Raw genomic sequence first — 72,089 nt, 5'->3', positions numbered from 1 at the left:
GATTCTCTACTGTCACTACATGAGCAAGCGTATATCAGGTAAATCTCTCATCCCCGCTCTCTCGTTTCCACTTATGGGTACAGTGTCCTCCAAATGTTTGGGAATACCTTGGGTATAAGTGGGGTTTTACATAATGTCAGCATATATTTTGATTGATGGATTTGAATTGACGTTTAGGTAATCAATTATTAATGAACTCAGAACATTCTCTGTTTTTGAATTTCTCTTCTGTTGGGCTGCATCCAAAACCGGCTACTTCTCGAGTAGGTACTACATTTGAATTTGAGATTGCTATACCAGTGGTCCCCAACTGTTTTATCACTGCTGGTCGGTCGATGCTTTACAATTTTACCACGGCCCAGGGAGTGAGGGGGGATTAGCGTGTACTTAGATTGCTAGGCAACCTTCAACAATTTTCTTAAGAGGATGACAAGCTGACATTGCTGCAATTCCGATACAAGTTTCATTTATGGAGAAAATTACAAAGCACTGCAGTGTTTGGTTGTTCTGTGTTTGTCTGATATAATTAGTCTACCGAAATGTGTGTTTTCCATACAAAGTATAAAGCTGACCTGCCAGTTCTTGTCAGGTGACTTGCGGTGCTCTCGCAAAATTCTAAGAAGTTGAGATATTTTCAATTGGGTGCCCCTAAGGCCGCTGTCATTTGTGATCTCCAGCAGTTGATCTGCTTGCACAGACATGCTAGATTCACCTGATTTGTTGACAATTGGGTTGCAGATCCATTTCTTGGCAGTTCAGAGGTTTCACTGGGCCTTCTCCTTTTCCTAAAGAATCGTTCAGACTCATAAAATAAATAAAACTGAAATATTAGTGATTTCTTTTGCAGCCCGGTACCAATTAATCCACGGACCGGTACCGGCCCAGGGTTTGGCGACCAGTGTATTACATGACCATTAGAAAAGTACATTCTATATAGCATGAATGTGAGTGGTTTGAATGCAACTTGCATGTATTACATCTGTTATTTGTCATTATCATGTGACCTTCCTGCGCCAGTTGCGTTGTTTCACTACCATTCATGAATTTTCTCGCAGTACATCATGGGATAGCGTTGCGTCCATCGGATACACACTTCAGTATCTCGCCAGAAATAGTATAGTAGGTCACCCATGTACTTCTCGCTTACTGTTTTTCCAATACTATGAGTTCAGACATACTACTTAGCTCACATACTGTTTTAGCTTACTATACAGTATGGAAGTATGTGATTTTTCCATACAAAACATGAAGCTGACTATGTGACTCGTGGTGCGCTCGCAGAACTCTAAGAAAAAAAGTTGAGTTGTTTTCAACTGAGTGCACCTGGAAGGCATGAGCGCGTCACTTCCAAGCCATGCGCCTCCATTGGAAAAACGAACTTGTGCAAAAATGTGCAAATGTGAACATCACCCGTGATGTGTGAATGGCCCCTAAGGCCGTTGTCATTTGAAATCTCCAGCAGTTAATCTGCTTGCACAGACATGCTGGATGCACCTGATTTGTTGACAAATAAGTTGTGGATCCATTCCTTGGCAGTTTGGTGGTCCTTTACTGGGCCTTCTCCCCATCCCAAAGAAACTTTCCAAAGACATTTGTTTCTTAGTCATTTTGCTAGCTTGTGGGTTAAATTCTGGTGCTCAAGTGACTGAGATGTAACTGAGAGAATATTGTCATTTTTCAAAATTAAAGACTTTTGAAGAGTAAAAGATCACTCAGACTCAGATAATAAATAAAACTGAAATAATTAGTGATTTCTTTTTCAGCCCGGTACCAATTAATCCACAGACCGGTACTGGCCCGGGAGTTGGGGACCTCCCATTGATGATCACTTTCACGTGGCATCATGGGATAGCATAGCGTCCATCGGGTGCACAATTCAGAATCTCGCTGGAAGTAGTATAGTAGGTCATCCGGTTACTATTTTCTTGCATACTGTTTTTCCAATAGTATGAATTCAGACATACTATTCAGCTTGCATACTGTTTTTAGGGTACTATGTAGTATGGAAGTATGTGATTTCAGATGCAGCCTTGATCTTCAAATCAGTCAGTAAAGCTATGAAAGTGTGACAACCCTTTAATCTAGAGAAAATAAACCTATCGCAGTTTAATACAAAAATCAGGCTCACTGTGGGACTGTTACCATTAAATATTTACATTATTATGTAATCTTAATTTTCAGTGTTCAGCAATAAATGCAAGTTACTTCATTATTTAAAGGAATAGCCCATTTGAGAGGACTAACCTATTTGAGTTTCTTTTGTCGGACACAAAAGGAGATATTTTGGAAAATGCTGGTTGCTGGTACACACTGACCTTCCATAGTAATTTTTGTTTCCTACTATGAAAGTCGATGCATTCCAGCATTCTTTAAAATATATAAAAAAAAGAACTCATGAGGATTTAAAATCATATATATATATATATATATATATATATATATATATATATATATATATATATATATATATATATATATATATATATATATATATATATATATTAATAAATTGAGGTAATTTTAATTTTTGGGCAAACTATCCCATTTTAATTGTATATTACTTACTCAAAAAGAAGTGATTTACTCAGAATTTGCCTAAAACTCCACTTTGAACCTTTGGGACTGTTCACCCAGAATGTGTTTTTGAATTATGCTGTGCTGTTTTTCCACTGCTGTTTTATGTAAGGATGCAAGGTATTAAAAGTTTTCAATAACATTACACTGAATTCAGGTCGCATTTAAAAAATGCATTTACTTTGGTATGCCTTTGAACATTTGAAGGGCACTGTATCTAGGTTTCAATAAAGCGAAAAGAATATTAACATTAGTTATAGTGGAGATTAAAAAAATCTATTTATGTATGTATGTATGTTTTTTAGAAATAATGTAATTTCAATGTTCTAATTCTAATGCCATTTTAGTTTTGCCTGTACTTTACAAGTGGAACAGTGTTTTACAAAATAACCAAGGGATTTTGACAACAAAACTCTCTATTTTGTGGAAAGCATCAAAGTTAGAGAGTACCAATGACTGTAGCACGAAGACAGATTACAACAACATTTCTAAAGGTTACAAATGTCAAAAATAAATAGGAAGTGATCAGGCTGTTTTCTCACGTTAAATGATTTCAGCACATCTGCAGCCAAAATCTAGTCTCTTTTCCTCTGTTTTGTGCTGAACTGTGAGCAATTCCAGCTGTAGTGTTAAGCTGATTGCCCATTGAGAGTCTCAGCATTATTCTGTCCTCTCATGCTTTTGTCTTTCATGGCTGAAAGGGTCGTCCCTTTGGTCTTCTTCTGGACAATCTGCTTACAATGTGGGTTCATATGTGAAAATTAGGCAGCCAGTTAAATAGGGTTTGTCAGATTATTAAGGGAATTACGGTGCAGATTAACACCAATTTATGGGAGGAATCTGGCAGTCTTTATTAATTTTAATCAGTGTTGTTTTCAAAATATAAATTGTTTTTATACAGTACAACATCATTTATGTAACTCATGAAACATTCAAAACAACTTCAAATTAGTTGAGGAAATTGTAGGTTGTTCTTTAATTTTGATCTCCACTGTAAACTAAGCTTCAATCATGTTAGTACTTCGATATTTATTTACAGGAGGGTGGGAGAACTTCTTGGCACCAAATGGAAAAGGGATTATTTCCAAAAACATTTCTGTCATTTGTTTGTGCTAACAGTCAGTCCCATCCCTAATTCAGACACTACAATTAAAGCTGAAGTCATGGTAGACTTTTGAGAATGGAATATTCTTACTAAAACAGTGACTCAGCTTTTTACCTGAGACCGTTGGTGCATCTGAAACCACATATTGCAGTAGGTACAACGTTTGAGTTGGAGTATATTTGAAGACCGTTCTATAAAGTGTAAGTTTGAGAATACTCCAAAAAATATTTTTGCTGCTTTTTCAAACTACTTAAAATCAGCTGAAACAGCAACAGTTTTGAGATGTCTATGGGGACAACTTAATTCTTTTATGTTTAATCCACTTAAAGTTGTAAGTTATGACAACATGAAGGAATTGTGTGGAACCCAGAATTTATTTACAGTGTACACTGCTGGGTTCCACACAATTTCTTTGTTGTCTTAACACAAATTGATTAAGTTAACATAATTTTTAATTTTTATTTGAAGAATTTTGTTGATTCAGTTCATTTTTAATATGTAATTTTAACAAGTACCAAAAATAATTTTTTGGAGTGTACACTGATAAAAATGATGGCTGCAAAACTGTTGCAAACTTTTTAATTGGGTTGAATTTAAACAAACAAATTAATTTGAGTAATGTTGAACTTGATTCGTTTGTTTAAACTCAGCCCAAATAAATTGTTTACAACCCCTTAACTTAAATTTTTTTCAGTAAATCCAAGGAATCATCTTTGAATCATTTTTTTCAGTGTAGTATGGATGAAAAGAAAGAATGAATACTGTTGTCTATTTATAAATCATCTCCCATAGCCTTGGGTGTCCATTAAATACACAAAGAATCATGACAGAAATAGTATGTAATTTGTCTATTTCTCGCCTACTTTTTAGTAGGTAAATACAGTGTTTTGGACTCAGTGTGTGATTGGAACAATGCAGGAACTCTTTTGATTGGCTATTGTCCTCTACGTTCATGGCCCATTTCTGCAGAGCCAACCAAATTAGAGCCAAAAAAATGATTATTTCCAAACAGGTTTCCTTAACAGTCATCATATACAGTATATATCATTAGCCGCATTTCCACTATCGGGCCAGTGCGAGCCAGGGCTTTAATCGGGCCAGGCCGGGCCAATAGCCCGGGAGGTTGAGAAATGAGGCCGAAATCATGTCGCGTTTCCACTGTCGGGCTAGTTGCTCGCAGCGCGTCACGCAAACACCGCCCCCAGAACGTCCCCCGAATCAAACATCACACAACCCGTCACACAACCCGCCCACTTCAGCGGGAACAAAAAACTCAAATTATAACCACAAACACAACCTGGCATCACTACGAGAGCTGGAAGATGGAGAACACCGAAGCGATTGCTTTTTTACTGTTTGTTTCCTCAGCCCAAATGTTCAGAAGAGCCCTGGTGTCCTCAACTGACCAGTACTGTCTGCTATCCATTTTTTCTTTTTCTTAGTGAGTTGATCAAGCGCGATAGCAAAACAAATGTAAGGGAAGAAAGCATCTTGTCTCCTCTTTACCTGACAGGAAAACTCCGCCTTTGTACGTAACCCCGCCCCGAAGCCCCAGTTGGCCCTCCTTGGCCCAAGGTATTCGGCGGGCCGAAAAAGGCCGGACGCTGGCCCCAAGGAAGCCCCGATTACGCCCCGGAAGTGATAGTGGAAACACGACTGGCCTTGGCTCGACCTGGCTCGCTCGCTTTAGGCGCGATAGTGGAAACGTGGCTATTGTTTGAAGAAACGGGTAACAATACCACATAGCGATACCATTAAAGCCACAGTCAAACTAGACTTTTGAACACGGCAAACTCTGTTTAATCTTAAAAAAAAAAAAAACACTACACAACATATATTTTTAGAAAATGTCAAGATATGCAATCTATTCCAAGAGTATGATCCTGGTTATTTCACGTTTACATTTTGTAAAGCGTTTTTGACACAGTAATGCTATGGCGCATGAATCTTCCATTGGTTGCAAGTCTTCAGTTGATACGAATTTGAGTTTGCTTCAACTTTAACATTGCATTTCCTGTCTAGCAAATTTGCATACATGCAGTAAGAATGGGAGTCAGTTGAGCAAAAGGTGTAGTGTGATGACCCCCTTAAACCAGTTTGGTTGTTTGATATGTAGCAAATCCAGTTCAACCCCCATGTTAGTAACACACAGCAGCCATTTCCAGTCATGTAAGTCCAGCTACTAAATAAGGAAGGACCAAAATTTCTTTAATTGTAGGTCAGTGTTCTGTTCAGACAACAAAGTAAATCTGAAATTGTGCTGCTTTAGCTTGTTTTTCAGATCCACTGCTCTGTATTCAATACCAATCAAACAGGAGATGCCTTTAAAAATGTGATTAACTGAGAGGCAGGAAGTCTAGCTGCTGTATCGACTGTTATGACTCCTCCGGTTCATTGGAAAGCACTGGAAGACGAGGTACGTGCTTGGGAGACCAGTTTTTAGTTATGCTAGTGGCATAGCATGTCTCACCGAGTTGTAAATAAAGTGTATTTTTTCCTTTGAAGTTTGTGCGGCTATAGTTGAGCTTGATAGAAAACAAGCCTATTGTGTTGTTGAATTAGAGTCTTGTTATGTGACTTGCTCAGCCTGTCAATTTACAGAAAAATAGGCCTGGAGCTGAAGGTGAAGCGTTCACAGCGAAGGTCTTTTTGCAGAGTAATTGCTCGTGGTTTTGTGCTGGATGGACTGTGTAGCGTTCACAATCTGCCTTTGGGGCTGGTGCATCTTTCAGGGGAATTTTTATGAGAATGGGATTTTTTTTCTGTTAAATATTTCTAGTGACAGCACATATGTGGTCCTTAAAAGCAGTTCTAGTTTTGGCAAGTACTACTTTATTGCTGAAGTCGTTAAAGCAATTAGTGGTTGTTATGTATTAATTAAAGTTCATCCGAAAAAAAATTCATCCGGTAGTATTCGCTGCCAAAAGATTGCTGCTCTTATGAAATGCCAGCCATCTCGTCTTAATGGGGGACCAAGCAAATTACTTTCAGATCTCTCCCTGTCTCTTTCTCTCTCTCTCTCTCTCTCTCTCTCTCTCTCTCTCTCTCTCTCTCTCTCTCTCTCTCTCTCTCTCTCTCTCTCTCTCTCAGATGCAGACACAAACCATTTCCCATCTTTGAATAAAAGTATTCTTTAATAATATGCCGTCTGTGCATCCTCATTTCATGGCTGGTTGTTTCCTTGAAAGCGACGGAAGATAAGAGTGGCAAATGTGACAGAGCTGATGGAGGGAGAGTATGGCAGTGCCTGAGTTTTACAGATATATCAATATATGTATAGTGAAACGGCTGATAGGATGTCTAAATCAGGGGTTTTGGAAGTGGGGTGCAGGGGACATGAGGAACACTAGAACTGCAATCAATTCCTTAAAATATCACTAATATTAATTAATATAAATGAACATTTGTGTACAAAAAAAGCAAACAAATAAATAACATTTATACAATTACACATGATTAAGCTAAATTCTAAAAAAAAAATTATTAAGATGTGATTACGATGTGGTGTGATTGGTCCCTGAAGTGTAAGATCACACTGGCGTGATTAGAACATTCAGAGCGCAAAAAATTTAATCTGATGATGCAGTGCTTGTCATAAATCACAATTTATCCATTTAAATAACATTTATTTTAGGTTTCAGACATTCAAATACACATAACCAATCAAAACATAACATTTAAGGATTGTAAAATATGGATGTCTGTGTCTATGCGATACTAATTATTTTTCAGTATGACTAGAAGATGCTCTTTGTTCACGTAAGATACACACTGTTTGTTACTAGAATATTTTCTTAATTCCTCTCCCAGATAAACAGATGCTTACCTACATGTATTTCGGAAGAAAATGATGAATAATCATGACGTAAATCCAGCAGATCAGGTCAGTGGTTGTTGCTATAAGGGATACAACTGCAATCGGAAGTTGACGAGAAGTATTTATATAAATTTTTAAATTGCGCAATAATTGTATTTTATCAGCGTCAACTTCAACTTAACCCAACTCTCATGGTAATGTAAAATATTATTTGTTGTACAGTGTCACAACAATTATGCTATATTGAAGTGAGTATCCTCACCCTTATCCCATCTAGACTTCACCGCACTGCAAGAGAGGGTTAAAATCATTCCCTCATAGCAAACAAACAGTGAGATAGTCATGGTTAAAAATATTGTGGCTGAAGCCGTCAAACTGACTTTAACAGAGAAGTTAATCCACCGAAAAAAAAAAAGTTTGTTTTGGTAATCTTCAATCAAAATCGAACAATTTGCTTATGGGTTTGGAGTGACTCTTATATTCGCACATAAATATATACACTAGATATCGCATATGGACCCTGAGCATGCGTCAGTAGCGCAGCCACATTTGTACAGTGCTCCCAGAGCAAATGTCCTTCAGCCGCACTAGTCAAGATTAAAGCCAATGTAAAGATGATGGACGTTAGCGCTGTGTATGGGTGTAGAAAGAAGCAAACAAAGAAAACAAAGCACAGAGACAGTGCTTTACATTTTTGTATGTTATGAACTTTCGTGCTCAACACGTATTGATGATAATACAGTCATTTACTGCACTGACCATAAGGCAAAGTAGCACCAATTCCCACTAAATACCAGGTTTATGCTACACTGTAAAAAATGGCTGTGATTTCAACTGTAAAAAACTGTAAAAATGTTACAGTACAAATCCGTAACCTGGTTAACGGTATGTCTCCTTAATATATACGGCGAATAACCGTAAATTGACTTTCCCAGAATTCCCTATATGGCACATCACTTTTTATGCTTTTTGCTGACATTACTATGGATCTTTTTAGCTGTTTCCCCATCAGTTATGTACATTAGAGATTTATGTTACATCTAATGTTGATAAACAATGTTTATTTCATGACTTTAATTTTATGCGTGTTACCATATTGGTGTTTAGTAGCTGTGTGAATGACACTGAGCACCTTCTATAGACAGATGCACTTTTCTGCTTGTGGGATTGTGATGAGCAGTGGTCATTGGTCATCACCACCTGCATATGGGTGCGCTAACGTGTCTAACTGTGTGACAAAAGATGTGTAGATGTTGGTAATTCAAAATACAGACATATTCCCTCTATAAATTAATAAAATTGTCCGATTTTGATTGAAGATTAACAAAACAAACGTTTTTTTTTTCCTTCGGTGGATTAGGTTGTGCATGCTAATTATTTACCAAAAAAAAAAAAAAATTACAATGTGCGCTAACAAAATAAATATTGTAAATATTGATTTCACACAGGCTTTAAGTAATGTCATTTCAAAAACAAAATGCAAATCATATACAATTTTATCATAAAGTATGAAAATAAATAAATATTTTTATACATAAAGTAAACATTTTCCGTGTAATCAGTTAGACACATTTGCAATCTATATATGTTACATTTTTTTAAGTTAGTGAATAATTATTTACAACAGATACCTAGTTTTTATTGGATTATTTCGGCCTTTATATTTTAGGATGGGAAGGGATGATCTTATTTGGCATCTAAAATCTCTAGAAAAAGTCTTTCAGTTAGCATTTATAAGATACGTCAATAGACAAAATTTACACAATCACAATACAAACTGCAAGAACTGAAGTATTAAGCAGTAGGTCAGTGTGCTATTTTGAGTCTTGGTACCATATAGTGAAGTAGATGAGGGATTGAAGCAGACCAACGGGACATCTAGATCTCTGAACAGACAGAGATGGAGAAATGCTGACGTGCGGCCCCGGCTGGACAGGGTTTTAATTGATCGCTCGTTCATGAAGGAGGGATGGAGGGGTGGAGGGAGAGTTAATGGTGGAGAGAGAGGCCAGCGTCTCAGCCTCCGAGGATTTATGAGGGAATGCACTCGCGCATCGCATACGCCACCAAAACTGCCTGAACAAACACTAGAAAACGGCACAAACAAAAACCACTACTAACCACAGTGACCCGCAATTCATTATGGGGTTATCATGTTTAAATGCATCTAGGGAATTACACACCTCTTATTTCAAACTGAGAGGTTTGGGTTAGGATATTTAAATTACCCCTAATTTGACATTTATTTATGAATTCAAGAGTTCCTACTTAAATATGCTTGGCGTTTAAAGCAGGTTTGGCATGCTGTCCCAGGAGAGAACCCTGAGCTCTGAGATATTTGAGCCCAGGGCTCCCGCCCAGTCAATAAGCATATCAGGAGATCCGAGATCAGGTAGGTCTCGAGAGCTCCCCCTTTAGAAAAGGGAGGAAAAGGAGGAGATGGGGTGGAAGGGCGAATTCTTCCAAACGAAGATAGAGCAGTAGGAAGAAAATTATCCATTTATAGTTAACTAGGATCACTCTGATTGGATTATTACTGATTACATTTGAGCGGCCAGTCGTGCTCAATCATATCACGTGCTCCTCTCGAAATTAGTTGATGAAACTTCACTTAATCAATGTTACAGAATTAAACCCCATTTAAATCTTGTTGTTGCTAAGGGAATTCAGCTAAAAAGATGTCATTTTCAACAAGAATCTCAAACTCCAGGCTGCCTCAGCTTTGGATTTCAGGTTATAATATTGTAAATAATGCTCAATTTTTATTCACAGGCTAATTGTTTTGCTTCATAAGACATGTTCAGCTACAAATCTTCCTTAATGTTCTACTGATAAAAAAAAAGGTCAGCAACATCTCGGATCATCTGAGGGTGAGTACTGTAAAATAACATTACATTTACTTTGAAGTTTATGTATGTATTGACTCCTTTGAATCATAAAAATACCATAATATGTTTACAGAAAAATTTAAGAAACATGCTAAGTGATAGAGGTGCACGATTCTGGCTAAAATGAGAATCACGATTTTTTTGCTTAAAATAAAGATCACGATTTTCTCACGATTCTATTGATGTAAAATAAAGGTTAAAATGAGTCAGCTATTATTATTGTTATTTCTCAATCATGGTAAAACAACAATAATAATATTAGGTCTATGTGTAGCTCTACTGTTGGTTAAAATGCTAAATTTTGTATAGACTTTGAATGGTGGACTTGAATAGACTTTAAATATGTCCTGGTTGTTAATTCACAGTAAAGTGATGACATCAGAATTATGAAGAGTTGTATTCTGAAGTTGAATTATTGTGTTTGAGACATGTGCTTGTCATTCGTCATTGACAACATTATTAGACCGTTTTTCACTGGTAAAATAAAACATTTGTCATTATCAGATTCCATCTTGCATTATATTCAACATTATACAGGCTAGAGTAGTTATACTGACCCAGTAAACATTTATTTTTAATGCACAACACTTTGTGTTTACTATGAAAGAAAAACATATTAAGCGCTTGCCATAATCATAACTCTTAAACGCGATATGATCATTTAAATAATGTGCGGTTTCACTTGCACTACCGACTGCGCTTATGGCTGCCGTCACTTTGAGGAACATGTGGAAGTCATACTATCGCTCTGTGCAACAAGCTGAACATTATTTACAACTTTATTATCTGTTATTCACCGCCTATGCAGGTTCTGTTCACTAAAAAAGACATCAATGGCGGATGCACACGTCCTCTCAGTAGTAAACAAATAGTGCGTCAGCTCACATGTCATTTCTCGGCTGCGAATACATCATTACATTAAGACAGAAATTAAATTTTTGGGTTAATTATACCTTATAAATACAATATGTGACACTTTTAACGCCATTTGACGGTGTCCTTGTTGCTGTGAAGACTTGTGCGTCCGCCTTCACGGTTCTCTCCTGACCTTAAAAATAGAATTGGCTGAACCTTAGGAAAGCTTGATCGAGATCGTGTGTAGAGATCGCGATCTTTGTTTGATTAATCGTGCAGCTCTACTCAGTGAACATAATTGTTTAACTGAAAAACAATGCTAAAGTCAGTTATTCCATGTCACATCTGTCTTTGTTTTGGTCTCTATAACCAGCCCACTGCCAGTTTACCCAATTATATTGGTTTGTAGAGTTATACAGGTTGCCTTGATTTTTTACATTAAGTCTCGAAGATTGCCTTAATGTATGTGGATGCAGCCAAAATTTGTGACCTCCGGAGGATAGTGGCAGCCTTCGGGAAAAAGAGTTGTAAAATTTAGATAAGCTGGCTTTTAAATTAGCAAATAATATTGATATAAAAATGTAAACGTAAGCTGAGCAGCTTACATTGTAAGGCTCCATCGTCAGGCACGCTCCTGTTGGTGTTGTCAATCTGGCAACCTGCATTGTCAAGTGAAGGGCTGTTGTGATGACAAAATCAAGTCCCCCCCCCCTCCCAGGAATGATCCTGTTTGTTCACTGGAGATATATTAGAAGGAATGTATAGCGCCTGTGAAATTATGTTCTAAATGATATAGTTTAATTGTCTTTAGATTTATATAGTTTAAAAGTCTTTTAATTGTGATTGATTGCAATTAACCCCCCAAAAGCAACGGAAGCCTCATTTAGAGCTACACATTCCTTTTAAAGAAAAATAAGGCATTTTCAGATGGAATGGCAAAACTGTGCTTAAAGACGACAACTACATATATATATATATATATATATATATATATATATATATATATATATATATATATATATATATATATATATATATACATACATATACATGCATAAACACACACACAGTTGAAGTCAGAATTATTAGCCCCCCATTGAATATTTTTTTTCTGTTTTAAATATTTCCCAAATAATGTTTAACAGAGCAAGGAAATTTTCACAGTATGTTTGATATTAATTTTTCTTCTAGAGAAAGTCTTATTTGTTTTATTTCGGCTAAAATAAAAGCAGTTTTGAATTTTTTATGAACCATTTTAAGGTCAAAATTATTAGCCCCCTTAAGCTATATATTTTTTCGATAGTGTACAGAACAAACCATCGTCATACAATAACTTGGCTAGTTAACCTTATTAACCTACTTAAGCCTTTAAATGTCACTTTAAGCTGTATAGAAGTGTCTTGAAAAAATATCTAGTAAAATATGATTTACTGTCATCATGGCAAAGATAAAATAAATCAGTTATTAGAAATGAGTTAAAACTATTATGTTTAGAAATGTGTTGAAGAAATCTTCTTTCAGTTAAACAGAAATTGGGGAAGAATTGGGGCTAATAATTCTGACTTCAACTGTATATATATTAAACTTAAAAAATATCAGCATTCAGTACATACTTTCAGTATTACCGTGTGCTTGAAATGAGCCGATCTAATCGTGTTTACATGAAATAATCCTGCTCCTGAGCAGGTTTGAGCTACCAGACCTGTTGCTATGACAACAACTCTCGGATGAGTTTTGAAGAATGAAACGATCCTAGATCATGTCAAATCGTCAATAATCAAATCCAGCTAATTGAGTAATCCACGTACAAAGAATGGACCCTTGGTCGGTTAAGCCCTAAAGCAGTAGAGCCGCAACACATACGATCTGCTATCTTATTCAAATGAATGCAAAATTATTTTTATTAGTCAAATAAAAATACGTTTTATTTATGTATATGTATATGTATATATATATATATATATATATATATATATATATATATATATATATATATATATATATATATATATATATTTAAACTTTGACAACAACTCTCAGATGAGTTTTGAGGAACGAAACGATCCTGGATAGTTTCAAATCGTCAATAACCAAATGCACTAACCGAGTAATCCACATACAAAGAACGGTGAAAAAAACAAACAAACCCATTCCAATATTTTGGACTGCAATACCTCGTCAGGCACTATAGCTATCAATCTGACATACTGCACCTGGAATTGTTTGTAACCCAAAATGTTAATACTTTAACACCCATTTTTTAGGAGACTGCATTATAAATATAATTTTAGCCAAACTAATGTTCATCTCTTTCTTTCTGAATGATATTTCGACAGCACTATGATGACACCGGCCTCAATATCCTCCGCACAGTTCAGCGTTTCCGAAATTTCATATAGCTCAATTTCTTATCCCAACATGCACTGTGGCACTCAGTCAGTCTGTGCATTGATGAATAAAGATTGCGTGTGTCTGCCATTACTGCGGCAGCCATGGCTCGTCTGCCAGAGTAATTCACTCGCCTCTCTCCGTGAATCTGCTGCGCTGGCACATCGACTTGTCCAGATTTACCGTGCTCACTCAGATGGAGAAAAAGAGCAGATAGGGAAATAAGAGAGAGGGTGTGTGTGTGTGGCAAATAAAGGTGATGGCACACATGTTTTTTTTTTGCAGAGATATGCCAGACGTGATGATTGTATAAAAGTAGTGAAGGACTGGAGCAGGATTGCGTGAAGGTGGAACTACAGTGTGTGTTTGAGCATGAATGAGGGGAGAAGATTGATAGGTTGGTCTTTCAGTGTGCAGTAGAGATAAAGACTTGAACGTTACTGGAAAGATCCTGAGTATTTAAGGCAAGACACTTCAGGGGAATAGAGTAAAAAATGAAGTATTCGTTATTATATTTCACCAGTTAATTGATTATATTAGGAATTGGAAGCAAATTTTTTTTATTCCAAGTTTTGTTTACGTGCAAGTGGGGCATTGTTTAATGAAATATGTGCTAATTTGTACATTTCTACCAGTAATTTATATGAGGTCAAGTTTTTTTTGGCATATTAGGGGATTTTGAGTGTAAAATAAGATATATAAAAATACAATAATAAATTGACATTTTAAATGTTTTTTTTATATATTTTTATTCCAAGTTTTGTTTATATGCAAGTGACACATTATTTAATAAAATATGTGCTAATTTGCATACATTTCTAACACTGAATTTGATGAGGTCAGTTTTTTTGTGGGTCAAAAAATGAATAAAAATAAATAAATAAAAATGCAGCAAACGGGCAAAAAAACAAAAGCAAAACACCATTTTGTTTTTATTTTAAGTAGAATGATATGTTGCAAATAATTGTCTAAAAGCCATCAGAATATACATATTAAAGTTTGTCAAGTTTAAAGCTGAGATCAGTGCTCTGTGCAGGAGAAGATGCATCTTTGGATGAGAAAATAAACATAACAATGTGTTATAGTTTATTATTAATCTACATATATGCAGTTGAAGACAAAAGTAGCCTTCTGTGAAATAGATTTTTTTCCCCAAACATTTCCCAAGTGCTCTTTAAAGAAGAAAAGTTAAAGAAGAAACATCTTCGACACGTTTAAAAAAAGCCCATTTTAATAACTAATTTTGTTTTGGCTTTGCCACGATGACAGTACATAATGTTGACTGGTTATAGTTATTTTCAAGATACTAGTATTCAGCTTTAAGTGCAATTTAAAGGCTTAATTTGGTTAATTAGGGCAGGTTAGGTTAATTAAGCAAGTCATGGGACAACAGTAGCTTGTTCTAAAAAAATATTTCTTAAGAGGACTAATAATACTAACGTAAGTAGTATATTTAATTTTTTAAAATTGCTTTTATTCCAGCAAAACTAAAAGAATAATACTTTCTCCTGAAGAAAAAACAATAATATAGGAAATACGGTATATAAATCTACAATTTATTTATAATATGGGATGTACACTTCACTTTATTAGGTACACCTTAGAACTGAGTTGGACCCCCTTTTGCCTTCAGAACTGCCTTAATTCTTCATGGCATAGATTCAACAAGCTACTGGAAATATTCCTGAAAGATTTTGGTCCATATTGACATGAGAGCATCACACAGTTGCTGCAGATTTGTCTGCTGCACATCAATGATGTGAATCTCCCGTTCCACCACATCCTAAAGGTGCTCTATTGAATTGAGAACTGGTGACTGTGGAGGCCATTTAAGTACTGTTAACTCAATTTTATGTTTAAGAAACCAGTCTGAGATGATTCACGCTTTATGATATGACGCAATATCTTGCTGGATGTAGCCATCAGAAGATAGGTACACTGTGGTCATAAAGGGATGGACATGGTCAGCAACAATACTCAGGTAAGCATTGACACGATGCTCAATTGGTACTAATGGGCCCAAAGTGTGCAAAGAAAGTATCCCCCCACACCATTACACCAACACCACCAGCCTGAACCGTTGATACAAGGCAGGATGGATTCATGTTTTCAAGTTGTTGACGCCAAATTCTGACCCTACCATATAAATGTTGCACCAGGCAACGTTTTTCTAATCTTCTATTGTCCAATTTTGGTGAGCCTGTGCGAATTGTAGCCTCAGTTTCCTATTCTTAGCTGACCGGAGTGGCACCCAGTGTGTGGTCTTCTGCTGCTGTAGCCCATCTGCCTCAAGGTTGGACGTGTTGTGTGTTCAAAGATGCGCTTCTGCATACCTCGGTTGTAACGAGTGGTGATTTGAGTTACTCTTGCCTTTCTATCAGCTCAAACCAGTCCATTCTCCTCTGACCTCTGGCATCACCAAGGCATTTGCACCCACAGAACTGCCGCTCACTGGATATTTTCTCTTTTTCAGACCATTCTCTGTAAACCCTAGAGATGGTTGTGTGTGAAAGATCCCAGCAGATCAGCAGTTTCTGAAATACTCAGACCAGCCCGTCTGGCACCAACAACCAAGCCACGTTCAGTCACTTAAATCACCTTTCTTCCACATTCTGATGCTGAGTTTGAACTGCAGTCGATCGTCTTGACCATGTCTACATAGCTAAATGCATTGCGTTGCTGCCATGAGATTGGCTGATTAGAAATGTGCGCTAACAAGCAGTTGAACTGATGTACCTTATAAAGTGGCCGTTGAGTGTATGTCTGCAATATAAAAATAAATTGATTGATAAAGTGTGATAAATAAAAACGCTTATACTATATAATACTACTAAACTATAGTACTATACGTTATACTAAACACTATAGAATATTTTGTATGTTTTTCTATTTGACCAATAAAACCCCAAACACAAAAAGCCTAAAATCTCAAAACTCTCTGCATAAAAAACTGTTGTTTTTAATCTGCATCTTGCCTTAAACTGTGTATATGCTTCAAGATGGCGATACTAAGTGTGAAATGATATCCTTAATGATCCTGAAATGCATAAAGGGGTTTTTTATTTCACACAGATGAATTAGTCTTCAAATCACGTGGCAGAGAATTGAAGCATGTTAACAAGCAATCTGCTCCACATTTGAAGAAACGTGAACATTTACTTTCTGAAGGTGTTAATTGTCTTTCTCTTTTCTAGTGTCATTCATTGTGGCTCCTAAAGACACTGACACACAAACACACATGGGCTGATCTCTGAATGCTCCTCCTGCACACTGCGATCAATGGCTTTTAATTAACGGGGTAAGATGGACACGCTCGATAATAATGACGAGTGGGAGAGAGTGAGTGATTGAGGGAAAGAGATGAAGCTGTTTAGGGAAAAATAAAACTAGATATAAAGATGCAGTTCAGTAAATGAAATTGGAAGACATTTATACAGCCAGTAAGGGCGAAAGAGTGTAAATCGTGCATTTTCATGAACTTTTTTAGGCCCTAGACTAGTTATACTATAGAATATAATATATGTGTTGTATTGAACATAATATGCAGTGTAATATTCAGTTTATAAAATGACATTTCATGATTTCCATGTTGAATTTTTAAGTCTGAGATTTAAAAACTTTATGATTTATTTTCTATAATTCTGTGTAAAACATTATTTCGAAAATAATTGGTTTCGTAAACTGTTTTTGAGGGCTTTATCTGTCTAAATGAAAATGAAATAAACAATAGAATATATAAATAGTGTAGAATAATTTAAATTTATGTTTTTATTTCAAATCACCACACAATCCCATGGTTTCCATGTTTAGAGTAAGGGATTTACATTTTATTAATGTCCTGGTCTTCTAAATATATACAGTTGAAGTCGGAATTATTAGCCCCCCTGAATTATTAGCCCCCGTTTATTTTTTTCTCCAATTTCTGTTTAGCGGAGTGAAGGTTTTTTCAACACATTTCTAAACATAATAGTTTTAATAACTCATTTCTAATAACTGATTTATTGTATCTTTGTCATGATGACAGTAAATAATATTCTACTAGATATTTTTCGAGACACTTCTATACAGCTTAAAGTGACATTTTCAGGCTTAACTAGGTTAATTAGGTTAACTAGGCAGATTAGGGTAATTAGGCAAGTTATATATAACGATGGTTTGTTCTGTAGACTATTGAAAAAAAATATAGCTTAAGGGGGGTAATAATTTTGTCCTTAAAATGGCTTTTAAAAAATAAAAAAATGCTTTTATTCTAGCCGAAATAAAACATTTTTCCAACTTTTGGAAGCGTTTTAACAGTGTAAAAGAATTTTTTTCACATAATAATAATAATAATAATATTAACAATAATAATATTTATTATTGGTAGTAGCATTATTATGAATCTTTATAGAATTCACTTTAGGTTTATTAATTGCATGTTATAAATGTGTAAATAATGTTTGAAAAAATATTCATTTTTTATGTTGACATTGTTTCTAATCCATATAATAAATATTTTATGGTATATTATAAATACAGAGTATATATGATATTTTATTGTTATTTTTCCATATATCCATATTAGAAAAATCATTATTAATGTCAAATTTAGTAGTTTAGTTTTTTTTTTATATTTTTTTGAACTTCCAAACATTTTTGTAGTGTTTTCACAGTGTAAAAGAAAATATTTTACGTAATAATAATAATAATTCTTATTATTAACAATTATAGTATTAAAAATCATTTTTAAACACTAGATTTATTAGTTGCATGTTATAAATGTGTAAATAATATTATTTGAAAAACAATTATTTACTAGAGTAAATAAATAACAAAGAAAACTATTTTATGGTATATTATAAATGTATTGTATATTTTATATACTCTTATTATTTTTCGATATATTCATAGAAGAAAACATTAATAATGTCAAATTCAGTAGTTTAGATTTAAAAAAAGATACATTTCTGCACTTTCAAACATTTTTGTAGTATTTTAACAGTATAAAAGGCAACATTTTACATAATAATAATAATAACAATAATATTATTTATTAGTTGCATATTATAAATGTGTAAATAATATTATTTTGAACAAAAAATCACTAGAATAAATAAATATTAAATATGATAAATATTTTATGATATATTCTAAATATATATAGTATATTCTATTATATTATTTGTCCATATATCCATAGCAAAAAAAAACACTAATAATGAAAAATTTTGTAGTTTAGTTTTTTTAAATAGACATATTTTTCATTTTTCTAGAATGTTTTGTAGTGATTTAACAATATAAAAGACAACATTTTATAATAATACAAATACTACTACTACTACTACTTACTACTACTACTTATAAATAATATTGTTAATTAAAGTATAAAAACACTTTATATTAATTAATAGCATGTTATGAATGTGTAAATAATATTATTTAAATAACAAATATTCACCAGAGTAAATAAAACACATAATAAACAATGGATGGTATATTACAAAACATATAGCCTTTTTTATTTATTATTTTTAGTACTTTTTTATAATATACCATCCTTTATGGCCACAATCTCCATTTTATAAAGGAGAAAATCATTGTGTGCTAAATTTGCCAAAATGTAGGCTATATTTTAATGTATTCTAGTCTTTGGTAATATGCTATCTTGAAAAATATTACCCTAATATGTAAAAACCAGTAATAATAATAATAAGACAATAAACTTTAAAACATTTGTTTCTAATAGGCCTACTTTAAACCAGTGTAAAAGCACCCAACACTAAAGGCGCAATCGTAATGTTTCCCATTTTAGACATACAGCAGGAATCTCCCGGGATCATTCATTAGCACTGACCTGCTTCTCTAAGACACCTTCACTCCTCCGGAGTGACCACAAGCGGCCCATAGAGACACAAATATCTCTCCCGTAAGGTGGACCAGACACACAAACACTGCGCTCTGAGGTAAAGCGGACCAACACTTCATCCAGTTTGACCTCTGTGGATCGTTGGCGTTTAGAGCTCTATTGATCTCCTTTAACCCCGCGGACAGCTTCATCCGTCCATCCTGAAGCGCAATTTATTACATGCTCGATCCCCCTGGGCCTTTACGGTGCTTTTATGACGATGTAATTATGTATGTAAATAGAGGGCGGAGCGGGATAAAGCTTTACAGTGCTCATGTTTATGTGCGCGCAGTGTAAAGACTCGTGTTGCGCCGTTCGCTTCAGTGTTACTGTACGACTTAGTTTATTTATGTGGACAACCAGTCAGAAATGATAGTGCTTTTTACTTTTCCATACGGGGTTAATTATTACTTGTAGCTTTCAGCAGGAGTCGGATTGATACAAGTAGGTCATTAGCCCTTTAACTGCCTGCTTTACCAAGTGGTTGACCATATTTTGACTTTTAAATACTGTTAAAGTCATTTGAGGAACGACTGTTTAGGTTAACACTATACACAGCATTGTTTGTTTCAAACAGAGGCGACACTCAATAGAACGTTCCCTTGTTGCAGCAGCGCCCAGCAGCAGCCTGTGATTCCACCATTTTGGAGTGAAAGAGATCGGCCGTCCATTAATAAAATTTAGCTGTTATATCAGACAGAAAATGAAGAGCTCACAGCGGAACTTCATGCCTGCTCTTTAAAATAAAATCTGACAAGTGTCTTTCACATATATTCAGAATAAGCATGTTTAAGTAATATAAAACGTTCACATATTTTTTGCAAGTAAGTTATTAGAGATCTATAATGCAGGGAAAGCGGCTGCATAGAGAGACACTGCAGCGCTGGTGAAGATTGTGGGTGTTTACAGCAGTTTGACGGATAAATACGAATTTGTAATCAAATTGTTAGCAGTGCCAAACAGCATTTCCCTTTGTTTACATGTTTATGTCCTCACTACAACATATTGTTAAAGGGCCACGAAACCCCCCTGTTTCAGCAGGGTGTTTTCACACCTCTAGTTTGAAAAAGTCAGGAAAGTGGGTGTCGCGGGAGGAAAAGAGGGAAGGTTTTGCCTAAAAATGGGAGTTTCCGTTTGGGCATGCGCTGATTTTCACAGGCAAAACAAACACAGACACAGTGAGAAAGACAGTCACTGTGTTTACATGGGTATCAGTAATCAAATTATTTGCCAAATCATTAATTTGTCGACTTTAACTGCAGTTTGGCACTTTCACTTTCATTCAAGAACATTTCATGCATGCCCCCTACGTTACAAACGAGATATTGTATGCGAGGAACTGCTGGAAGAGTGTAGTTTTAATGGAATGTTTGAGACCGCACGGCAAATGGGAGAAAAAAACATTCTCTGTAACTTAGATGCACTCGGTAGGTAGCGTCAGAAAGCCGTGTGTGTATTCACCTTATTCTCCGCGTACGAGTGGGCGCAGCCCTTTGAATCTTTTTGGCTCGAAACTTCCGGTCTCATTCGCTTCCATTCATTTTTAGAGGTTAAAAACAGCTCATTCTGCTGCTTGATGTTGCAAACTGATCTTTTCGTATTATATTATTCTACTTTTTATATATAGTCATGCAAACACTTGTTTGTAGAGCGAGTAGTTTGATCGTTTTCTGCCATTTATTATTTCTAGTCATTTCTCCCATAGGCAACTGAATCGGAAGTTTTAAAACAATCGCAAAACGAGCGCACTTCCGCATTGTAGAATAAGGTCAATAGACTATCCTGCCACAAAATGCGGTGAAAATATTACGCGACAGTAATAGTTTGATTACAGTGTTCACATTCAGAGAGCAGCATTTACAGCGGATCTTTCAGCCCATCGTATTGTAGTGATATTAACGTGCTGTAAACTTATTAACTAAATCATTTTGACTAAGGTATGTCTTTAAACACTGAAAGAGTACTGCTGATGATACAAACTAACTTTGCCATCTGAATTTACAAACGAAGACCACTGATCGCTTACCAAATCTGCAGAGACAGGACAATCAACACCAACTGGAGCCAACTGTCTTTTTTATAAGGAGACGGGTGGCAAATCGGGATTTCACCATTGCGAAAAGCTCTCGGGTAAAAAAAATGTTCCTTACAAACGTATTTCTGTGGCTTGTTGCATGCACTGTAATCCACATGTGAGTTCAGCTGCGCTCTCATAGCGGACAAATGAAAACAAAACCTTCGTTGCAGCACATTTATAAACAACACTGACGACCTGTATCTCGAAACAACTTATCTTCCACTTGTTTTAGCAACACAACGTGGCGTCTCTCTGCTGTCTGAACACTGTAACAGGTAAAAACAGTCTTCGAAGCTATCATGCATATTAATGAAGTTGCACTGCATACACAATAGAGCGCGCTGATTGCTTTGAACCAAGTCTTTCTCATGAATAATTGCTGCACACTCAGAGACGTCATGAAGTACTCCCAGGTACAGACATCCACTCTCCACACTGGAATACACGCAAGGATCTCATGGCTGTGACGCAGCTTCAAAAATTTGTTTCAAACCAGAGAACGAATTTGCTCGAAATAACGCAAAAACAACCAATTTTCACTTCTTTGTGAAATATATGTGTCCTAATAGTGTTTTTAGCGTCGACGCCAATAGCCTAGTGGTTAAGTGCACCGACATATAACACCATGGTGCTCACTGCGACCTGAGTTCGATCTCCAGCTCGAGGTCCTTTGCCGACCCTCCCCCTCTCTCTGCTCCCAATAATTTCCTGTCTTTAATCTTCACTTTCCTATCTAAATTAAAGGTGAAAAACCCTGAAAAATTATTCTAAAAAATAGTGTTTTTAGCAACGTGGGACACATATATGACTGTCAACAGCTCAAAAAATGTGTTTTGGCATTTCGTTACCCTTTAACGCTAGACACTATGCATGTAATTGATCAATTTGAACAAATAAAAATACTTACAGGTTGTGACTCGCAATCCACAGCTTCGTCTGTTGGAGGAGTTTTTAGCCGAATCCAGCACTGAGCTGAGAGAGATTCTGGAAGTTCTCCTTTGTCAAATGCTAGCCATTTATTTTTATAATTCTCTGAAACATAATTAAAATTAATAACTACAAGATCAAATCATAACTACAATGACCTGTTGACATCACCTGTTTTAAATCACATCGTTTAACGAATTTAGCTGATTATAGCCCTAAACTGCTTCTGTGGCAACTTTTTTGGAATGCGTTGCAGGTCTGAATGACAGGAAAGGATGTATATTTACAAATGAAATGAAGTTGACAAAACATGAAATATTTATTTGTGTTCATATTGTCTGCAATGAAATACAAGTAAAAGTAAATTTGGAAATCACTGCTTTTTTTTCTTTGTTTTTGTTTATTTTCATACTGTCCAGACCTCTTCTGATTTAGGGTTGTACAATGATCTAATGGTCAAGGGCTTCATCCGATTCAAGTGACTTTTAGTGACATTTTTAGCAGTTCGAAGCCTGGATTGGTCATGTAAATTACATGAATAAAAAATGAGCTCCAAGTAGTTTTTCTGTTGTTGTACAGACATTTCTAGATATTAGTTTACTTTGTTAATTGCAGTTACTTTTTTTTTACATCAAAAGTTGCAAAGATCAAGGTCCCATTATACAATTCAAACCAGGAACCTATTAAATAACGGATATACGGTAGATTCCATTTCTTTTACAGTGTTAGCACGTTCCCAAAAGGGGTTGTGTCTCTCATGAAGATAATATTCTCTAAAAGAAACAGATAAAATAAGATAAAAGTGACAATTATAAGTGTTCCATTAATTAAATATGCATTTTAACGCCATCCTTTCTATTAATTTATTACACTTTATGTAGCCGGCAGTCTTTCATCAGCTCCTAAATTTTTGATATAGATCCGACTTAAATATCCAGTTAATTGCATGAATATGACATATCGAGCTTTAACTTGAGCACTTTATCATCTAAAAGCATTATTAAACTACTCTGATATTCTAGTAATCAGCCTGCTTCACGCTGGCGCTCGGGCAGGCACGCGCTTTAAGTGTAGCTAATTCTCTGCCAAATCCCTGGAGTCCTTGCGATAATAAATAAATGAAATTTCATTTAAATATTTAGCCGGCTCCAGGCAAATTATTTCCCAAGTGGTTTCGCATGAGAGACAAGGGTGCAAGCTGCTGTTTAATTCCACATGCAGCTCCACAGCAGGGAAATCTATATTTCTTTATTGGAATAACAGATTTTTCTTCCTGAAATTCTGCTTTCTTTCATCGTTTGATTATCTTTTGTTTGAAGTAATTGAATACGCTTTTCCTCTTGTCTTGAAACATACCGTTTTTCTGGTTATTTGGTTCACACAGATGTTTTTGACAGATGTAACCAACACAGGCTCATTGGGAAAATGTGCCCAGGGCTACATTTTTGAGAACCGATAAATAGGTGCTTACTAGTACATATGGCCGCATTTTGTGTGTAAAACGAATGAAATGGGGTGGTACCACTAGGTGCATCCACCTATTTTTATGCACATTTTGGAATATATATCGCTTAAATAACCCAGGATGGAAATGCCAAGATGCGCATACATTTTGAAAATGTGTCTAAAATATATGTGCACAACTGAGAAGGATAAACATTTTATCCAATAGGAAAAATTTGCATAAACTACTATGCATGCGCATCAAAAAAGTATGTGATTTTGCTTCAATAGATCATGTGATAACAAAAATGGTGGAAAGTGACAGGAAAAGGCTGATTTAGACTTCATGCGTATGCTCCGGTGCAGCCTTCGTGCGGTCGTATAGTCCTAGCTTTGGCTGACGCCGACACATACATCTCAAATAAATATAACTACAAGTTGCAACGACGCATAACGCAAACTCTGTGATTGGTCAGCTTGGTAGCGATGACCAGTGTGGGCAGGACCGAGAGCCGTGCGAACCCGTTGATGTGATTGTTTACAAGTGTTGAGTTCCATGAAGGAGCTCCAGATGGAAACTGTTGTTTTGTGTTTACCTTATGATTAAAGTTGTTGCATGTCTGCTGGTTCCCCACCAGTTTTAGCTACTTGTACATTAAGGTAGCGTTCAGAAAAAACAAACCCCCCACGAAGAAACTTGACGCAGAGGAACATAACCTACTGCCAGCTAGCATTTCAGCACGCAGAAGTATAAATGCACGACTATAAATATATTTTATATATATTATTAATAAATATATTATTAATATAAACATACACACACATACATACACATATACATATACATATATATATATATATATATATATACATATATATATATATATATATATATATATATATATATATATATATATATATACATGCATACATACATGCATACATACGTTTTTAACGGTGTACCTAGTAAGCATTGTTATTACTATTCTTTCCTTCAGAATCAGAAAGAGCTTTATTGCCAGGTATGTTCACACATACGAGGAATTTGTTTCCGTGACAGAGCTTCTATCAGTAATTTGATTTCTATTATATCAGTGTTTAGCTGTAGTGTTCAGCAGGGTTTATTGAGATTCATTAGAGGCTGCTATTTTTGTACTTGATCGTTTTTCATATGTACTTCACAAAAGTCTGTGAGTTTATAAACACTCATTGACATAATTTTAATAGTCAATAATGCTTTAAAAGACGGTCATTAAGGAAAAAACTAATGTGCTTGCTTATGAAAAATAAACCTGAACAAGAAATAAACAAGGCTTTTTTTTTTTCTTCAATAGGTCATTTTATTTAAAATAGTATGTTACAATGCTTCAACCTACACAATGTTTCTCAAAGCTTTTGTTTCTCTCTTTTTTAATGCTTTATAACTCTGGTTAGTTTAACCTTCACACATTTCTGATATAAAACTATTGAATCCCGATAGTATTGTTAATTTACGCCTTCATCTCGGCTACGTGAAATAACGCATGTCTGTTTATCTCCTTTCCCTAAGCAATATATCGTTTTTTCTCTCATATACAAATCCCATCCCGAGACCCGCCGCAGCACATAGGCCTTTAATCCTCTTCATTTAGCAGAAAAATAAATTAACGTTTTCAGTCAGAAAGCTACAAAGACTCAGTCAGTAAGTACTACACGTAAGCAGTTAAATGTACAGATGAAGCGCAGAACACGGACAAACAACTGTTAACTTGTCAGTAATCGTCCCAACACGTTAATTTTGGGGAGAAACACTTATAAACATTAATAATAATAATACTTTCAAGGTGGGCCTAAAGTAAAAAACAAAAAAACAAAACAAAACACACTCAGTGGGAAGTTAGTGTATTTAAACTGAAGCGCGTTAAGTATCTCAAATGGTTGAAGTTATGATGACAAAAATAATAATCATCCATGTTATAAATACATTCTGGTACATTCATATTCTTTACTCTTTTTTTGACACAAATAAGAAACACTGACCAAACGATTAATATTTCATAGCGCTGGTGAACATTACGAGGTGAAACACTCTCAACGTCATCTGAACAATACAAAAAGTGTCGCACCTGCGCACTCCTGACGATAAGACAAATTACACGACCGTAAAACACAAGCTTTGTTTATTTTTACTTCATTCACATTAATAAACGGGCGGAACTCAAACACGGAAATAATCAGGACTGAAGACACTAAATTAAACTCTTGTAAATATTCGTGGACCACAGATGTTACTGTGATAGGAGGCTTTACTCTAACCAGAGAGCAATTTGATGGAGAAAACACACACGCGCGCACACACACACACACACACTTTTATTGATCAGGGTAGCCTTAGCCAAGGGGGCTTAAGCATTTGGACGAGGACAAGCGGATTTATCACAGTATCGTGCTGGAATGGAACGGTGAAAGCTTCTGACTTGCACAAGACATGCATGTCTTAAATTTATGAAGTTTTTGCATGTTTTGAGGGCCCGTTGTCGTTCATTCTTATTGTTTTTTTTAACAATTTAACCTGTAGTTGCGCATTAAAAACGGCTCTATTTAAACACGCGGAAGGATCTGCAAATTAAAGGGATAGTTCAGCCCCTCAAAAATGAAAATTTACTCACTTTACTGGTTTTAAACCTTTGAGTTTCTTCTATTGAATTCTAAATGTGATATTTTGAAGAAAGTTGAAACATCGACATCAATTGTAGGAAAGAACTGTAACCATTGGCTTCCATATATGTTTTTCATACCATGGAAGTAAATGGTTACAGGTTTCTAACGTTTTTCATAATATCTTAAAATTTTTTTGAAAACATGTAACCATTGGCTTCTATAGGATTAGTTTTTCTTACTATGGTGTACAATGGTCACAGGTTTCTAGCATTTTTCAAAACCTGTAACCATTGGCTTCCATAGGATTTGTTTTTTTACTATGGAAGTCGATGGTTACAGATTTCTAACATTTTTTATACTATCTTTTTAAAATGTTGAAAACCTGTAACCATTGGCTTCCTTAGGATTGCTTTTCTTACTATGGAGGTCGATGGCTACAGATTTCTAACATTTTTCATATCTTTTTTAAATGTTAAAAACCTGTAACCATTGGCTTCCTTAGGATTGTTTTTCTTACCACAGAGGACAATGGTTACAGGTTTCTAACATTTTTCAAAATATCTTTTAAAAAATTCAAAAAGATGTAACCATTTGCTTCCAAAGGATTTGTTTTTCTTACCATGGAAGTCAACGGTTACTGGTTTTTAACATTTTTCAAAATATCTTTTACAAATTTTGAAAAACTGTAACCATTGGCTTCCATAGTATGCATTTTTTTCTTACTAAGGAAATCAATGGTAACAGGTTTTTAAAATTTTTTTTAAAAATATTGTACATTTTATTTTTTGAAAACCTGTAACCATTGGCTCCTATAGTATTCGTTTTTCTTACAACAGGGGTCAATAGTTCCAGGTTTCTAAAATTTTTCATAATATCTTTTTAAAATGTTGAAAACCTGGTTTCCGGTTTCCAGCATTCTTTAAAGTATCTTCTTTTGTGCTTCACAGAAGAAAGTTTAAGTGAACTAAACCTTTAACCTAAAACCAATAGTTTTTTTCTGCCTCAGAGATGTTTTTGAAATCATATAAGAGAATTATTTAAACTGTCAAGACTGCATTATTTTCTATATTTTTCTTTCTCTTTGTAGATCCTGTCGGCAGGTACGCTGCGGTTTCTCTATGAGTAAGTAAAGAAAGCCTCAGCAGTCTTGAAAAATAAATAAGAGTAAAACAAACTCTGTGATGTTCCCTCTGAGACCAACAGATAAAGTGAGCAAGACCCCGAGCGCAACTGCTTTGTATTTGATTCTGGGGCCCCCTACAGGTCACATGTGCACAGTACACTTAAAGAGACAGTTCAGACAAAAATCCACATTCTGTCATTTACTCTCCCTCTATTATGTTATGTTCTTACATTAAAGTTATTAATTTGTTACAAAGAACTTAATTTGTAATTACATGTCTTTATGGTTTATTGAATACCTGCATCCAATTACTTCTGTAATTACACTGTTTACCATCCCTTAAACCCACCCATACCACCAAATCTGTTCCTAACCCAGGGATGGGCAAACTCCAACCCTAATCAAACACACCTGCTTGTAGCTTTCTAGTGATCTTGAAGACACTAATTGGGGTGTTCAGGTGTGTTTGATTAGTGTTGGAGCAAAACTCTGCAGGGACACCGGCCCTCGAGGATCGAGTTTGCCCATGCCTGCCCTAACCCTACCCGTATCCCACCTCAAGAGCACCAGAAGTGTTCTGCAATACATTATGAACACAGTAAGTACATTATATTTATTTTTTGATGCAAGTACATAGTAGTTAAGGCCTCCAAATATAGAGTTTTTCCCCTCTACTATGGGTGTCAATGTTTACTGATTACCAACATTCTTCAAAATATCTTCTTTTGTGTTGGACAGATTTGAATGAACTAAATGGTGAGTGAATTTCCGTTTTTTGTGTGAACTATCCCTTTAAATAGTTTTCATTCCATCTCAAAATTGAAAGTCCTCATCATTTATTCACCCTCAAGTCGCTCTGAGGCAATAAAAACAGCAGAAGACAAACTAAGAATCAAACCAGAGAACTTCTGTCAATCTCTAAACTACTTTGACCTCATTAGTTTCTGAGGTTATCAGGGGTAAATGTGTCCTTATCTTGAACTGTACTACTTGGTTGTATGCGCTTGTCTATTCACTTTTGTTTATAAACAAAACTGAGCAGACTATATATATGTATGTATGTTTGTCTTTCTTATAGATGTTCTCATTCCTCTCAAAGGGTTTATGGGTCGGAGGTAGTTATCTAATGTTGGTTCAGTTCTTGTTTGAACTTGGGCATAAAACGTAAAATGCTTCCTTGTTCTAAAAAAAAAAAAAAAAAAAAAACTGTCTAACAACACATAGTCTATTCAACCAAACTCTTGACATTTTGAAATGTTCTTAAATAAAAAGCCAAATATTTTATGTGTATATCATATAAACTGCATCTAACTGCCTTACTCACATCGATCTCTGAAAGGGATAGTTCACACAATAAAATGAAAATTTACTCAATATTTACTCACCCTCAAATGGTTGCATACCTTTTTCTGTTGAACACAAAAGAAGATATTTTGAAAAATGTTAGAAACCTGTAACCATCGACCTCCATAGTAAGAAAAACAAATCCTATGAATGCCAATGGTTACACATTTTCAAAATTTGTAAAAGATATTTTGAAAAATGTTAGAAATCTATAACCATCGACCTCCATAGTAAGAAAAACAAATCCTATGAAAGCCAATGGTTACAGGTTTTCAAAATGTTTAAAAGAAATTTTGAAAAGTGTTAGAAACCTGTAACCATCGACTTTCATAGTACGAAAAAGAAATAATATGGAAGCCAATGGTTACAGGTTTTCAAAATACTTATAATGTTAGAAATCTGTAACCATGATCTTTCATAGTAAGAAAAAATACTACGACAGCCAATGGTTACAGGTTTTTAAAATACTTATAATATATTTTTAAAATGTTAAAAACCTGTAACCATCGACTTCCATAGTACTTGTTTTTCTTACTATGGAAGTCAATGGTTACAGGTTTTTAACATTTTTCAAAATAATTTATTTAGTGTGCAAGAGAAATAAGAAAGTCAACCAAGTCTGTGACAAGTGTAGAGTGTGTAAATGATGACAGAATTGTGATTTTTGGGTGAACTATCCCTTCAATGAACATTTTAAAACAAGATTCGGTTGAAAAGAAATCTCTCAACTATGATTTAAAAAAAAAAAAGAAACAGGCGAACTGAGAATTGCCATGAGGATGAATAAATGACAGATTTTCTTGTTTTCGTTTTTAGGTTAACCCTTTAACACCTGTCCATACATCCTTTTTATTTACACACAGACACACACACACACACACTTCCCATTTCTCTGCTGCCAGACGTGTTCACTCCTCAGTAACTAGAAATAAAAATCTAGCGATAATTCCATCGCAACATTATTTCCGAGGGATCCCATACTAACTGTCTGTACGGAAACCTTGCTACACAATTTAATGAGCTTCATTTTTGTTAAGGCATGACTTCTCCCCTCTCATATATACTGATTTTTTTTTTTTTAAATTGTGATGTCGTTCCGAATCACAAAGTGGTCATTTATTCCTCCGCTGCCCTGAAAACAGCTCTACGTTCTCTAATGCTCTCCAAAACTCTCCAGCCAGTAGACTTACAGAAGAGCCGCTCTCCTTCATGGAAGATCTGGTCTGTGTGGTTCTTGACATGTTTTAATGCGAGTCTCTACTGATGGAATGACCCACTGGTGCTCTGGATGTGGGGGTGAAGCGTCTCCCGCAGCGGTGCTTTGAGTGTCTGCGTTGGCTTATGGAGCGCTCCGCATCGGAAAGGCACACGTTTGTCTGGGTGGTCTGCGTGTTATGGTGGTCTGCTCTAGTGTGACTGATGCTGTTTTCCACAGGGCATCTAGAGAGGAGGTTTAGGACGTGGCTATCTCGCCCCCTAGGTGGCGCCATCCCTTCTGCTGCTCCAGCGGCGAGAGGTATTCTGTAGAACACACAAGAGTTTTATTAGCCTTACTCAATTTTAACATGAGTTTTTTAAGATTTTGGTGTCTGTTTAAAAGTTCAGAGATTAAATGTACACTTTACTAAGCTTAAAGGGATAGTTCACGGCTTCACACACACACAAAAAAGAGAAAATTCTGTCATCATTTACTGATTCTGTCATTTACTCTCCAGCAAAAAACATGATATTTTTGATGAATGCTAAAAACTGGTAGCCATTGACTTCCATAGCATTCGTTTTTTCTACTATGGCTGTGAATGACTTCTGTATTACAACATTCTTCAAAATATCTTCTTTTGTTTTCAACTGGAAAAAAATCTTATTAAGGTTTGGAATCACTTTTTTCCATTTCTAGGTCAACTATCTTTTCCCAAGGGTACTAAAACCACTCAAAAAAATTTGTTAATTGAAATAAATGTTAATTATCATATAACAGGGGTGTCCAAACTTGGTCCTGGAGGGCCGGTGTCCTGCAAAGTTTAGTTCCAACCCCAATCAGACACACTTGGGCTAGCTAATCAAGCTCTTATTAGGCTTTCTAGAAACATCCATGCAGGTGTGTTGATGCAAGTTGGAGGACACCGGCCCTCCAAGACCGAGTTTGGGCACCCCTGTTATATAGTGTTCCCACTTTTATCCAAAAATCTAATTCCCTGAGTGACTAAAAAGTGAAATTTCCATAAGATCTAATGAATGCAATAACAGGCTGCCATTGTGTTCATATATTAACAATATTGTATTAAAATAATACAGTTGAAGTCAGAATTACTAGCCTTTATTATTATTATAATTTTTTCCCTAATTTCTGTTTAATGGAAACATATTTAAACATAATAGTTTTAATAACTCATTTCTAATAACTGATTTATTTGATCTTTGCCATGATGACAGCAAATAATATTTGACTAGATATTTTTCAAGACACTTCTATACAGCTTAAAGTGACATTTAAAGGCTTAACTAGATTAATTAGGTTAACTAGGCAGGTTAGGGTAATTAGGCAAGTTATTGTATAACGATGGTTTGTTCTGTAGACAGTCAAAAAAATTAGCTTAAAGGGGCTAATAATTTTGACCTTAAAATGGTTCATAAAAATGTTTAAACTGCTCTAATTCTAGCCAAAATAAACAAAAAATACTTTTTCCACCAGAAAAAATATTATCAGACATACAGTGAAAATTTCCTTGCTCTGTTAAACATCATTTGGGAAATATTTAAAAAAAGAAAAAAAATTCAAAGGAGGGCTAATAATTCTGACTTCAACTTTATGTTAAAAATAATAGCATAACATTAAAATGGTTTTACTTTAAATATAATTTTGCAGAACTTTAATAGCCACTAAGAGAACAACAATAAATAATGTAATCCAGGGGTCGCCACAGTTGAATGACTAACTATTCCAGCATTTGTTTTATGCAGCGGATGCCCTTCCAGCCGGAACCCAGTACTGGAACTATTATAATATAACTGAAGTAAAATTAAATACATCAAATGTTTATTATTTCTCATTTTCACTTCATTTTACTACAGCTAAAATAGACTTGATTAAAACTACACAGACATAAACAGATCTAATAAGTGACAACAATCTCAAGAATATGCTTTAAAACAGAAAATATAAATATAAAAAACTGATTAACATCATTTATAAAAAATACAATAGCTTTTCAATGACAATGCAGTCAATGAAGCAACAGCTTTATAAGCCTTTTTTAAAATAAATGTATTTAATGTTTATAATTTTATTATAAAACAATAAAAAACTCACTATTATAATGTATAGCTTACATCTTAAAATTATTGTTAAATAAGTTAATTTGTATAATATAATTAACATAAACTCACTATTATAATGTATAGCTTAGATGTTTTAATTATTATTAAATACTTATTAAATAAATTAATTTGTATACTATAAATGATAATATAAACTCACTATTATAATGTATAGCTTAGATGTTTTAATTTGTATAATATAATTAATAATAAAAACTCACTATTCTAATGCATAGCTTGGATTTTTCAATTATTATTATTAAATTAATTAATTAGTATAATATAAATAATTATATAAACTTAATATTATAATGTAAAGCTTACATCTTTAAATTTTTATTAAATAAACTTTGTATACTATAAATAATAATATAAACTCACTATTTTAATCTATAGCTTGGATTTTTAAATTATTGATTAATAAATTAATTAGTATAATATAAATAATAATATTAACTCAATATTATAATGTATAGCTTACATGTTTAAATAATTAATAAATTAATGAATATACTATGAATAATAATATAAACTCACTATTGTAATGTATAGCTTGGATTTTAAAATTATTAATAAATTAGTATAATATAAATAATAATATTAACTCAATATTATAATGTATAGCTTACATGTTTAAATTATTAATAAATTAATTAATTTGTATACTATAAATAATAATATAAACTCACTATTGTAATGTATGGCTTACATGTTTAAACTATTAATAAATTAATTAATATACTATGAATAATATTATAAACTCACTATTGTAATGTATAGCTTGGATTTTAAAATTATTAATAAATAAATTAATTAGTATAATATAAATAATAATATTAACTCAGTATTATAATGTATAGCTTACATGTTTAAATTATTAATAAATTAATTAATATACTATAAATAATAATATAAACTCACTATTGTAATGTATAGCTTACATGTTTAAATTATTAATAAATTAATTAATATACTATGAATAATATTAAACTCACTATTGTAATGTATAGCTTGGATTTTAAAATGTTTAATAAATAAATTAATTAGTATAATATAAATAATAATATTAACTCAATATTATAATGTATAGCTTACATGTTTAAATTATTAATAAATTAATTAATATACTATAAATAATAATATAAACTCACTATTGTAATGTATAGCTTACATGTTTAAATTATTAATAAATCAATAAATTTGTATACTATAAATAATAACATAAACTCACTATTGTAATGTATAGCTTGGATTTTAAAATTATTATTAAATAAATTAACTTGTAATAAATATCACAACACGTATGCATTTTTACACATATACGTTTCGCGCATGCGCGGAATTGAAATAATATATTATTACTTTTTCTTTTTTTATAAATGACTGAGCTATTATATTGTATTATTATATTAATACCAGTCTGTGCTGGGCCTGCTGGATTTGAATCAATTTCATTTTCATAATAAAGCGAATCTATGCTTATTTGTTTGACAGAAGTTACAGGGTTCATTTATACATCAACAGTTCAACTGAGCATCACACGCATTACATGTGACTTTATACTGGAATCTAAGTAGAGAAAGTAAGAACCAGCCTTTCAGGTTTGTGTGTGAGCATGGTCATCACATGAGTACACTTAGAAAAATCCCATTAACCCGTGTGTGTGAGTGATAAAATGAGGGCAAAAGGTTTTCCTCTTACCGTTATTACTACAGTTCTTATTGCCTTTGTCTGAGGCCTCCTCTTCAACCTTTAACATATCAAACAGAAACTCATTAACAATGACAAGAAAGCTCCAGAAACAGAAATGAAATAATAGTTATTAATACCTCTTTCCTCCATTTGAGCTCGCAGAAAATCCTCTCAAAGCACTCGTGCATGTAGTTAAACTGGAAACACACACACACACAGGCATTACTGGCTTATTTCAGTTCAAAACCTGCTACCAGACCAGTGTTAATTTTCATCAACATGAAAAAAGGCGAAAAATGACACAAAAAGAAACTTGACAGGTCGTCTGCACTGGTAACATGACTGAAAACGATGAATGCGCACGCTCTGATCTAAGTACACTAAAATGTAGTCAAAATATAAGAACATTTCTGCTATAATCTGCTGCATTGCGCTGTTTATTCATTAAAAGGTCCTGTGAAGTGATTTGAAACAATGCAGTTTTTATTATATGTTTGACGTAATCTCAACCGAAAACGAAGAGAGGGTGGGACACAGTGTAGCTCCTCCCCTTTAAAAAAAAACAGCCAATAGCATTTTGATTTATTACTGCTCTGCCAGCGAGAGTGGTTGAGCTCAAGTGCATTAAATGAGAAGCGTCTTGAAGGGGGCGGGGCATTGCAGATACTAAGGGCATTTCAGGCCTTTAGATTGGAGCGCGTGCATTCATGTTACTGGTGCAGCAGACCTGTGAAGTTTCTGTTTGTGTCAAGCCATTTTCATTGAGGAAACTAACACTGTACTAGACATAATTCAGCAGGTAAACAAAGAAGCACTGATGTATAATTTTAGGTGACTTACATATGGAGTGAATATTTTGACCCAGCGAGGTTTCTTTTCTCCCCGCACATATTCAAAGCAGAAGGCCATTCCCTCCTCATCCGTGTCCCATCGCTGCATCTCTGACCATTCAAACATGATCACCTGATTCTGGGGGTCAGAGAAAAAAGACAGAGAAATCAAACGGAGAGTTCTGTGGTATTTAAAATCGGATCAGATGCTTTAAAAAATGTGATTTTTCTTTTGTGTTTATTTGGTTATTGATAGATATTTCATCTTTACAATGTTACAAACTCATTCAAGTTCCACAAAAAGGCTTTTTTCCTTAAACCTTTCCTAAATTTATTAATTGATTATTTTAGGTTGAGGTGGTATTAGTAAGAAACTGAATACAAACAGCGTACGGTTGTTTGTAAAGCATACATCACCATCTGCTGTTAAAAACAAAGCTTCAAATCAATTCAAGAGAGAATAGATATACATTATGGGAAAGGGAAGTAAAATATCTGCCATGAAACTCCATGTGCATGTAGGTTGAGAGATCACCTAATCTGCTCCTGTGGCCATAACTACAAGGTGCAGGAGATTGATTGCTGTCACCTTGGCAGCCAATGAGCTCGCTCCTCACCAGTATAAATGCTCCACGTCATTTTACACTGCCAAGCTGTGACTCACTTTCGGAGACCCTCCTCCACCCCAGCTCCACCTGTGTTTAGATCTGCCATGGGGGTTACATATATATATTATGTTTGCAGCAGGAGCGTGTTATATTCTCAGACGGCATGTCTGTGTATATACTGGCAGCAGCAGGTCTCGGTACTTGCTCTGCCATAATAATCAAAGCAGCAGCAGCGTAGCAGATCTATACCACCAAGACCAAATATACCATTTACATATTCATTACTAGGGTTGGGTACTGAAACCCGGTGCAACCGGTATGGACCAGACTGAATCAGCATATGAAATTTTGGTGCCTAATTTGGTGCTGCAACAAGGACGTAAGCAGCATCAAGGGGTTCATTAAAGGCACACATAGATGCACGTTGTGTCACACCATTTCTAAACATTTAATTCTAAACAACTTTGAGGGATACAGACACCATCTGCAATGTTAGGCGATTGTTCTTAACAAACAGACGTAGGCAACGTGCGCAGTACAGCGCATCCGGTGAGCGAATTCCTTCAAATTCATCAACACGCATGATTGCGTTCATCAAATTTGCTTAAACTAAGCTTTCTAAAGTATGGCTATAATTTACAAGCAATGATTCTGACACATCAACCTGAAGCAGATGCTTTACAAAAGCTGCTGCAAAGGGGGGTGGGGGGGACACATCAAACGTGGTGCATGTAATCAACTAAAAGGCAGAGGAATGCCTTTGATGTCTTTGACAGCTTGCGACATCATCTGGCATTTTGTATGTTTACATGGACACCAATACTCTGATTTTAATATGATTTAGACAATACTTTGATTAACAGTCTACCATGTAAACAGTGATTTTTGATTACCTTAAAGGACCACAGACACCCGTGTCACAAAATGCAGTATTTTTTCTTTCCATTTGGCTTTCGGTATCAAATTCCATTAAAACAACACAGCAGTCCTTAAGTAACACTTGCATAAAATACCTCAGTTTGTTTACAGGGCATGAACAATGAATAAAAGTAAATCTGCTGAACAGTAATTAAAGGCGACAAATTAAAAATGAAACACCCGAAATTACATGAAACTCCGGAGGAAACATGGATAGCGCGGTGACGCAATGACGTTAATCGATCTATGCACTATAACATGTTAAACAGGATCATGAAAGGAACATTCAAAAAGCAACTAAAGCACCTTAATCATATTATTGTCTTATTCAAAATAAGGCATTCGATTACTGATGTTAATGTAAACATAGTCACAAGCCCCAACCCTAGAAAAAATATGTTCCCTGATTTTGCTGACAGTTTTTCCACAGGTTATTAGTAAGCTAATGTAATGTTAATTGCATATTTCAAATCTTAAATTCATGCTAACAAACACAAATGATCAAAAGAAATATATTAATGCAATTCAGATATATAAAATATGAATTGATGTATACTTTAGGCTTTAATTAAATTGTTTAATTAAAATGATTAAAATATATTTTTGATCAAATAAAAGAGTCATCCACTATAATTCTGTGGCTCAAAAGTATCGGCTCAGGCACCGGTACCATTTTAAAAGTATCGATTTAGCACCGGTATCGAAATAACCACAAACGATACCAAACCCTATTCATTACCATACTAAATCCCGACAGTGTTACATGACAAAAATAAATAATTTGCAGAATCAATTTCTTGAATTATTTTTTTTACTCAACACAAAATTGAAGAGAATTTAGACTGAAAGCTTCAAAAAATTTGTTTTGTAGACAGAAAAGTTATCCAATTTATCCTATTTGGCGATGAATGCGACTCATTTATTTGGGTCAAATGGAAAGCACCATATTCATCATCAAACTGTGGAAAGATACGTGAAGTCAGTGAAAGGTTCAGGAGGAAGTGTCGTTTGGGGGATTTATTCAGCAGCAGAAGTTTACTGTTACAAGGCAGAGTGAATGCAAATATTTATCAGAAACTCCTCCTCTGACAAGTGGTTCTTTCTGCATTCATCACACAACCAGCAAGCAAATTTCATGCAGGACAATGAGCCCTGGCAATAAGGATAAGGCTAAAAAAAAAACACACTACATTCACCAAACTGCTGAAGAAGAGTGGCTCAACATCACTTAATACTCATTCTTATTTGTTGTAACAACATTTCCCAGAAATAAATGTTGTTTTTTTGTTTTTTTTGTACTAGATATTTTTCAAGATACAGGGATTTAGCTTAAAGTGACATTTAAAGGCTTAACTAGGTTAATTAGGCAAGTCATTGTATAATGATGGTTTGTTCTGTAGATTTCTCAAGGGGGCTAATAATATTGACCTTAAAATGGTTTTAAAAAAATTAAAAACTGCTTTTATTCTAGCTGAAATAAAACAAATAAGACTTTCTCCAGAATAATTTTTTTATAGGAAATACTGTGAAAAATTCCTTGCTCTGTTAAACATCATTCAAGAAATTTTTGAAAAGATTCACAGGAGGCTATTAATTTTAACTTTAACTGTATGTCTGGAAAAATAAATAAATAAAAGTCACATGTTCATAAATGGTTTGTAATTTGGATCTCCACTGTATGTTTTACTGAAGTAAACCCAGTCTGCTCATCTTTCTCTCACCTCCAGAGTGCCGTCCTCTGTGCAGGCATGCAGTTTGAAATGCTTCATGCTGACGGCTGTGATTACGTGACCTTTCCTCCGAGAGTCACAGGGACAGTGAGGAAACGTCACCTCATTATATCCCTCACATGAACGCAAAAGACTCAGATACTGAAAAAGGTAGAAAAACAAAACATTATTTGACTTTAAAACTAAATGTTATGAATAAACAACCTGACAAAATCTTGCTGCCTGTTCACATTTCAGGAATAACAAATAACAACTTGCCTTCTAGTTGATCATTTGTTATCAGAAGTGGCCAATATGAAAGGCAAAGGGCTCTAGATTACGCTTATTTTACCAAAATAAAATATGATCATGCCTTGATTTTTAATTATTTAATTAGGACAGTAAGATCTGACTTTGCTTAGACAAAAGTCTTGTCACTTAACAGAAATAATATCCAGTATAGAATATAAAGTCATGGTGCAGTGGAAAATAAATGAATATTGAGTTTGACTCCCATGAGCTGGGAGGACTGCATCCATACATCTCTGCAATGACTCAAATAACTTATTAATGAAGTCATCTGGAATGGCAAAGAAAGCGTTATTGTAGGACTCATCAAGGAGTTCATCAAGATTCTTTGGGTTCATCTTCAATGCCTCCTCCATCTTACCCCAGACATGCTTAATAATGTTCATTTCTGGTGACTGGGCTGGCCAATCCTAAAGCACCTTTGCTTTCAGGAACTTTGATGTGGAGGTTGAAGTAAGTGTCCTGCTGAAGAATTTGCCTTCTTTTGTTGTTTGCAATATAATGGGCAGCACAAATGTCTTGATACCTCAGGCTGTTGATGTTGCCAGATTTCTTGCACGCCCCATACTGAATGTAACCCCAAACCATGATTTTTCTTTCACCAAACTTGACTGATTTCTGTGATAATCTAAGGTCCATGGAGGCTCCAATAGGTCTTCTGCAGTATGGGATGCAGTTCAACAGATTAGTAATCAGAAAAATCTGCCACTTTTCCAAATGATCAACTAGTCAAATGATAGTAAGTCAAGTTATTGTTTGTTGCTCTTACATCTGGGATCAACGACAAGACTTTTGTCAGGTAGTGTAGATTTTGCTTTGTGATAATGAAAGGTAAGCTGTACAGGACACATTTCACATCAAAATAATTAATGAATAAATAAAATGCAAGAGGCAGTTCATTCTGCTGTGGCGACCCCGGATTAATAAAGGGACTAAGCTGAAAATAAAATAAATGAATGAATAAAATGCAAGAACTTATAGAAATATTTGTGAAATGTTTGTACTGGGTCCACTACACTAAAAACTATATAAAAAAATTTTTTATTAAAATAAAATAAAACTGAAATGTAAAAAAAAAAAAATAAGATTAAAAGTTACGACCTGAAAATGTATAACAACAACAAAAAAAAAAAGTATATTTATTTTTTAATGAATTTTAATGATAAGGATTTTTTTTCCTTCCAGTAATTAGAACTTGGAAAGAAAATATATCGGAAATTTAATTAAAATAAATGTTGCAATGCAAAAAAAATACCTATTATTTTGCCTTCGAACAGGAAAGAGAAATGTAACAAAATTATATTAAATAAGTCAGATTTTTACAAAATGTATTTATTGTTATTATTTTAAGGTGAAGCATGACTAAGACAGCGCTGACAGTATTTACAGTACAAAGCTCAGCATAATTAAGTACACCCCATTTCGAAAATGAATATTTTGATCCATTTCTTAGTGAATATAGGCAATGTATTTATTAAACAGGTATATTTATTAAAATGATATTTTAGTAACCAAACATATTTAGGAATTGAAAGATAATACAATTAAATTCAAGCAAAATTTAGCAAAAATAAATTACAACCTACAAAATTTCAACTAAACTTTTCAATTTTTTTTGCTTCTCTTGATTTTTCTTTTTCTTAAATTTGTATTTAATAATTTTCTATACTATATAAATGTGGATGTACTAGTTTTTGGACCGTTATCACAAGTTATTTTGTTAGATTAGCTCCAGATTTGGCTTCAGTACTAACTTATCTAAATGTACATGCACAAATATAATATTGGATCGTTTCCTATTAAAAATATGAATTTAAAAGAGAGATGTGTGAGTGGTGTTCTTAAATATGCTGAGCACTGTATATGATGCTGGGGAATTTTTCACAATTTATTTTTAAATACTTTAAAAATAGTTTTTTTTTTGCCTTCGAACACAAAGAATGAATATAATAAAAGTTATATTAGGTCTGATTTTTACACGATGCATTTTATTTTAACATTTTGAGGTGAAGTGTGCCCAGGACATCGCTGACAGTAGGGTTACAAATTCTAAGAGACCGTTGTCATCTTTCTCTGTTCTGCTAGTTTTTGCAGCTGGTATGCTTTATCTTCTGCTTTAATGAATCCCTTCTTCACATCATCCTGTGCCTGAAAAAAAGACGACAAAAACAGAGAATGTAAGAGAAGAGCAGCTCTGACAAAATGAGGATGTGATAAAATGAGGATGAGCAGAAATATGGTCATGGATCTACTTTATAGACTTCTTATCTGACTTCTGTCATACAAATACACAGTGTGGCATTAGATGACGCATAAAGCTGACACCTTGCAAGCTGTACAAAGTTCATCTGTACAGTTTATAGTCAGCATTTACTATGATGGGTGAAGAGTTCATATTTATTGCTTTTGCCTTCAAGAATCGATCATAAAGTCCCCTGAAATCAAAATGTACATGTGTTTTCATCAATAGCCCCTTTCACACAGTGATACTGGTAAATATCCGGAAAATTAGCAGAGCGACTTTACCGGTAAATAAAAAAAAAAAAAAAAAAAAAAAAAAAAAATATATATATATATATATATATATATATATATATATATATATATATATATATATATATATATATATATATATATATATATATATATATATATATATATATATATATATATATATATATATATATATATATATATATATATATATATATATATATATATATATATATATATTTTTTTTTTTTTACAAATAAATAATTAAAAAAAGCGCTGTTCACACTGGCAAGAACGTTCACACATCCATTCCTAAATACTGGTAAATTCTGACATCATTAACCAGAAATGAGCTCTAAATGGCTGCGCTTGTATTTGTAATCACAGAAGTGGTGAAATCTCATGTGGGAAAAAACACTATTGGCTTTTTTAGATTTCAAGTTTTAATTGAAATTACGTCACACATCGAACAAATCTGAGCATTTTAACCCTTGTGAGCTGTTGGGGAACTTTTCATCCACTCTGGGGTGATTTTGAGGCTTAATTTGGCCACAACTTTCTCTGTTTCAGCAAATAGAATCTAAAATCTTATTTTGCCACATTTTTTGGGAAAATGCTTTCAAATTTTTAAAAAACTCAACAATACATTCTTGGCAAATTGACTACCCTTTTGTTATGTTCGGGGCTGTTTTTGCCCAATTGACATTCATTAGAATCACATTTTTTGATTGCAGAGCCATGACAGTAAGGGTGTCAAAATGAATTATTTCTTTGGTGCACTGCAATGCAGATGCGGACAATATCGGTATCGATTCAATAATAATCATAACCGATTATTATGTAGTGACGTCATTTATCTCATATGGGCTCTGCCACGGTAGCTTACTATGGCGAGGGAGGCGAGCGCGAGTGTTTACAACGCCCCAACCACTTAAAAGAAGTCCCTATTTCACTGCGATTGAGAGAATGAAAGTGAACTCCATTTCTCTCTCTCTCACTGTGGCCCATCTGACCTGCTAGCGTGACTTTTCCTCTCCTCTCGGCTGTTACAGCGATACTTCTGGATACAGACACGAGCGCGTGCCTGCAGAGTTTTCTCCACCGTGTCTATCATGGATTAGCTGTGATCGCCGCTGCCGTTTATCAGTGTCACTCATCTGTGCAGAGCGAAGCGCGCAAGAGCCAATCACAGCCCTTTCTGTTGAGTGCGTGACCAATCAAAAGGGTGTAAGAGAACTTGGTAGACAAGGATCAGAATGCGAGCGGGATATAAATATTTGTTAATATTATTTGCTATGAATGCTCGTGTTGTTTAAAGGTACAGTTTATTTATCTGACTGTTTGTATTAAAGGACAAAATTGTTTTACAAACAGTATATAAATATATTTATACGCTTTAATACAAGAATTGCTGTGCTTTGAAGAAAATCTAAAACTGTATGAAAAGCATCATCAATGCACCGTGATGCACCGAGATATCGAATTGAACCGAATCGATGGCATGATAATCGTAACCGAACCATGAGACCAGTGTAGGTTCACAGTTCTACATGACAGCATGCAATCATGCATTCTTAATTGTTGCTGGTTTTCCCTGTTGGGAAGAGGTCAAATGTTTTATTTTTACTCTTGATCATTAGATTCAGTGCAAAAAAGCTTAGCTTCTGCCTTCTATATGGACTATAGTGCGTGTGTGTGAGAGAGAGACCTGTGTGGACTTATTATGATATGTCTGAAAAAATGAAAATAAGCCAGCTCTCAGAACATAGTAAACATAGTATGTGTATTTATGCACACACTCTATCAACTACTGTTTTACTCTACAGAACTCCATATAAAAGCCAGAAACCTTTTTGCACAGGTCTATCTGGTTAATGCTGCCAACTGATGATCAACAGTAAAAATGACACACTTGACCTTTTCCTAAAAGGGAAAACCACCAACAATCAAGAATGCATGATTATATGCTGTCATGGCTCTGCAATCTAAAAAATGTGATTATAATGGAAGTCAATAGGGCAAAAACAGCCACCAACATAATGAAAGGGTAGTCTATTTAAACAGTAACCAAGGGTGAAGGCACTTCAATGGACATTAGTCTGCTGTGAAAGACAGAATTGGGACCTGATGGAAGCAGTAGTGCAGGGCGAGAGGGTTGTCCCGCAGCAGATCCTCTTCCTGTGTGCTGAAGAGCCACTTGCGCATGGTGAGACACGTCCCCGGAACCGCTGAGGTGTAGTTCTGGACATACAGCTTGTGTGGAAACTCATTAGGAGCCAGTTTGCGCACTTTAGGAGGAAATGGTGAGATTGATAAGAAATATTTAGTAGGCAATTTACATTAGTTAAACATTGGGATAACAACAGATAGATTTGTGTGAGGAACAGAATTATAGTGGACCGAAAAACGATAATTTACTGTTAATTTATTCACCCTCAGGCTATCGAATAGTGTAGCATGTAACATTAAAATTATCTTAAGCTGAAACTGACTCATAAATTACATTTTCAAATATTTTAAAATGAAAACCAAATATTTTACATTGAAATAATATATGTGACGGGCGACACATTGGCTCAGTGGTTAGCACTGTCGCCTCACAGCAAGAAGGTCGCTGGTTCGAGTCCTGGCTGACATTTCTGTGAGAAGTTTGCATGTTCTCCCCGTATTCACGTGGGTTTCCTCTGGGTGCTCCTGTTTCCCCCACAGTCCAAAGACATGCGGTATAGGTTCACAGTACTGGGCTGCATCCCGTGCGTAAAACATATGCCAAAATAGTTGGTGGTTCATTCCGCTGTGGTGACCGCTGATAAATAAGGGACCAAAGCGAAGGAAAATGAATTAATTAATAATATATGTGACCTCAGACTGTCTTATATTGCATGGGTATATTTTGGTATTAGCCAAAAATACATGGTATGGGTCAAAATCATGATTTTTCTTCTTATCATTTATTATTTAGTACTGAAGATAATGTTCCACGAAGGCATTTAGCAAATTTCCTCAATTTTTGAATAGTAAAGTGCATCTCTAAGCTATTCATTTAGACATCTTTAAAGGAGATTTCTTTCAGTAATTGTTCATATCTCAGCCAAACATTGCCATAACAAATCACACATCAATGGAAAGATTATTCATTATTCAGGTGATGTTATAAATCTAAATTTTAAAAAACAAATCCACTTATGACTGGTTTTGTGGTCCAGGGTCATTTTTCACTTTCTTATCTGTAATTTTTGTTATTCGTTTAAAAAAAATGCAGCTTCAAGTCTGAACAAAGCATTTTTGGCTACTCCCAAAAATATACCTACGCAACCTAAGACAAGCCAGGGTCACGACTATTATTTCAATGTAAATGATCTGCTATCATTTTAATATATTTGGAAATGTAATTTAGGAGTCAGTTTCAGCCTAAAATCTTTTTACATAAAACATAAAAAGATACCTTAAAAATATTAAATATAATAATGCACTGATGTATGATTCAAAACAAACAAAGCACATTTCTACACTATTTTTCATCAGATGATAGGCTGATTATATTACTTTAGGCAAGGCAAGTTTATTTTTATAGCATATTTCATACACAATGCTAATTCAAAGTAACTTACATAAACAACAATAAAAGTAACATAAAATACAAATAAAATAATTAAATCGTAAAATAATAAAAATCTAACCAAAAGAAGGTGGAATACGATTCAAATTCATGCTGTATGTCAGATTTAGCAGGATGAAACTGTATCTGCTGACATGGCAAGGAATTTGACAAGTTTGCCGACTCAAGTCTGAAGTGTAGTTTAGAATTTAAAACTTAATCTTCATAATTTCATTAATGAGTAAAGAATGATATTTTTAAATGAGTTTTCTGTTTAAGACTGAGACCAGACACGCTGAAACTACTTCCTGAAATGGAGAGAAAGATGTTCTGTGCATTTCGGTAGAATTTTCCATGTACTTACCATCGTAATTATAATTAATTAGACATAATTACATGCGACTAACCTTCAACCTGACCCTGACTATATAGTAAGTACATGTTATGAATTAATATTACTTAATAGTTAAAGGAATAGTTACACTGTAACAAGGGCACCTTAAAAGAAAGTGTAACCTTCAGTTCTCTTAAAGATAATTATTAATTTAGAATGAGGTTTAAAAAGGCAGAACCATCAGATAATTGTATCAGCAGAGAAATTAGTACAGGGCTCCCATGCTTTCACGAACAGCAGATTCAAGGACTTATTAAAACACCATTCATTTAAAATCAAGCAATATGTAGTGCCATAAAGGTCATTACTGTACACTTACACTCAAAATTTACATTAAAATGTCAAAGATTTTTTTTAAATTCCCAGGTTCTGCAGGTTGCATTTCCCGAATTTTCATTGCCAATCTTAAGATAATTATAATGGTTTGTTTTGGTTCAATTTGGAATTTCCCAAACCAACGCAGAGCCCAGGGGATCAGAGTGAGTGCTCCGACTTGCCCCCCCACCCCCGATCCATGTTCAAAGAATTTTAATAAAATTTGTGGAATTCAATAACGGTGATATTTAAATGTGGTTTCTGAAATATTGATAAAAAATGTGTCGATGTTATTGTAATTGTATTATTTTCATTGTACCATTTGTCAGTGTTATTGTACAAGATTTAAATGTAAGATTTTTAATTGAAGAATTTCTCAATTTTTTTATTCTGTTTTTGACAATGGAGTACAACTGTTGAAATAAAACCGTCAACAAATTTAATTTATGTTTGTTTTTAAGTACTTTCCAGGCTTTGAATTCATATGTCTGAAATTCAAGTACTTTAATGTAGAAGCGTGGGAACCCTGTTAGTAGGCCTGTATGATATTGGGGAAAAATTAATATTGTGAAATTTTGTTTTTCTGCACTATATTTTGCGATAAATTCAATCTCACCAGATGACTTGAATAGTTTTGTTTCATAAAAGAATTCATAACTTCAATTCATAGATAAAAACGAAAGTAATAATTAATCGGTGCTTTTCTGATTTTCAGAGAATTCCTATACAGAGTAAAATAATTAAAATAATTAAATGTAAAATATCACTGTATCTCTATCACAAAAATAATTAAATCTAAATAATATTTGTAATCCAAAAAAATAAATAAATAAAAATCAAACATTGGAATTGCTTGTGCTTTTAAGCTCTCTTAAAATGCCTAATAATTATCAGAGGTCTAAAAACATGCAAATGATAAACTTTCACTACTTTATGGATCAACTTTGCAATGACAAACTTTTGTATCTGATCAACTATAATCATAACTGGACATTGGGTATAGCCACGATGTGACTATTGTGGGTGTGTACATTGCGATATTGATGCTGAAACAATATATTGTGCAGCCGATTAGTATCAGTGCATCTTTAATAATAAAAAAAAACTACCAATCTGAAACTTCAGAACAATGGTGCATATTTAAGCAGCAATATTTGACCAATGAAAAACTCATTCCTTGAATATTTTCAAAGAATCAACAGCTCTTAATTAAATGATTCATCTGATGATTTTGAACTCGCTCAATGACTTAATGATCAGATCAACTTACAGTAGATTTCTTTAGTCTACTATCAAAATGATGTGCAATATCGTGCAGAATTCACACATTAAACTCTTCTATTACATTTCCTTCCTAATAAAAGGTTGTAAACCGCTGAATATACTCTGCTATGCTAAATGTAATATTTAATCCCCATTTAACCATTACATAACTACAAACAAAAACATTCTTATAAATATAGCCAAGAAGAGTTTTAACAAAGATTTACGCAAAAATTTGTTATTAACAAGGACATATGTCTTTACTGGGTTCAGCAGCACCTTATCAGAGCTTAGCATTATTCATTAGATTAAAAAGGACTCACAAAAGTCAGTTTAATCGTCCTTAATAAGAATAATAAGCTCAATTACTTTTGACTTCATAACAAGGTCAAACGCTTTCCTCAGTGAATGGAAAAATGCTTTCTTCCCTTCAAGCTATAAACTGATTCATAACACACGCACGCACGCACGCACACACACACAGCTATCTTCAGTGCATAATTTGTGAATTGCGAGGTCCCGGAAAAGATCGGGGTAACGGATCCGGTATGTTACCCGAGAGGTGTCGTGCACGAAAGTGTAGAGTATGGGGGGGGGGGGTGGTGGTATCGGCGTTGAAAGGCGGAGGGGTGTCATAGACGAAGGATGAAAGTGAAGAGGGTTGGGGAATTGCGGAAGAAAGTGAAAGGAAACAGCAGACGGGGGAGGAGGGCGGTTGAGGAGGGGGATTGGTAAAATCAGGTGCCGAATCAGATTTTAGAGGTGCGGGATACGGAGTGTTCTGGCACAAATTAAGCCGTGGCTATCTTCATGGGCACTTCCCATAGACATAATAACTTTAACACAGCTCAGACTGTATATTCTATGCCCCTACTTATAAACCCACACTCACAGGAAACTATCAGCATCTTCACATTTTAAAAATATCTCATTCTGTGATTTATGAGCCGTTTTCCACATGTGGACAGAAAAAAATGTCCCCACAAGGTCAAAATTGACTGGTATTGCTATACTTGTGGTAAATAATTCATTTAATAACACACTAATATATGTGTTCATAGTTAAGTGATGTTATCCAATCCAGCAATAAATACATTAGTGTATGTGTAAGTAAACATTGTGATATTGCTATATATTTGGTCATCACAATGTAAGGAATACAAGGTACACACACACATAAAGGTAAACCAATTGAATGCTCACCAAACGAGTGGTTAATAACTTCAAAAAGAGCAAAATAACTGGCCATCATGCTGTCCATCCCGACCTTCACAACAAGAGCCTGAAAAACAGATCAAAAGAGTTTCTTTTCAGTTCACAGAGCCGAGTTTTGAATAATCTGACTGTGTTGCATGAATATAATAAACTAAATCTGTGCACATAAAGGCATAAACATGTACAAAGGAACTTTATGTGCAAAGCTAGATTATTGCATAAAAGATGTGCGAATAAAGCAGCGTTTCCATCCAATTAGTCAAAGCGAACACAATCGTCACTTCCTGATTATCTAGTGCCAAATGGTTAAGGCATTTTAGAATGACGAAAACAACATTTCAGATGTTTTACCGTGTGCTCAGCCAGCTGGTTTGTCCATTTACGCACATTTTCATCATCACATGATCTCTTATCACAAAATCACAAGACCTTTTTTTAAGCCTTTTTTTAAATAAGTGTTATTGAATAAAAAGTTTGTCCTACTCAGTTATGCGCATCTTGCCGTTTTCATCAACCGTTTTTTTATGCGCATATCCACAATGCATAAAAATAGGTGAAACACAGCTACTGTAACTTAGCTAATGTGTCAAGACTTTTGGTCTCATTCACTTCCATAAATTTTTAGAAAAACAAAACAACTGCTTGATGTTGTTAAAAATAAATAAATAAATAAATTAATTAATTAATTTTATATATATATATATATATATGTTTTATTAAATTTGTTTGCTGTTTGACATGCAGGAAAGTAATAAATTAGCATGAAAATAAAATGGACCAATTATAACTATGTAAACAATGAAAAAAAAAAACATTTTGAAAACATTTTAAAACATTAAAAAGGGTCAAATTTTTTAATGACAAAAATAAATCCATGATATTGCATGACTTGAAAATAAAACTGTAAAATTCATTACTTGTAATGTCTGTAATAAACCTTTTAAAAATCCATGATTAAAGAAATTTCATGACCAGTGGGAACCCTGTTTATACCTTCTTTTTTTTACCTTGGACAGGGTCGGGGAGTGGTAATGTGTAGTTTATGTGTATTAGAGACATATACAGTTAATATTGAAATATTCCCTCGGGTGAAAATTTTTTTCTTTGTCAAAAATTTCCTAAATGATGTTTAACAGAGCAAGGAATTTTTCATAGCATATCCTATAATATTTTTTCTTCTGGAGAAAGTCTTATTTGTTTTATTTTGTCTAGAGTAAAAGCAGTTTTTAATTTTTTTTAAACCCATTTTATAATATCTAGTTAAAATATTGTGTACTGTCATCATGGCAAAGATACACAGGGTTTCTGCAGGGTTTCAAATGTAAGACTTTTTTAAGATCATTAAGAATGAAATTTTAGACTTATACAGCGCTAAACACTAAGGATTTTTTTGTAATAAACCAACTAAAAAATCAAATGTAGTTTTTTATTAACCACATAATTTATTGTGTCAAAACAAGAGAACTCTAGTTGTATACACTTTCTTTTTAACCATGTTTTTTTTTAAATGACAAGTTTAACATTTCCCAGTGATGGGTTGCAGCTGGACGGGCATCCGCTGCGTAAAACATATGCTGGATAAGTTGGCGGTTCAATCCGCTGTGGTGACCCCGATTAATAAAGGGACTAAGCCGAAAATAAAATGAATGAAAAGTTTAACATTTTCTTAAAGTATATTTATTATAAAGAAAATTCATCAAATGGATATATTTGTTTGCTTTTGGTCCAAATGAATTGAGTAGAACTCCTATTCAACCTAATGCGTTAAGTTTCATGTCTTTTTATAAATATGTCCACTTACCCTTACTTCTGTAAATAGTTTTTGTGTAAATGGTAGATTTTGTAAGGGTTATTTTGCTGTTATTGTCGTGAGAAACTGTTTAATTGTTTTTAGTTTTCTTTTCCTGATTAGGGAATTTAATGAAGAGAATGTGCTATGAAATGTTGCAAATTTTATCTCTTTGCAATAAAAAACATAAATACATATAAATAAAAAAAATATTTAGATGGACTGTTGGTGATCGGATGGGTGTCGGCTCGATTGGGAAACTTTATTCTGAGAACTTTTAAAATTAAGACCTATTTAACATGATTTAAGACCTACAACACAATATTTCTGTGAAGGAATTTCTGTTTTCAGGCTTAAAATTCAGATTTTTGAAATTTATGATATTTTAAGTCTTTTTTTAGACCCTGCAGACACCCTGATAAAAAAAAAAAATCAGTTATTAGAAATTAGTTATCAAAACTATTATGTTTAATAAACAGAAATTGCGGGAAAATATACAGTTGAAGTCAGAATTATTAGCCCCCTTTGAATTTTTTTTTCTTTTTTAAATATTTCCTAAATGATGTTTAACAGAGCAAGGAAAATTTCACCACAGGTATAATATTTTTTTCTTCTGGAGAAAGTTTTATTTGTTTTATTTTGGCTAGAATAAAAGCAGTTTTTAATTTAAAAAAAAACATTAAGGTCAAAATGTTTAGCCCCTTTAAAAGCTATATTTATTCGATAGTCTACAGAACAAACCATCGTTATACAATAACTTGCCTAATTACTCTAACCTGCCTAGTTAACCTAATTAACCTAGTTAAGCCTTTAAATGTTACTTTAAGCTGTATAGAAGTTTCTTAAAATATCTAGTAAAATATTATTTACTGTCATGGCAAAGATAAAATAAATCAGTTATTAGAAATGAGTTATTAAAACTATTATGTCAAGAGAAATCTTCTCTCCGTTAAACAGAAATTGGGGAAAAAAAATAAACAGGGGGGCTAATAATTCTGACTTCAACTGTATATGGGGCTAAAAATTCAAGAGGGCTAACTATAAGTGTATGTATATTGTAATGTGTGTTATATGGCCATTGTCAAATATGAATTTCAGGCAATAAAAGTAAAGTAAAGAACTGAACAAAGAAATGAAGTTTTACCTGGTAAACCTGATCAGTGGTGCTGTTCTTCTGAACCCTCACTGAGGCTGTGGTTTTATCAGGCAGTGCTATTCGCAGCTCCACATCCGTTATGCCGTTGTGGTTCTATAACACAAGACACATGTGTGAAAGTGTCATTGAGCAAAATCATTCCCACACAGAATTACACTGTTTGTGAATATGTACTTACCTCGTTTGATTCAGACAGGAATTCTTGCATAATGTCACTTTCACCTATGATGCGCACTGAGCACACTGAGAAGAGAGAGAGGGGGTGATTTAGTAAAGAGTTTGTTACAAGTATCTGATGCATGTACCACAAATTGACTGTGAACAAGTCTAAAAAAAAAAAAAAAAAAAAACATTTCCTGGTGGTTTACTGCAGAGACCAAAACAACCTGAAAGCAACTTTCAAAAACAATGACACTTAGTGTTGGTTTTGTGGTCCATGATCACATTTTTTTTTATCAAAATAAATGCAGCCTTGGTGAATAGACGTAAAAATGTATTAAAAATATGTATAAATCAAATGAATGGGTTTCATAGCGCATCCCTTTCCGCATCTGGTGTGAAAGCTGCAACAAATTACGGTGCATCCTTATAATTTAGTTTTATTTATTTATTTAAAAAAACATTTTCAGTAAATGAAATTAATCTCAAACTACCTTGAAAAGTATCAAATATAAAAACACAATGAAAAACAAATTACTTGTATAACTTGCATTACAAACCAGTTTTATTTTCAGTGTACTTTTTATTGATGAGGTCAAAATAAAAAAAAAAAACATCAAGTTAATATTCTGTGAGTTACATTTTAAATAATATATTGTCTGTTTAGGTAAAGTTCCTTAAAGGGCAGAATGTTTGTTGAACATCTCAGAGCATCGGCATCGCCAGTGTATTTATCAGGGGCCACCACAGCAAAATGAACCAGCAACTATTTCGGCATATATTTTACGCAGCGGATGCCCTACAAGCCGCAACTCAGTACTGGAAAACACCCATACATACTCATTCCCATGCTCATTCACACGCACGCACGCATGCACACACGCACACACGCACACACACTACAGCCAATTTTGTTAATCCAATTTACCAATAGTGTGTCTTTGGACTGAAACCGGAGCACCTGGAAACCCACACGAACACAGGGAGAACATGCAAACTCCACACAGAAATGCCAACTGGCTAAACCGGGACTCAAACCAGCGACCTTTTTGCTGTGAGGTGACACTGCTAACCACTGAGCCACTGTGCCACCCCTTGCTTTGTTTATTAATGAATAAATTGCAATGAAGTAGGACTTGTCGCCACCTACTGGTGGATTTAATGTCATATTTATGTATCAATGAAAGACCTTAATCAGAAAAAAAAACGCATTGCTTTGTATTTTTAAGTCCGAATTATTAGCCCCCCTTTAAATTTTCTTTTCCTTTTTTAATTATTTCCCAAATGATGTTTAACAGCAAGGAAATTTTCAGTATGTCTGATTATATTTTTTCTTCTGGAGAAAGTCTTATTTGTTTTATTTCGGCTAGAATAAAACATTTTAAGGTTAAAATTATTAGCCCCTTTAAGCTATTTTTTTTTTTCGATAGTCTACAGAACAAACCATCATTATACAATAACTTGCCTAATTATCCTGCCTAGTTAACCTAATTAACCTAGTTAAGCCTTTAAATGTCACTTTAAGCTGTATAGAAGGGTCTGGAAAAAATATCTAGTCAAATATTATTTACTGTCATCATGGCAAAGATAAAATAAATCAGTAAAATAAATCAGCTATTAGAGATGAGTTAGTAAAACTATTATGTTTAGAAATGTGTTGGAAAAAATCTTTTCCCAGAAATTGGAGAAAGAAATAACGGACTTCAATTGTACTATAAATGCATATAACAAGCTGTATATAGTTTAAATGATAAAAAAGAGTCTTAAAGTTAATACATACTTACAGATTTATTAACTGTGTGGGAAATAATGTGTTTTTGTGAATCGTAATTAATTTTAGTCAACGCAAAATGTCATAGGGTAACTTTTAAACAGCTCACTTATAGGATTTTATGTTGAAAATATAAAGTGTCAATTCAGGTATTTTAATAAAGAACCAGGAGTATTTTTACCTCTCTCCATGTATTCCTCTAATCCTCTCCTGCGGGCGTCCAGCTGCTGTTCAGACAGAGAAAAAGGCCACTTTCCTGGCAGCTTTGGGAAAGTGTAGTTGGAAAACTCTCTCTTCAGGTTTTGATGAAGTATCGCAAACTCTCGATATCGCTTCGAGCACAGCTGTCTGCCGGACATGTACACATTATACACCTGTAATAGAAAAAAAAACAAAGTATAGTAGCACTAAAAATCAGATAAAAAATAATCTGTACTGTTAAATGACTTATCGTGATTAATAACATCCAAAAAAAACTTTGTATTAACATAATATGCATGTACAGTGTATATTCATTTGTCGCCACCTACTGGTGGATTTTATGTCATTTACGTATCCATGACAGGCCTAAATTAGCATAAAACAATAAAAGTATGCACCTAATATTATTATTTTTGTCAATTATTTTGAGCAGACTTTCGTTTCAGAAACAAAATAAAACTTTGTATTACCATTATATGGGTTTACAGTGAATATTTATTACGTAGATATAAATTAGGGCTGCACGATACATTTTCGTTTCCTAATTTACATTTTTATTTCAGCATCGATATCGCCATGTGATCATTCGCAATTGTCACACCGCAGGACATGCCATTTTGAGTCTATAGTTTAACACTTGCATGTGTTTTTGAGGCCTGTGACTGTATAATGATTTCATGTATAATGATTGTAACTTTAATAATGATCAATTTTATTTTATTATTTTATTATTCAACACCAAACCTAAATACTGTTAAACTTGGGAAATGATAAAACACTGTTTATTTCAATTGTATTTTTTTCTTTATTGTTTAATCAATGCTTGTAGATCGTTTATTTATATTTTATGCAGATGCACTCCCCTACAGATTCAACCCAATCAATCTAAACTGAATTATTTCCAAATAGAGCTCATCTGGTAAAATTGTATTTATATTGAAATGTATGTCGCAGAATTCCTAAATAATCATGCAGCTCTACTACAAATCATAATAAAGTGCATAAATATAGATTTAATATACAAACTATTTGTACATATTTATATAAATTCTTTATTAAATATAAAATATTTCAAAGACAAATGAGCAATTCCGTGCAAATGTCAACCTTGCCATGAAAGAAATTAAGTTTTCACCAAAATAGCCAAACCATTTGTAAGTTGTTTGTGTAGGCTACTATTTTACAGTGCTGTACAAATACATTGTTTTCTCTAGGATTTTTTCCAGCTGTGGCGGCAGGTCTTTTTTACACAGATCTACTGCCTACCTGTGGCGTTATTTCAATTACAAATGTCGTAAGCACAGTATTACGAGTCGAGATCACATTCATGTAATAGCCTACAGCATGCGAATCCGATTTCCTCTGTTAGTGCACAAAGCTTCTTGTGCCCCTCAAATACGCGCTGCTCAAGCGCAGACAGTGTTGCCAGATTGGGCGGTTTTGAATAAATTTTTGCGGGTAAAAAGTGACATAGGTGGGTAGTGAAAATTTGGGCGGTTTTGCAACGGTGTTCCCGCCAGCACCGGTCTGGCCTCCTAAACCTGTTTTGATCTCCCAAAGAGATGCCATAGCCACCGTTCTTCGCATACATGTGCTTAGAACAGTGTATAAACGCTTGTGATCTCGACAGCTTTTGGGCTGGAAACAGTCAGCATGATCTGGCAACACTGAGCGCAGATCTTCTTGTGCGCTCTCAAATAAACGCTGCTGAAGTGTGATTTAGTGCGTTTATGTAACGAGTATATCTCCAACATTTATTAGATTTGCTAGGAATATTTATGAATGTCCCCAATAGACCTACAGAGCGGTATTAACGCGTCCTGAAGTAAAGTGAAACAGCTATACGTCGTGTTTGCTGGCCTCACGCAAACACTACTCTAAAAAGTACAAATTCTCAAAAAAAAACTTGAGTACAGTACCGTGAGTAATTGTAATTCGTTACCACCTCTGGTAAACGGGGCTGCTTTTATTAAAAACTGCTTTTATTCTAGCCAAAATAAAACAAACACGACTTTCGCCAGAAGAAACAATATTATAGAAAACAGTGTGAAAACTTCCTTGCTCTGTTAAACATCATTTGGGAAATATTTGAAAAAAAAAAAATTCACAGGAGGGCTAATAATTTTGACTTCAACTGTACATGCATTTGTAGATTCTATATTATAATACGACGTAATGCATATTTGTTCATTTAAACAAATCATTCTGTGCTACTCACCACAAACTTCTCCGAGTGCTGCTCCACATGTTTGTATGTGGGGACTGAAATGGGGACGGCCTGTTTGTCGCTGTAGTCGTAATTGGGCTGAACTGCACCTTCTTCGCTGGTGTCAAGTCCGTCTGCTTCTTGCGCCGGGATTGACAGCACGGTCAGCACCAGCTCCCTCTCTCCAGCCCGGATCAGATCCACCACCTGCTTGTGTGTCGCCCCCTCCACGCTCACGCCATTCCTGCAGGACACACCAGGAAAAAAAATGGGTCACGTTATAGGATGACTTCGGGCGTTTGAAATGCATCTCTTATGCACATCCCAGCGGACCAAAAATGCATTAAAGGGCAGCTATGATGAAAATCAACCTTTGTAAGCTGTTTGGACAGAACTGTGTGAAGGTACAGTGTGTTCACTGTCAAATTGGATTGATAGAAACCCAAGAAGCCTCTTTTCTAAAATTTCCTGATGATAAAATAGGACCCAAATCTTAGTGATTTTAAGGCCCACCATAACGTGACGTAGGAGTGCGGTTTTCCCCACTGTTACGTTTCACATATGATTTGTTGTGTTTTGCCATTTGTTTTCTGTTTTGCGTTCTCTTCTCTCTCTTCCGCTGGGTATCTTGTCCTGTTTTAGGTGTGCGACCATTGGTCGAAAAAGCTGTCAATCACCATCATGACGCAATCGCCGCACCAATCAGGAGCTGGTCCGCCAAGTATAAAAGGCATGCGCTTGCGCTGTTCCCCAGGAGCGCTTGGCTCACCGCCAAACTCCTCACTTGTATCGTCCAAACTGTTCATTTGTGTTTGTATAGTTTGGTTGCTGTATTGTCTAGTTTCTCTTGATTAAGTGTTCGATTTATTAGATAAGCTTTTGCAGCTCAATTTAGTATCTAAAACTTCCACATTTTAGAATACAGTCAATATATTTAGATATAAATCAGCTTACAGGATTGGACCACTCCAAAAAGATGGCTTAATTTAAACATTTATATGTTTAGTGCACTCAAAACTGAAAATTGTCCACTTGTTCCAAACCTGTTTTGGTTTCTTTCTTCTGTTGAACCAAAGATGATATTCTGGAAAACGTTGGTAAAAAAACAGCGATTGACTTCCATGTTTGTTCCTATATGGATGTCAATGGCTGCTTTTTCCCCAACATTCCTCAGAAAATATTATTTTGCGTTCAACAGAAGAAAGCAATACATAGACTTTTAGGACCACATAAGTTTGAGTAATGGTGAGGAATTTTTTTTGCATGAACTGTCCCTTTAACTATGATTTGCATGCAAAATGCAATGCAAAACAATGGGGGTTTCTCACTTTAAATCATAAAGAGAGAAGGAAGGAGTCATTCCCTTTTAGGTGTAGTGAACCATAATGCAGTTTGCAGAAATGAAACCCAAACTAGTCAACTAAGCAAAGGGTTACATTTCATTTAGGGAACAACTGGTGTCTTTAAAAAAAAAAAAAAAAAAAAAAAAGAAGTGTATTAACAAACAGGGTTATTCCTGTATAGAAAATTTTGAACCCCCTCCACCATTTGACAAAAGTCAGACAGACAGTCACAGCGACTGACTAAATCTGCACCATATATCACAAAATTATTGTTATCATGATAATAGTATCCGCTTGTTAGGTCTTGACGTGTGGAATACTGTTTCCGGGTCCAAACCACTACTTGTTTGAATTCAGAAAATATTCGTTTATGACCTTTTTTTTGTCCCATCACACATTAAAGTGAATTCTATATAAAGTGATGGTGAACACGGCAGTTTCTGGACTTGCTGCATCACAGACACTGATATCAGCTGACCAATGGCACAGACAGCACACTCTACCTGCCAGTCACTTATCACCTCCATCACTAATTCATAAAGCAGCTGACAGATGGAGAGACTGTAAAAGGGAGGCATATGTCAGAGGTGACAGACCAGCCTTCAATACACTCCAGAATTAATCCATTAATGATTTGATGTTTCAAAAAAGGAGAAGGAACATTAAACATTAAAGACTGTTGCAAAATAATTGACATCCTCAATGGGGGTGGGGGGGGGGCATCTAGAAAAAAACCCAAATAAATCCAGTCTCTCTAGTAACGGTGCGTTTGTTTATATATATGTCATGGATCAAATCATGGATGGTGAAGTGCTGATTCTGAAAAAATGTGGAAGATCCGTTTTAGAATTTATAGTTACAGTTATAGTGATTATAACAGAAGCTGCAAAATTTGTGATAGACAGGGTTCCCACCATAAGCCAAATACCCTGATTTTCACTGACTACAAAGTTGAATTTCCAAGATTCATAAACACAGAATAAACAAAAATTATTTTATATATATATATATATATATATATATATATATATATATATATATATATATATATATATATATATATATATATATATATATATATATTTATTTATTTATTAGGGGTGTGAATCTACACTAGTCTCACAGTTCGGTTCAATTACGATTATCATGCCACTGATTCAGTTCAATTTGATATCTCAGTGCATAGACGATGCTTTCCATCCTCAATTTTAGATTTTACTTCACAACTCAAGAATTCTTGTATTAAAATGTGTAATTTATAAATATGCTTATATTTAGGCCTTTATATTATTTGTAAAACAGTTTTGTCCTTGAATACAAGCAGTCAGATACATGATATTAATAGATCTACGAATTAAAGGCTGTATCTTTAATTTTACCGACTCAAAGAAAACACTCTTTTGAATGTATCAAACAAAACTCAAATACATGCACAGAACAACATGAACATTTATAGCAAATAAACAAACGTAAATATTATCCCACTTGCTTTTTGAGTGTTGTTGAGCGAGTTCTTAAAAGTCTGTGATTGGTCATTGTGTTCACACCCTCAACAGAAAGGGCGGCAGTTGGCTTTAGCGGTCAACGCTGCTCTGGCGCTGTTCACCGATGAATGACGGAGTGAGGAAAACTCGCACAGAAACGCTCGTGTCTGGATCCACAGGTATCGCTGTAACAACCGAGTCAAATAGTGCCGAGCAGTGTAATAGTGTCTCCGTGGTTCTGCAGTAACTTTAGTGTCAGTGAAAAACTGTACTGCAACCTCACAAGTAGTGAATTGTGCAAAGTTGTCTGCTTTTGTTAAATAGTTCGAGCATTTTAATTACTCGCCCTTGTCTCCGTCGCCATTTGAAGCTACCACGACATAGCGAAAATTAGATAAGTGATGCCAGTATGTAATAATTTGTTATGATCTATCACTAAACGTGTGCTTGCGGTGCATTGAAGAAACAATTAATTTTGACACCCCTTATATATATATATATATATATATATATTTGTGCTAAATCCCAAAACAAAGTTGGACTGGAAGTTAGAATAATTTGTCGTATTTAGTCAAGGGACTTGTTAATGTTCTCAATTAGATGATGACATTATTACAACATTAAGACATTAAAAATATATATTCTTTTACACCAATCTAAGTATTTAAATATGTGACTAAATACCAGTTGCAGAAGCAAACACATTAACTAGGAAGCTAAAAAGCTTTTGTATGTATATTTTATTTAATTTTCTTTTCAGTCAGTGGCCATATATGCCTGCACCTAATAAAGGCTACACTAAAAAAAACATTTTGATGAATGGATGGCAAAATGAAAAATTAATTACAAAATAAAATTCAATGTCTTTTAAAATTGCATGATCTTCCAGGAAAAAACCCTGGATAGACTAAACGTGTCGCCAAATCACAAGATGCCAATCATTTGCCCAAATATTAAAATGCTTATATGTATTCTATTCATTGACATTAATAGTACTCACAATATCAAGAGCAACATTCAACAATAATAACTTTTATTATAAGATTGCTGTTCTACTATAGTAAAGCTTTCCCATTTAGGGTACAGCAATAGAAAAAAGAGAGACCACTTTATGGATTAAAAGTATTTTTTCAGGATTTGTTGTGTGTGAGACATTTTTGAATAACTGATATTTAAATTACAGCTGCCTTTTGCCCAATTTAAAAATAGAAAAGTTGTTATTTAGAACTTTTTTTGGCTGAGAATAATCCAAGAAGTTTATATTGATTTATAGACAACACAATACCAGTGTTTACCTTAAGAATAAAAAAAATCTGTAATATGGCTGCATAACCATGATTTCCAATCACAACAATGAAAACATTATATCCATTTGGGATTTTCCAGAAAAAAATGCTCTAAATGAGAAAATATGAATTTGATATTCGAAAGAAAAGTTATCAGACCTTTAAAGAATAAAACAAATTAACATTTTACTCAAACTCATACCTACAAACTCATAAAAAAACATTTCAACTGGTCTCTATGATTCTTTTTCATAGATGCACATTTTTTTTAAACAGAATGTTGATAGCATCTCATTTCTAACAGTTTAAGTATTCGTATTTAATTAAATAAATTGCTTACAAAACAGAAAACACACACATTTAAAAGGTGATTCTAAAATATGTCCTTATGAAGGTAACAAAATGCCTCAGGAGATCAATATTAATAATTTCTGATCCTACAACTGTCGAAGCCAAAATGTGACGCTAATATGTTATACTTTAATCCAGTTCCATATAAAATCAGGTGCTGGATGGCTTGAACATGCTGAATAATGAGTTTGGAACGGGAACAAACTGTTGTGTAACATGACATTCACATGACCAGCTAATGCCTGCAATGACTCCCTCATACTGTCCAAACTTCCTCATTCAGACTGCTGTTTCAAAACAACAGACAAGTTGAACTGTTTATTAACATGCCATATTGATTCTCTCTTCCTTCCCACATGTATTAATGTTTACACGATTGAACCGAGGATTGGGGAGACCTTCAGCATAAACTGTAAAAGGAAAAAACAGCTCAACGCTGATAAATAAACTGAGCTGAGGTTTGTGAACCCCCTCCTTCTTCCTCAAAGGAGTTTCTCAGGAAACCGGCCATGGGCTCATGAATCCTTTTACATATTAGGACCATTTCCAAATTCAGAAAAAGAAAATCCTAAATATTAAATCACAAATGACCAGTGGGTTTTTTAAAGTGGGTCTGACATTTAAAGGTGCCGTATGCAAGTTTTTGACTCTTCTAAAGCATAAAAATACCATAATATGTTTGCAATTATTTAAGAAACATGCTAAGTGAACATACTTGTTTATATGAAAAACAATGCTGAAGTCAGATATGTGCGCTATGTGCTGGAAGGTCTGTCTTTGTTTTGGTAGCTTTAACACACCCACTGCCAGTTTAGTCAATTATATTTCAGTACCCCGGGTTGCCTTTGTGGAAAACAGCATATTTCATTCATTCAGAAAGGCTCTCAGAGTGCTTTGAGACCAAAATGCGACCTCCCGTGGACAGTTGCAGCCTCCGAAATGAGACGCAGATTCAGAGTTCAACATGAGGTAGTTATTAATTAGCAAATAATATAAATATTACGAATGTAAACATTAGGCGAGCAGGTTATATTGTAACCTCATGTCCTAACAAAACACTATGCGAGTAGATACACAGTGATAAGCAATTTTTCGGTTTGCACCAGACAAAACATGAGAGAAATTTAATTACAGCCATTCAAAAGCACAGAATAGTACACTTACTGCACTCCAACGAAATGGTTTATAATCTAAATAATACATATTAAACCTCTTTAACATTATTACATGTAGATGCTGAATCACTGATATGCGTTGGCTTGCAGTAGTATGGCAATAAATGTCTAGTAAAACTGCATTCAATTCAAACACTATTAGCATTTAAGACTGAATTAAGCACATGAGGTGTACCTGAGGTTACCATTGTCAGTTTTCTGTTGTTCAGCTGCAAGAAATAGAAGCCGTTTCTAAAATAAAAATTTCAGGTGTTAGAATAAAAACTCTTTAATATGAAAAATATTTCTTTTATCGTGCGTCATTGCTTTTATTAAGAACGCAACTTAAATCAGCCTTAAATCAGCATTTAGGCTTGCTAGTCAGGGACATTCCTGTTGGTGTTGTCAATCTGGAAACCTGCGTTTGCGTGTGTTTTGAACCAGGAGTGCAATCCCTAACTTAACCACTGGGTGTCAAACTTACATACTGCACCTTTAACACATACCATACATACAATTGACCCTTCGCTAAGCCCCGCCCTCCTTAGTTACTGTTCCTACGCCTGTCAAGCTTTCGTGCCTGCACGTCTTTTTCAATGTGCATGCGCTGGTGTCAGACATTCGGAATATAATTAGTCATTTTTGGCGAACAGGTGAGATATCCGAGAAAGCCAGACAAAAAAGGACAGCAGTATGCATTACAGGAGTATATTCACGACATAATAGGTGTCGTTCATAGAGCGGGGAAAAAAGACAGCTGTGAAACATAACCTGCTTTGTATTTTTGTAGGAAACACAGTTTAGATCTGTTTAGGGTAAGAGGTGTGCGAGTTATTGCCGTCTATCACTGAATGTGTCAGGAATATCAAAACAAAACCAACTTAACTCCGCTCCTTTAGCGCCCCTCACACAGCTTGATCCACGCTGGCATTTCTCCCCTTGGGTTTTTGGTTTTGAAAAGGGTAAAAATTCCACCACCCTGTCCAAACTTTTAGGATAGGTGTCAGATTTGCACAATCCATATGCACAAAAATATGGCCTGCTTCCCTCGCTCGAAAGCTTGACAGAGCCCCTGCGCGTAGCTACGGTTGCTAAGCCACGATTGGTGGGTGGCAGTTTTTGGGTGTGGCTTAGCGAAGGGTCAATTGAAGGCAAAATTATTAGCTTAAAACTTTCTAAATTATTATTATTATTATTATTATTATTATTATTATTAATCATAATTTCTTAATTATGTCAATAAAGAGAAAAAAAAACAACAACACTGGAGGGCTGAATAATTAAAAAAAATCTGTATCTGATCTGTAATCAGCTAGCTCTCCTGCACCTATGTTCAAATGGAGCAGCATTTACAACACAAAGCCATATTTCTCTGCCAAACTACGTAAAATATCACATGATATCGCATGCGGTAACAAGCGGTAGTCAAATCGCAAATAATCAATCTGTGATATTGACATTTTAAACCTAAAAGCACATGCAAATACCTTCTATAATGACGGTTTTGCTAAAAACCTACTTCATAGTTTCAGTCGAGTGTTGGAATTAAGTCCTTCTGTAAAATGATACATCTTCTTATACAGAAAAAAACACGCAATGTATGTAATCAAAGCATTCCAGCGGTGACAAACGCGTTGGATCATTACATACTTTATTATCAGATAAATTATAAGAAGAAGAACTCGGATTAACCATATGTCATTGTGGTCATGTGCTTATTAATCCCGTTGAATCAAATGAAAGCAGTTATATCTTATTTATCCTAGGTTTTTCCTGGTTTCCTTCAGGGCATATTTGTTTTTACTGTGCGACTCAAGAGAGCGCCCTCTGACCTTCAGGGGAAATTTACCGCTGATCACATCACCATACTTTACTCACATGATGTGCAAGACAATCACAGCTTTTGCTAAATCTATTTTTGTCGATATATCACTCATCCCTAATATTTATAGTCTGTATTTTCAAAAGTGAATTGTTTAGCCGACTTCCGGAACATTCAACATGTACCAAAAGATTTTACTGACATTATTGCAGATAAAAATCAAGTTTATATTAGGTGTTGAAATGTTGTTTAAACAATCCTGTTAAAGTAAACCTGACTGGGGCTAAATTAGTAACAACCTTTGTGTCCTTAATAACCCTCTGAATTTCCTTCCTTTCAGGGAGGGGTTCGTGTTTCATGACATTTCCAATGAACGTTACCAACGACAACACTGGATAAATTTAGCTAAAGCATTACTAAATCAGATCGAGGTCTTTGTGAAAAGGTTGGAAAAAAACAATGCATAATAAAAAGCACTATGGTAGAGTCATAAATTCATTTGTAATCCCAGCTGACTCTAGCGTGCAGTATACTAAGAATTTCTGTGTTTACATATACATTTGATCTTATTTAATACACACAAATGACCATCATTTGAGTTCAGTCTGAGAAAAGAGTGAAACCATCAACATCACACCACCAGCATGAGCTATTGACTAAAAGTGACCTTATGAAGCATAACAGCACATCCTGTAGCCCTTGTGAATCTTTTGTTCGACCTCTGATTTTCCCATTAGATAAAGCAGTGACCCTGATACGTCTCATTTTTAACATGCTGATTATGTTACCCGTCACACTTCCAAATGACTCATTATGGCCACCGGCGTGGCTCTGTACATGCATAATGCAGCTTAGGAATTAACATGCAACGCACCTGCAAAATATTCACTGAGACGGAAAAACTTTCTAATAACCATTTTCAGAGGTCACACAAAGTTGCAATGGATTAAATTGTACATTTTACCAGCAGACATATGTATATACTTTTTATTATCTAGTAAAGAAAATGACTAATTAATCAATATTTTAAAATCGAAGATTATTAGAAATTCATGGCTGATTAATAAAATGTCTCATTTAAAAATGATTTACAACCTTGACAAACACACATTTTCAAATATTCTCTGCTGAAGTTTGAGTATATATTAAATATTATGGATTGGTTGAAAAAAACGCTTCTTAGAAATCTTAAAAGCACCATTTATTGTTATCATAATGTAGCATTATATATGTCTGTAAAGAAATAATACAATGTAATAAATATAAAATATATATTTTTAGTCTTCATATAAATTTCCAATTTGATATCATAAAAATTTTAAATCATAATATAATATAATATAATTATGGGTGTTTCCCGGTGTTGGGTTGCAGCTGGAAGGGCATTCGCTGCATAAAACATATGCTGGATAAGTTGGCGGTTCATTCCGCTGTGGTGACCCCTGATTAATAAAGCTACTAAGCCGAAAAGAAAATTAATGAATAAATATAATGAAATAAAATAAAATAATGCACTGAAAATAATATATTTTATTTTAAATCAATGCATATAAAATAAATGATTAACTAAAGAGTCATAAAACAATAAATAGAACCACATACAAATATATATTTTTTTATTATCTGTGACTCTAGACCACAAAATCAGTCATATTGTAACAGGGAAGTGGACGCTGACAACAGGAAGTGCGGATCCAAATGCTTAGGTAGGTTAGGTAAGCAATGGTCAACATAGGAGCAAACAGATACAGCCAATCCAGAATCGCAGTCAATAAGCAGGCAGATGGTCAAAGGCAGGCAGCAGACATGAATAAACAAATAAAACAAAGCAAAGCTCGGTACACGGCAAGTCTGGGCAAGGGGAAAGCGTTGTAATGTTCACTTTAGTTTACAAGACTCAGCAACAGTGTGTGTGTCTGTGCTGTTCAAAGCTTCAGCTGTGAGAGTCTAATCAGTGGGGACTTGGGGCAAGTGTGTGTGTTTGTTGCATGACTGAATCTGTAATCCATTATGAGGCAGGATTGTAGTTCGTGTGAAATGTGAATGTTTTCCAGCGATCTATGGTGGTTAGATCGCTGGTGATCGTGACGCATACAAGTGTCAATTTTTTTAAATTGAGATTTATAAATTTTTATAAAGTTGAATACATCGTCTTTACAAGTTAAGGACAATATTTGGCAGCGACACAACTATTAGAAAATCTGAAATCTAAAAAAAATGATAACAATAACTTCAAAATATCACCTTTTAAGTTGAGTTTTGATATATTTACAGTAGGAGATTTACTAAATATCTTCATGGATGGAATGTGATACCTTTAGGTTACCTAATATTCTAACGACTTTTGACATAAAAGCGAAAAAAAATCTAATTTTGACCCATACAATGTATTTGTGGCAAAAAAATATACCTGTGTAACATAAGGTTTTATGGTCATAATATGATATCGCGATAAAAATATGACATTGCGATATTTTGTTTTTCAGCAATATTTATTGCGATATGAATATAATTTCACCAGATAGCTTGAATAGCTCTATTTAGAAAGAATTTAATAATGTAGACTGATTTGGGATCATTCTGGGTGTAAACCATGCATTAAATATAATAAACATTTTAAAGGCATATATAAATACAATAAATCAAAAAAAATTAAATAAAAAATAAAAAAAAAATCACACGTTTACAGTGTTTTCTGGTTTTCTGGAGAGCAATTAAATAATCCTATGTAAAAACACTCTATAATAAAATCACATGCAAATATGACATCAAAATAATATTAGCCCTATTTAGTACGATTTAATCATTTTTAATTTTCAAATTCGTTCATTAATTTTCCTTTGGCTCAGTCCCTTTATTTACCAGGGGTCGCCACAGCGAATGAACCGGCAATTTTCAAAGAAAATTTTCTGAATTATATTAAGGAGAAAGTCGCCATGTGCGAATATAAAACCAACTTTACCTCAATCTCACTGCTACACACTATACTGGTCACTGAGAAGTGTGGCTGAGCTGATAAATGATATCATATCAAATCGCAATATAATTGATGTCATTAATAATGATAAGCTATGGACATTTTTTACTCGATAATGACATATGCAACAACAGGAATCCAAAATTGTGTTGATATTAGAGATCTGCCACTGTACATCACCCAGTACTGTTTAGGAAGCTCGATTCACCTTCCCATTAGCAGTATTAGTTGTTAAACTGTTGTTTATCCTAATAGGACTATTTTTTACCATTTTTAATTAGGTAAAACATTTATTTTAAAACTATTTCTGCAATTGTTTATTTTTAGAAAATGCAATAAGTATATTTTTGTTTGTGTACTCTATATATTCTGTCAGTTACTTTCAGAATATTATATGTTATATTGCATATCATAAATATACTACAGAAAAACAGACTCTCCAAAGAAATCTGAGTAATCAAGCCCGTAGCCAGCCTGGTGGTTCTTTTTTCTCAAAAAGTGAAGCTTATTGCAGTTATTCACTTAATTTTGTATTTAATTATGAGTTTTAAATACTGCATTTAGTGACATTTTAAGCACAATTTGTAGCTGGATTACCTTGTCGGATGTACTAAAAATATTTCTTAAAGATTAAGAACAAAGAAATATGAAGAAAAAAAATACTTATTTTTAAAATACACATTTATTAATCATATATCATTAGAAAAACTGAAATCTGTTAAAAGTTTTAAATTAAAAAATGTAGCCTTTTGTCTATTATTAGGCAAATAACAACAACACATTCAACTTTCCTCAGTCAGAATTTGACCAATTGAATATAGAACAATTATTTCAATAAATAATAATAAACAATGTAGAGCTTAACAATTGTTTTTTAGCTTCTCGTGTAAACAATACATTTCAAAGTTTATGAATAACAACAATAGCCTAACTAGTATTTTTTTCTATTAGTACTAGTAGTTTTCTCTATATAACAAAAATAAAGTAGGTCAGTAGTGAAAGATGACTTCACTTAAGTCAGATTCCGCAGGTCTTAAAGTTTTTGATAGGTTATTTTCACAATTTATGATGGCTTAGCAGTCAAAATAGGACAAATGAGCTGGTGAGGTGGTCTTTCTACCACCGAACCCCCCCCTGGCTACGGGCCTGGTAATGTGTAAACTGTTTGTGTTAATAAACAATACTTTAAATTGTTATTTAATGAAGCATCTAATCTTTGTGGCTTCAGTCATGGCTGGGATACTTTTGTAATCCTGGAAGCGTTAACTTGTATCAAAATACAGTTGAAGTCAGAATTATTAAACCCCCTGAATTATTAGCTCCCCCTGTTTATATTTTCCCCAATTTCTGTTAAACGGACAGAAGATTTTTTTCAACACACTTCTAAACATAATAGTTTTAATAACTCATTTCTAATAACTGATTTATTTTATATTTACCATGATGACAGTAAATAATATTTTACTAGATATTTTTCAAGACACTTCTATACAGCTTAAAGTGACATTTAAAGGCTTAACTAGGTTAATTAGGTTAACTAGGCAGGTTAGTGTAATTAGACAGGTTATTGTATAACGATGGTTTGTTCTGTAGACTATTGAAAAAATATAGCTTAAAGGGGCTAATAATTTTGACCTTAAAATGTTTTTTAAAAAATTAAAAACTGCTTTTATTCTAGCCGAAACAAAACAAATAAGACTTTCTCCAGAAGAAAAAATATTATCAGACATACTGTGGAAATTTCCTTGCTCTGTTAAACATAAATGGGAAAAATTTTAAAAGGCAAAATAAATTCAAAGGGGGTTTAATAATTCTGATCTCAACTGCTTATTGCGTTTTTGCCATATCGCCCAGCATTACTCAGAAGTCTAATATTTACAAATAAAAAGCATTGATCACTATCATTTTAGGCTAAATCTTTCAAAACCAACAAATCAGATGCACATCCCAGGCAGCATAGCATATTCCTACCCCTCAGATCATGCATAATTTAGGACGTTAACATGTCAAACCCCTCATTTATCAGCAGCATCGATGATAGGAGATCAATAGGACAACATGTGATCATGCAGCTGTCATGTTTCAACAAGTCACCGAAGCCAGACTCTTTTAGATGAGACACATCTAAAGCTCAACGCTCTCTCAACACGAATTATTGAACACCGAATCGATGATCCTGTTGCACAACACGCATTCGGCGTTCGAGAACTCGGCGTTATCTGCTCCGGTCTTACATAATAGCGCTCCGTTTATTGCATTAACCGGGATGTGCTGGCATGCCAAAGCTTAAACAAGTGCTAATGTGTAAAAATAAACGTCCTGTAAACAGAGCGCCTGGAAAACTGTACGTCAAACAGACTGACAGCACAGTACACCTAATTCTCTGGGTTAAAAAGAGAGATTAAGTGGAAAATAAATGACTTACACTTCTAGTATTCTGTCTCCTTTCACGATACCGGCCCGGTCCGCCGCTCCGCCGGGTAACACCGCGCTGACATGCTGGAGAGGAGCGTACAGTTCCCCGTTAATGCTCCGCAGCTGGCCGCCTTCGCTTACTTGTCCGCGGACGTTGAATCCGTATCCCGATTCCGACTTTATTATCCGAACCACACGCGGTCCAGAAGCCACCATGGTCGGGGTTTGGCTCCCGGAACCGAGCATCCCCGAGCCGTTAACGCGAGGCGCGGCGGGGAGCACAGACGGAGGAGCGGGCCGAACGGTCTCATCTCCTTCGATCTCCGCCATCTTTAACTAGGTTTTTTTTACCCTCTCTCCTCCCGTAGGCCTTCAAAACAACAAGCCAGAAATACGCTCGACCCGCCCAACCATCACAAGACTTCTTTCACTTTCTCTGAGTGTGTGCGGTGTCTCTGGAGAGCCAATGTAGAGACTGTCACTTTGTTTTGGTGAATTATGTAACAGGATATCCTGTTGCTAGACAAGACACAATTGAATGACTGAATAAAAGCCGCAATCACCAGCCTAGTGATTTCAGCTAATCATGAAAAAGTGACATGAATGGTAGTTTGGAAAAACTTCTGGCTACATAATATTCGTTTTTTTTTAATTTTACTCAAAATTTGTTAAAAGTTTTGTGTAAATAACACAACCAATTGTTTGTGTTAACTCAATCTTTTATTGGCTATCTTTTAATATTGAAAATTTCTATTTGACATTTATTTTCTACATGTTGGTTAAAAAAGCTCAATGTAAAAAATATTTATACATTTTGACCATAGTCAACTTTCACATTCATATTTTAATTTATTTTTACAATTTGTCTCTCACAATATTTTATGTTGTTTATTGTTTTTGTTTTAATAACCACAAAACACCAATATTGTTATTATGATTATTATACAGTGTGTTATATTACAATGCATTTATGATGCATTTTAAGTTTTATTTATAATATATTCTAAAATATATAATTAACAATATATATATATATATATATATATATATATATATATATATATATATATATATATATATATATACAGTTGAAGTCAGAATTATTAGCCCCCCTGACCCCCTGAATCATTCGCCCCCGTTTATTTTTTCTCCAAAAAAGAAGATTTTTTTCAACACATTTCTAAACATCATAGTTTTAATAACTCATTTCTAATAACTGATTTCTTTTATCTTTGCCATGATGACAGTAAATAATATTTTACTAGATATTTTTCAAGACACTTCTATACAGTTTAAATTGACATTTAAGGTTATTTAGGTTAACTTGGCAAGTTAGGGTAATTAGGCAAGATATTGTATAACGATGGTTTGTTCTGTAGACTATCGAAAAAATATATAGCTTAAAGGGGCTAAAACTTTGACCTTAAAATGTTTTTTTTTTTTAATAAAAACTGCTTTTATTCTAGCCGAAATAAAACAAAGTAAACTTTTTCTAGAAAAAAAAATATTATTAGACATACTGTGAAAATTTCCTTGCTCTGTTAAACATCGTTTGGGAAATATTTTAAAAAGAAAAAAATTAAAAGGGGGTTTAATAATTCTGACTTTAACTGTACATAGCCTATTCATTAAATATGTAACATATTTATTAATGTATTAATGTATTCACTTATTTTACGTTATTTTTACATTTAAACTTCGACATTGTTTCTATCTATATACTGTATGTTTTGATGAGTTTTCACCCAAGTGAAACAACCAGCCCTATAGTGTTCCTTACTTTATGGCCAGAATAAGCTGTGCATTTTGATTGTTTATTAAGAAATGTATGTGATACTGTTAAGAAATGTATGATATGCTTACATTAATAATAACAGCAATAATAGCAATAATAACAACAGCAACAGCAACAACAACAACAACAACAACAACAATAATAATAATAATAATAATAATAATAATAACAATAATGATAATAATAATAATAATAAGAAGAAGAATTATTATTATTATTATTATAAGAAATGTATGTGATACTGTTAAGAAATTAATGATATGACACACTATAGGAATAATAATAACAACAACATTAATAATAATAATAATGATTATGATTATATTATTATATACGCATTATATTACAATGCATTTATGATGCATTTTAAGTTTTATTTATAATATATTCTAAAATATATTATTAACAACAATATATATAGTAGGCTATATACATATTTATTAAACATGTGACGTATTTATTAATGTGTTAAGGTATTCACTTATTTTACGTTATTTATATATGTTTCAATGAATTTTCACCTAAGTGAAACAACCAGCCTTATAGTGTTCTTATACTTTATGACTACAGGCAAATGTATGTGAGATCTGAAAAATGATATACTATAACATTAATTAACAGATTAATTATGTAAACATTAATTGATAAAAACACAAGGCTAGTCAACACACTTAAATATAAATCTAGAGCGACATCTAGTGGATCTGTTAGCGAAGTTCAAACAGTATGAGTTAATTCTTAATTAATTTTTTTGTTCTAATTTTGTTTATTAATTTTTATTTTTGAAATAAGGAACTCAGCCGAAGGAAAATGAATGAATTAATTTCATTGTCGTGAATAGTGTATGTCAATGATGCAGTTCAGTGCATCTTATTGAGTGTTTTCCGCCCCCTTGTGTCACAAAGCGCACAACTATTTGCGAAAGGGAATAATTCGTTTGCTGATGGCCTGGTTTGCAGTTTGTTTTTTCAGCAGTGCAAACGCGGCAGATACATGTGTTGATTTTAGCAACAGTGGCAAAGCCCTGTGTAACCGAAACCTGTGATAATAAGGCAATGTGCTTCACCTGCGAAAACAAACGGTGCGCTTAAGAGCTTATCATACATGCTTTTCTTACCAGTGAAGGCTTAAAGGAACAGATTCACCCAAAACTCGAGATTTGCTGTTACATTTCTCATCATCAAGCTGTGCAAGATACTGATTTTATTTAAAGTAAAACATTAAGGAAGATTTTAAGTAAAATGAGGGGTCTTTGGTGACTGAAAAATATTCAAGTCAACGACTATGAATACTTTGAGAATCAAAACAAAAATGCTGGGTTAATCGCAATGAATCACATCCAAAATAAAAGTTTTTTTGACATAATATATGTGTGTATTATATATAATGTTTGGGGTTAGTTTTTATTTAATTATTAATTTTTTTAAAATAATTTAAATAAAACTATTTTGTTCATCAATGTATTCATTGTAAAAAAAAGTTAAATAGTGAAATATTTATTTATTGAATATTTATTTATTACTTGTTGTATGTAGTTTCAAATGCAATTATTACTCCAGTCATTATTGCTTTTATTACTATTACCATTAATAATAAAAATATTATTAATAATATTAATAATAATAATAATAATATTAGAGGGATTTATGAAGGATCATGTGACTGGAATGTGAAGCTAAAAATTCATCTTTAAAATCACTGGAATAAATTATTAGATTAAATTATAAACTACTTTTGCACAGTTATTTTATAGTGCAATAACATTTCATAATTTTACAAAAATCCTACTGACCCCAAACTTTTGACCCGTATTATATTATGTATGTGTGATACAGACACTTAGAAAACAAAACTATAATACAAAACAATTTTGTTGCATAGATATTTAAATTGATATGTATTTTTTCTCATATATTTTATATCATAGTGCCTAACTTTTTTTTCAAATATATGCATATGTGTGTATGTATATATGCATAATAAATATACACAGCACACACACATATTCATGTCAAAATAAAGTTTTATTTTGGATGCGATTAATCACGATTCATTTTTTCCCAGCACTAATAAATATGTATGCACAGGTTTTCACCCCTGAGCTATGAGGAAGTTAGCTTCTGTTGAATTTTACACTAAAATGGTACTAACCATGTTACTTGTCAATGCTACAACCTAAACAATTAGGATACACTATAAATAAAGCTACAGAAGCTGTCAGGTGGTGCTACCTTACCTTTTCAAAACATAATTGCTAACCAAAGGGTCTATGTGGGCCTTTTAAGTTCAAAAGTTTACCAAAAGGTACCACTCAAGTGACAGAAATCAAAATGGGCAATTCTTAATTTTAATGAAATATTATGTAATATGAAGCTTTTTAAAATCAAACAATTGCCTGATACGATAACGAGTATCAGATATATAAAGAGTACTGTGGTGCAAAAATGTATCAT

At 34.0% G+C, this 72,089-nt stretch overlaps 1 protein-coding gene across 1 annotated transcript; it reads right to left on the bottom strand.

Moving 5' to 3' along the window:
- Nucleotides 1-29,563: 29,563 nt before the first annotated feature.
- Nucleotides 29,564-68,309, bottom strand: snx27a (sorting nexin 27a). The gene is made up of 13 exons (XM_056479370.1): nt 67,852-68,309; nt 55,022-55,253; nt 52,784-52,976; nt 50,851-50,915; nt 50,661-50,765; nt 47,716-47,794; nt 43,067-43,230; nt 40,508-40,597; nt 38,153-38,302; nt 34,916-35,044; nt 34,213-34,272; nt 34,085-34,133; nt 29,564-30,586 (listed from the first exon to the last, which is right to left on the bottom strand). Exons 1-13 carry the CDS (start codon nt 68,169-68,171, stop codon nt 30,519-30,521), a joined length of 1,704 nt encoding a protein of 567 aa, XP_056335345.1. The 5' UTR covers nt 68,172-68,309; the 3' UTR covers nt 29,564-30,518.
- Between the last annotated feature and the right edge of the window lie 3,780 nt (nt 68,310-72,089).

The sequence above is a fragment of the Danio aesculapii genome, chromosome 19 (assembly GCF_903798145.1).
Source record: "Danio aesculapii chromosome 19, fDanAes4.1, whole genome shotgun sequence".
Lineage (NCBI taxonomy): Eukaryota > Metazoa > Chordata > Actinopteri > Cypriniformes > Danionidae > Danio > Danio aesculapii.
Note: the sequence above shows the minus strand (reverse complement) of the source record. Positions and strands in the feature narration are given on the sequence as shown.

Coding starts and splice junctions, on each gene's coding strand:
- snx27a (XM_056479370.1), bottom strand. CDS start 68,171: ATGGCGGAGATCGAAGGAGATGAGACCGTTCGGCCCGCTCCTCCGTCT. Junction 52,977..55,021: donor AGCACTCGGAGAAGTTTGTG/GTGAGTAGCACA, acceptor TTTCTATTACAG/GTGTATAATGTGTACATGTC. Junction 34,273..34,915: donor TCAAAATATTCACTCCATAT/GTAAGTCACCTA, acceptor GTGTGTTTCCAG/TTTAACTACATGCACGAGTG.